At 39.9% G+C, this 72,089-nt stretch overlaps 1 protein-coding gene across 1 annotated transcript; it reads right to left on the bottom strand.

The window, feature by feature from the left end:
• Positions 1–52,187: 52,187 nt before the first annotated feature.
• Positions 52,188–52,577, bottom strand: LOC138898161 (uncharacterized). Its single transcript, XM_070184202.1, has one exon. It carries the CDS (start codon positions 52,575–52,577, stop codon positions 52,188–52,190), a length of 390 nt encoding a protein of 129 aa, XP_070040303.1.
• Positions 52,578–72,089: the final 19,512 nt, after the last annotated feature.

The raw sequence follows: 72,089 nt of genomic DNA, 5'->3' as shown, positions 1-72,089 counted from the left end.
ATGAGCTTATGGCAGCTACTCAACTGCTACTCTGATAGGTGCTCTAGCTATAGCACGTGCTCCTCCTCGGCCTCTGCCCCGACCTCTAGAAACACCCGCTCTGGGGGCAGGATCAAGAGTAACTCCCACTAGTGCCCTCACCATATGTGAGAGAATAGAATGACAAAGGCTCAAACTCCGAGTTGTCTCACCCGATAAGAACCATAGCCAAATTCTAAGCTTGCTAGTGAGGTTATTCTTACCAACATAACGTAATAAAATTCGATAGCACTTATTGTGGGTCTAATAACCTCATCTCATCTAGCATATGCTGCTCGACCGACATGACACACCATCACCGCCTTGATCCACATTTAGTGAAACCCGCGCACCAAATAGGCAACAACTCGAATGTACTCAATAATGGAAAGAAAAACAAATAAGAGAAACGTCCCGCAAGCTGAAACAATACCACTACAAGGCGCAATTCTATGGACCCGTCATATAAAGGAGGAAGAATATACATGAAATAAGAAAAAGGATCATATTCCAACCTACTCTAATGCGATGCATGACCGAATCTAAACACCGATCCATATGAAATACCTCATGCCACGATGCTCTAAATTCAATAACCATATGCGCAATAACAACAAACACGCAAAGTAAATGACTATAACCATGGATAAATGGACAGCACAATATATGATCCACATACAATCTACACTCAACAATGAGTCGAAGAGGTCGTTGGAATAATAGTACGCAATTATGAGTCAGGGTCTATTTCCTTAGGGAGATAACAATGGGTGTTAGAGTCTATATTTGATGCGTGGAGACGAATCAACTTAAATACACTTCCAATAAAGTTGGCTTTGCTAATTACTTCTATAAACTATACTCTCAATGATCAACTAGAGAAATGAAACTAGAAATTAACTAATTATTTTTGGTTGTTTTCAAATAGTTAAAAAGGCCTAGGGATGTAACCTTCGCCTAATGGGTTAATTATGCTAACACTTGTTTTAGTAGTTGGGGTGTATCATAGCTCTCAACTCTAAGTTACCCACTCAATACCTCCCGGCCATAGAGTGATTTTGCCCAATTTGGCTTTCTTAAGCTTAAATAGGTATCAAGCTAAATGCTTGATATGAGCTGAAGTCAGGTTTTCCCTATCTCTAATTCAAACACATTAATTAGGCTAGTCACATCCTTACCTGGCTCAATTTCTTGTTAACCATGTTTTCCTAGACTAGGTCCCTCTTTATCAAGTAAAGGGCAAGTCAAAAAGGCATTAATCAATGTTCGCAACCATTAATTATAAAACTAAAGCATGAACAAGGCTAAATAACAAACAACCAATCATAAACAAGGATTAAAGCCATAGTAGGGTTGGTTCACAACCCTAGTAAGAATAGAGCAACTCATAGTAGAAAATGAAGAAAACAAATAAGAAACGATAATTAAAGCCATAATATAATATTGAAATGATAAACTATGATGTTTTTGTCCAAACAAGATCACAAATTACCCAAAATGGTAAACTACAATGGCTACAACTAGGAAAACATCAAAACATGACCTTAAAAAGTGATTCCCGTCAATTTATAGTGGCCCAAAATTCACTAACGAAAATGCCCTTTGGGATGTTCTGCTGCCGCACATTGCTTGAGTCTGCAGGTTGAGAGACTCAACAGCTACACAATTTGATATGTGGCTGCACTTCAGCTTCTACGGCCGCACAAATCATTTGTGGTCCGCACTTCTGGCAAGGCTTCATTCTTGGTCATTCTGCACATTATGTGAACTTTTTGATTTAGTATCAGTGCAACCATGTTATGCGGCAAAACTTCTCTTCAATCACTTCTGGGATTCTACATAAGATATGTGGCCACAGAGAGAATTATACGGTCCGCACTTCTAGTCATTTGTGTCCCTTCTTTCCTTATGAGCCGGAACACTCCTTTTTGAGTTGGATTTCTTCATTAGAGTCAAAACCTACAACATTCATGCAATTTGCACACTTCGATTAGTTTTGGGAACATAAATCAACACTTTCAGACTACAAGTAAAGCAAGAAGTTCCTAAAAGGTGTCAAAACCCACACTTATCAACTCCCCAAACATAAGTCTTTGTGTGTCCTCTAGCAAATAGATTAGTTCCCACCTCCTCAGATTGAAAGGTTATTTCAGCGAGTCAATGGTAAGCCATCCTTAATCACTTGGGACCAGAAATTACACACCACACTCGTGCCTTGTCAACAAGTTGACCATTCGCATATCATGCACCTATAGTTCTAATGTGTCATTTGAGCTTCAAGAATTGATATTACTCATCGAGGACTCTTGTTCTATCATGTAGATCATGGTGGAATTCAAACTTTTCTTCCTCTACCTTCCATTTGCCAAGTTCTCTATAAAGGTTAGCACTCAATCTTTAGATCAATGAAAGGTTTACTCTTCTCTCACAACAGAATGTCACAAGTGCGGCTTCAAGTACCATAGGCTTCACCCTAGTGTACATCACCACTAATGTAAGCTTACTCGGTTCAAAATCAAGTAGGACTTATCTTGGGTTGTAATGAAAGATTTTGAATTGGGGTAGGATACCATATGGTTAAGTGGTTACACCTTTCCTTAAGCACTCCATATTTTCATTTCTTGGCTCTCAATTACCAACTCTTAGAGGCATTCTCTTTTTCTTGGGGGCTAGAGAGACTTGACATCACACTTTCTTGTGCATTTCATTCTTTTTCTCCCTCGATGCATATGTTAGGGATCATTTGTCACGACCCAACTGGAGGCTCATGACTAGCACCCGGGCCATACTTGCCGAGCACCAACATACATTTCATCTAACCTTCCTTATTATCTTTAAGGGCCGACAAGATCAATATAAATAGTAGACATGGATCATGAACATCAAACAATGAAAGATAATGTCATGAACATACATAACATGGGACGACAAGACTGTCAAGAAATTATATATAAGGTACGAGCTATCATGATGCCATGAAAGACTATACAACAAAAATCAGCCGAAAAGGCATTCTAAACCATACATAAGTCGACACCTGTCTATGAGCCTCTAAAGGAACATAAGTGCTACAACATTGCCGGAACAAGGCCCCGACATACCCATAATGTCTATAACAAAAATGCATACCAAGACCACGGCAAGTCCGGAGAAGGGATCTCGCCAATAACCGATGAACTGGACAGCCTACTGTGGTGGGGGAGCTACGTCTACCTGTCTATCAGGACCTGTAGCATGACATGCAGCGTCCACAAATAAAAAGGACGTCAGTACGAATAAAGTACTGAGTATGTGAGGCAGGAAAGCATAAGTAAGAACAGTAATGTAAACAGGGATAGGGAATATACAACTTGTGACATCTGGGTACCTCTGAGGGCTACTGACATGAAACACATGATACATACATATATATACATAAACTTTTAAAACATACGCCTTTGTGGGCATCACCATCATCGTATCGTACCCGGCCGTAATAGGCTCGATAAAATGTACCCAGCCAGCATAGGGCTCGGTAGAATCATACCTGCCCACGTGGAGCTCGGTAAAACCCAACTGATCAGTGGTTGCACAATAGGTTCCGTACCCGGCCAACTATAGCGTAGCTCGGTAGAATAAAATATATACATATATATGATGCATGCTGGACTCATTGGAATCACATTTTGAACCTTTCGGAGTGACGTAAGGTCGGTATCCTTCGTACATGTTATTAGGATTAACTCTTTATCAAGAATCTTATAAGAATAAGGAACTACCAACAATATTGATAATATAAGAATAAGAGAAGTAACATCAATATCAATCGTTTCATAAGAAGGGCAGTAATATAAGTACTGCTAGCTTCTAAGAGTAGAGTATCTTTGGGAGCTCGTTCATTACATTATGTACAATCGGAGTTGTGCAAAAGAATGAAGGGGATAGCCTCACATACCTTGTATATACTGCCAAACCTCAAGCTATGCAAATGTCACGACTCCTTAGTCTACAATAAGACAAATGACACTATCATTATTGTTTAAGCGTCGTAACTATTATGTATCGACCACAACCTATTTTACGATGAAACGGACAGCACCTCCACTATTTATATGACTTCCCACAAGTCAATACAATCACCAAACAGCCCAAACAACATCATTAATAATCATATTGAGCCTCCAAAACAGTCCACCAACCAACAACATTACTACCAAGCCTTTCGATATATATTTCACAAGTTCTAGCTTCAACGACTTAGCTGCAACTTGGATAATCTTAAATATATATAGAGTAAGAGGTTCCTTACCTTTAAAAAGAAAGAACAACTCCAATTTGACCTTAATTTTCCACGAAATATCCCTTCAATTCTGCCACAAGAACAAGGAAGCGAAACTAGCAATTAATTCGGGTTTTTCGGCACTAGAATTACTTTAAAAGACTTGAAATTACCTAGGGTTGATATTAAAAACTTGAAGGTGTATTTACAGGACATAAAACACTTAAAACAACCTCCCACACGAGCTGGAACAACACAAAAATCAGCAACAACAAGAAGAACAATAAACTTACTAGCGCCACGGGATTCTCGACATTTGATTTGTGTTGTTTGCCCTTTGTTTGGGTCTTGGATCATGAGAGAACCTTGAGAGACTGTTTTTAGGGTTATAAGGTCTGAATATCCCGAAAAATAATGACTTAAAACGGGGTTGAGGTATCTTATATATGTCCATATGTCTTAAACCGCCTTTGTGGGCCCCATAGAGAGCAGCTTGGCGCACTCTCGTAAAAACGCGAATATCTCTCTATTCCGAGATCTTATCGATGAACGGTTTAATGCATTGGAAACTAGACTCATAGATCTTCAATTTGATAGGTAGATCACCCCATAATTCCAAACACATTGGGAGAAAAATGCATTAACATTTGACCTAAAGTTTAAGTAAAATTATAAACCTAAGTTGCGACAACTTTTATCGACTTTTGTTTCATAACTCGCTTGACTTCAAGATTTATGATGCGGATATTATATGACTCAAATACATTGAAACAAGACCTCTTGGGACAATTAATAACCTCTAGTGTTACCCGAAAATACGGGTTACAACATCCTTGATTCGTTTAACTTCAAATACTTGTTAACCACTCTTATACACCCTTGTATCGTTTAAGACCAATAGGATTAACTTCTTATCATCTCAAAGATAATCTCTTCTTGGATTTACGTCGACTAACTTACGGCGTGATCTATGGTATGCGAATTTGGGTTGTAACACCCTCTCCCCCTTAGGAACATTCGTCCTCGAATGTAAGGGTTTATGGGGTGTCTAACTCATTGTGGATTCCGACGGAGATTTCCGGCTGAGTTTCCCCTATAAAATGGACACTAGCCAAACTTGCAAGCAGTTAAACCTAACCTATGGCCTTACAAGACTATACAAAGCATTATGGATATGTACATTATCTGCATATTACCATTTTGTATTAAAAAAAAGAGTATTCACAAGCTATTGCTTACCTCATAGAGCCGTTTCACCTTATAATGCGTCCTTCTTTCCCCCGGCATCCTCGTTATCTTCACTCTGGAATAGGTAAGGGTATTTAGACTTCATCTCCTCTTCTGCTTCCCATGTCATTTCTTCTATATTCTTGTTCCTCCATAATACTTTCACGGAAGCTACATCCTTTGTTCTCAGCTTGCGGACTTGTCGATCTAATATAGCCACTGGCACTTCATCATATGATAGATCCTTTGTAACTTGTACATCTTTGATAGGGACGACCCGAGAAGGGTCTCCAATACATTTCCTCAACATAGATACATGGAATACCGGGTGGACAAATTCCAATTCAGATGGCAATTCTAACTCGTAAGCAACCTGTCCAATTCGTCGAAGAATTTTGTACGGCCCAATATACCGCGGACTCAACTTACCCTTCTTCCTAAAACGCATAACACCCTTCATTGGCGAGACCTTCAGGAAAACCCAATCACCAACCTCAAATTCCAGATCACGACGTCGGACATCGGAATAAGACTTTTGCCTACTTTGTGCCGTCCTCAGTCTCTCCTGTATCACTTTCACCTTCTCCATGGCTTGGTGAATCAAATCTGGCCCATATAATTCTGTCTCACCGACTTCGAACCATACAACTGGTGATCTACATCTCCTCCCATACAGTGCCTCATACGGGGCCATTTTAATACAGGAATGGTAGCTATTATTGTAGGCAAATTCTATAAGTGCCAGATGGTCATCCCAATTCCCCTTGAAATCTAGAACACATGCTCGTAGCATATTTTCAAGCGTCTGGATGGTACGTTCAGCCTGTCCGTCAGTCTGCGGATGGAATGCAGTGTTGTGATTTACTTGTGTGCCTAAACCCTTCTGAAATGACCTCCAAAAGTTAGTCGTAAATTGAGCTCCTTGGTCTGATATAATAGATACCGGCACACCATGAAGCCTAACAATCTCCTTGATATATAACTTCGCATAATCTTCAGCCGTGTAAGTTGTCTTAACTGGCAGAAAATGGGAAGATTTTGTAAGTCGATCAACTATCACCTAGATGGAGTCAAACTTATGATAAGAGCGAGGTAATCCAATAATGAAGTCCATATTAATCACCTCCCATTTCTAGGTCGGAATCTCTATATTCTGAATCAATCCACTAGGTTTCTGATGCTCGATCTTTACTTGTTGACAATTAGGACACTGGGCTACAAATTCTGCAATAGACTTCTTCATGTTATCCCACCAATACTGCTCCTTAACGTCATGATACATCTTTGTCGAGCCAGGATGGATAGAATATCGGGACTGGTGAATCTCAATCATAATCTTCTCTCGCAACCCTGCCACACTAGGTACACATAATCGGCCCTGGTATCTCAGTGTCCCATCTCCTCCGATCTTGAAAGCTGTAATCTTACACTGCTGAATTCCCTCTCTCAATCTTACTAAGGTAGGATCTTCATATTGTCGTGCTTTTACCTCGGCTACCAAAGATGATTCTACTGTATTCTGTACAGTAACACCTCCGTCATCAGAGACAACAATCTGATTCTCATATTGGCCAGCTGGTGAAGCTCTTTGGTCAACCCTTGCCTACCTGCCTCAATATGTATTAAGCTTCCCATTGACTTATGGCTGAGAGTGTCTGCCACAACATTGGTTTTACTGGGATGGTACAATATCTCGACGTCATAGTCTTTCGGTAATTCAAGCCACCTACGCTGCCTCAAATTCAACTCCTTCTGCTTGAAGATGTATTGTAAACTCTTGTGATCTGTGTAGATGTCAACATGGACGCCGTATAAGTAGTGCCTCCATATCTTCAAAGAATATATTACTGCAGCCAATTCCAAATCATGAGTCGGGTAATTCTTTTCATGCTTCTTCAATTGTCTTGATGCATAAGCAATCACCTTCCCACGTTGCATCAATACGCACCCCAAACCTATACCTGAGGCATCACAATATACCACATAACCTTCTGTTCCTTCTGGGAGAGTGAGCACTGGCGCAGATGTCAATCGATTCTTTAGCTCCTGAAAACTATGTTCACAAGAATCAGACCACTGGAACTTGGTAGCTTTCTGTGTTAACTTAGTCAATGGTGCTGATATAGAGGAAAACCCTTCTACAAACCGCCTATAATATCCTGCTAGCCCCAGGAAGCTGCGGACTTCTGACGGTGTTGTAGGTCTCGGCCAATTCTTCACTGCATCGATCTTCTGAGTGTCGACACTAATACCCGCATCAGATATCACATGGCCAAGGAATGCTACTGAGTTCAGCAAGAATTCACATTTAGAGAGCTTAGCATATAACTTATGATCCTGAAGGGTCTGGGCATAAGCCTGAATACGGGAAATATCCATGCCCTCTACCAAGGAGGCTGTTGTGCACTCATTTATCAGATGTGGTCACCCTATCACTCATCTCGGCCACCATATGGGGAGTATACCTTGATAAAGAATCAAACTATATACTATACTCTCATGCACTCATATTACCCTGTCGAAGGTTCAAGAACTTATCAGCTCTAGCTCATCGTATCTCAGCTGGTAAGTAGTGATGAAGAAAGGCCTCAGAAAATTCCTTCCACACGGCTGGAGGAGCGTTCGGACCCCTAGATCTCTCCCAACTATCATACCATAAAATTGCTAAATCCCGTAACCGATAAGAAGCCAATTCTACTGCCTCTGTATCACTAGCATGCATAACCCGCAATGTACGATGAATCTGATCAATAAATGTTTGTGGGTCCTCCTCGGGGTCTGATCCGGTAAACACTGGAGGGTCTAGATTAATAAAATCATGAACTCTCGCACTAACTGGTTTATCAGCAGCACCGGTATTCTGCCTCTGAGCCTGAGCAGCTACCAAGCTAGTTAACAATTGCACAACACTACGCATATCATGGTCTGTAGTGCTAGACGGAGGAACTGGATGTACTGGGTGCCTCCTAATATCCTCTGGAGGAGACAGAGAAGTATGAGACGGCATCTCACTCTGAGGCTCACTTTGGCCTGCTATGGCTGGAGGCACCTGAATGTTACCCTCTCCCACAGCTGTATCAAGCCGTTTACTAATCACTTGCTTCCTAGTCGAAGGCATCGCTAAAATAAAACAAGGTGAATATTAGATATGAAAACTTACGACTCAACTCTACGCACGATCTAGATTCAGGAAGAAGGTAACAACCCTAGATGTCACGTAGCCTCTTGATTATAAATGTGGCGCGCTACACATCCATAATCAAAACTCTACTAGACACGGCTCACAGACATCCCCTAGGATAGACTTGCTCGGATACCAAGTTTGTCACGACCCAACTGGAGGCTCATGACTAGCACCCGGGCCATACTTGCCGAGCACCAACGTACATTTTATCTAACCTTCCTTATTATCTTTAAGGGCCGACAAGATCAATATAAATAGTAGACATGGATCATGAACATCCAATAATGAAAGATAATGTCATGAACATACATAACATGGGACGACAAGACTGTCAAGAAACTATATATAAGGTACGAGCTATCATGATGCCATGAAAGACTATACAACAAAAATCAGCCGAAAAGGCATTATAAACCATACATAAGTCGACACCTGTCTATGAGCCTCTAAAGGAACATAAGTGCTACAACATTGCTGGAACAGGGCCCCGACATACCCATAATGTCTATAACAAAAATGCATACCAAGACCACGGCAAGTCCGGAGAAGGAATCTCGCCAATAACCGGTGAACTGGACAGCCTACTGTGGTGGGGGAGCTACGTCTACCTGTCTATCAGGACCTGCAGCACGACATGCAGCGTCTACAAATAAAAAGGACGTCAGTACGAATAAAGTACAGAGTATGTGAGGCAGGAAAGCATAAGTAACAACAGTAATGTAAACAGGGATAGGGAATATACAACCTGTGACATCTGGGTACCTCTGAGGGCTACTGACATGAAACACATGATACATACATATATATACATAAACTTTTAAAACATACGCCTTTGTGGGCATCACCATCATCGTATCGTACCCGGCCGTAATAGGCTCGGTAAAACGTACCCGGCCAGCATAGGGCTCGGTAGAATCATACCTGGCCACATGGAGCTCGGTAAAACCCAACTGATCAGTGGTTGCACAATAGGTGCCGTACCCGGCCGACTATAGCGCGGCTCGGTAGAGTAAAATAGATACATATATATGATGCATGCTGGACTCATTGGAATCACATTTTGAACCTTTCGGAGTGACGTAAGGTCGGTATCCTTCGTACATGTTATTAGGATTAACTCTTCATCAAGAATCTTATAAGAATAAGGAACTACCAACAACATTGATAATATAAGAATAAGAGAAGTAACATCAATATCAATCGTTTCATAAGAAGGGCAGCAATGTAAGTACTGCTAGCTTCTAAGAGTAGAGTATCTTTGGGAGCTCGTTCATTACATTATGTACAATCGGAGTCGTGCAAAAGAATGAAGGGGATAGCCTCACATACCTTGTATATACTGCCCAACCTCAAGCTATGCAAATGTCACGACTCCTTAGTCTACAATAAGACAAATGACACTATCATTATCGTTTAAGCGTCGTAACTATTATGTATCGACCACAACCTATTTTACGATGAAACGGACAGCACCTCCACTATTTATATGACTTCCCACAAATCAATACAATCACCGAACAGCCCAAACAACATCATTAATAATCATATTGAGCCTCCAAAACAGTCCACCAACCAACAACATTACTACCAAGCCTTTCGATATATATTTCACAAGTTCTAGCTTCAACGACTTAGCTGCCACTTGGATAATCTTAAATATATATAGAGTAAGAGGTTCCTTACCGTTAAACATAAAGAACAACTCCAATTTGACCTTAATTTTCCACGAAATATCCCTTCAATTCTGCTACAAGAACAAGGAAGCGAAACTAGCAATTAATTCGGGTTTTTCGGCACTAGAATTACTTTAGAAGACTTGAAATTACCTAGGGTTGATATTAAAAACTTGAAGGTGTATTTACAGGACATAAAACACTTAAAACAACCTCCCACACGAGCTGGAACAACACAAAAATCAGCAACAACAAGAAGAACAATAAACTTACTAGCGCCACGGGATTCTCGACATTTGATTTGTGTTGTTTGCCCTTTGTTTGGGTCTTGGATCATGAGAGAACCTTGAGAGACTGTTTTTAGGGTTATAAGGTCTGAATATCCCGAAAAATAATGACTTAAAACGGGGTTGAGGTATCTTATATATGTCCATATGTCTTAAACCGCCTTTGTGGGCCCCATAGAGAGCAGCTTGGCGCACTCTCGCGAAAACGCGAATATCTCTCCATTCCGAGATCGTATCGACGAACGGTTTAATGCGTTGGAAACTAGACTCATAGAGCTTCAATATGATAGGTAGATCACCCCATAATTCCAAACACATTGGGATAAAAATGCATTAACATTTGACCTAAAGTTTAAGTAAAATTATAAACCTAAGTTGCGACAACTTTTATCGACTTTTGTTTCATAACTCGCTTGACTTCAAGACTTATGATGCGGATATTATATGACTCAAATACATTAAAACAAGACCTCTTGGGACAATTAATCACCTCTAGTGTTACCCGAAAATACGGGTTACAATATCCTTGATTCCTTTAACTTCAAATACTTGTTAACCACTCTTATACACCCTTGTATCGTTTAAGACCAATAGGATTAACTTCTTATCATCTCAAAGATAATCTCTTCTTGGATTTACGTCGACTAACTTACGGCGTGATCTATGGTATGCGAATTTGTATTGTAACATCATTACCTCTTTTTGAATCCATAAACCCTTCCTTTATTATTGTTCTTACATTTTCTATTTTTGTTTTTTTTTGTTCTTTCTCTTTTCTTGCCTTCTCTTTTCATAGAAATCATTTGTATTGTCTTTTTGGTGCCTTGCTACCTTTTTTAAATTCCTCAACTCTCCCTCATTATGCCTTAGGCCACTTATTTCATAATAGTGTTAATGAAGATCCGGGCCCCAAGAGGGGATCACGACAAAACGGGTAAAGGCTTATATCATGGTTATCAAATAGAAAGGCTAGAAGCACAAATGGGGTTGACTAGGGATAACAACATTGGTTGGAAATAGAAAGCTCAAACGGACCAAGGAAAGCCTACAATCATTTCCCAAACCAAGAAAACTCAGGATTTTCCTTGAAGAACATTCGGGAAAAGTTCCAGATCATTCGCACGGGTACTTGGACTAGCAACGAAAGATCACCTCACCCCTCACTTAACTAAACCGTAAAAGAGGATAGAGTTGAGAGACTACAACAACCACAATCAAGTTAAAGATCACTATGGTCCAATAAACCACTCAATGATTACCAAAGTCAATTCAAGAGTCTCGAAGTAACTAACTTGAGTTATTTTCTTTCCAAAACCTTGTTTCAGACCATAAGCATGTAGTTAAGTGTATTGGAACCAAATGAAGCATGAATGACTCTTTTTACGAGAATGACTTGATTAGGCCTTTTATTATTACTATTATTATTAACTAGAACATATATAAACTGACTCACTCCATTAAGAAGGTTGTCACGCCATCCATCCTCGGGATGAGTCACCCGGTTAACACAACAACTACCTTTGGAAAGAATCGTGGCATTAAAAAAATCAAATGCTTATTATTTACGAAAACATAAGAATATGCTACTAACAAAACAAGAACTAATGTGGAAAACTAAAGAAGTTAATGAACAATAACTACTAAAGATAGATAAACTACAAATAAGAAAAGGAACAAAATCATCAAATTATTACAGTCCAAATGTTTTCAAAATGTGTCATATACCAAATCAAATAACCCCCCCTCCGAACAAGGGCCAAGAAATTTATAACAAATGTGTGGAGGCAGTGGCTTCAACTCCAAGGTAGGTGGCTCTTCAATAAAATGCTTTGTAGGAAGAGTGTTCTTATTTTCAAGATCCAAAGACAATTTCCGGGGTGTATAGTTGTACGACGCTATTCCCTTTAAAGAGTTCATAGATTTCATGAAACCATCCATATCGTCATCATCAAAGTTGAGCAATATGTCCTCCAACATATCACCAACATTGATAGTATCACTTGTATCATCAACAATAACATCAGCCACCAAATCCACAAGAGAGCACACCTCATTGCTATTTTGTTGCCGCATGGACATACACACATAGAATACCACTTTTTCATCACCCACCCAGAGAGTGAGTTCTATGGCTTCAACAGCACAAAGAGCCTTACCCGTAGCAGAATAATTGTCACTTCATAATCACCTTCACAACCTTGAATGACAAAGTCCGCCAGAAGAATGAATTTATCAACCCGGACCAAAACATATTCAATCACACCCGTGGGTATTGGTTGTCCAATCCAAAAAGTCTTGAAAACTGAATAGGGCATCAAATTTGTACTTGCCCCAATATCACAAATACCTTACCAAACTCGGCACTTCTAATTGTACAAGGAATCGTGAAAGCACCGGGATCCTCCATCTTAGGAGTCATTGAATGAACAATCGCTCTCACTTGATGAGTCACTTTGATTGTCACAAAATTCATCGACTGCTTCTTTGTCACAAGATCTTTCATAAACTCTGCACAACTTTACATTTGTTCCAAACCTTCTACCAATGACACATTGATTCAAAGACTCTTCATCATTTGAATGAATTTCTTGAGTTGATTCTCGCCATTTTACTTAGCAAGTCTTTGATGGTATGAAGGTGGAGAATTAGGAAATGGTGCCATTGACTTTTACACTACTAGCTCCGGTATGTCAATGATGTATTCCCTAGACGGTTTCACCTCCTCTTGACTCTCTTCCACACTATCATATATATCAAACTGAACTTCCTCGTTTGGTTGAGCAACATTATTCGGGATCTATTCTTCTTGCATTACATTATCATCATAAGCAAGTCGCCTTCCACTTGATGTGGGTGCATTCTCACCTCTTCCACTTCTTGTGATAACAACCATAACATGCCCCATATTATTATCACCCTTTGGGTTTACCATCGTGTCACTTTTTAGTGCATCCTTAGGACAAGAATTTAGAGCTTGAGAGATTTTCCTTATTGAACTTCTAGATTGTGGATTTATGTGTTGTGTGAGGCAAGTTAGGCATCCGAATGGGCATTCTTTTGGTGGGTTGCTCAGTTGTTGATACAATGGCGGCCTTTGTATACTCGACCCCTTGACGTCCTTGATTGTTACCCCAACCACGTTAGTTGTTGCATCCCCAGTTTGCTTGGTTGTTTCCACTACAATTTCCTTGATTGTTGTTGTTATGCCAATTCCCTTGATTGTTAGAACTCAAATTTCCATGATTGTTTTGTTGTCGCCGTTGTTGTTGGTTTGGGCCTTGGAAGTTGTTTCATTGCCCTTGAAAAACGTTGACATATTGCACTTCCTTCTCTTGCTCATTATAATAATTATCTTGAAGAAAACCTTCATCACCTTGCATATAGTTCTCCACTAGGGTTTTCATTTGTGGACCGTTAGTCCTCTTCTTGTTCACCATTACATTCACTCTCTCCATAGCATGAACTTTCTTAGGGGCTTGCAATTGATTTAGTTGAGCCTTTGCTAGTTGAGTCATGGTACTGGTCAATTCGTCAATGGCTTGCCCATGGTGTTGCAATTATCTGTGCAGGTGGATAATATTTGGATCAGTTTGTGGGACATTGGCACGAGATTGCCAAGCCGTTGATGTCTTTGCCATCTCATCTAGAATGTCACACGCCTCCACATAAGGCCGAGTGATAATTTTCCCAACGGCTAATTGATTCACTCCACATTGATTGGTTGTGTTAATCCCACGACAAAGGGTTTGTTGCAACATGTTTTCCGTTATATCATTGCTGATACATTCCTTAACTATTGTTCCATAGTTCTCCCAAATTTCGTGTAGTGGTTCATTCGGCTCTTATTTGAATTCCAGGATCTCATTTAGAAGTGCAGCCATGTGCCCGGGAGAGAAAAACTTAGCAATGAACTTGGCCGCCAACTCATCCCAAATGTGAATTGAATGGTTCAGCAAACGTTCCAACCAATCTTAAGATTTCCCCCGTAGAGAGAAGGGAAAAATCCGTAGCCTCAATGCATCCTCGAAAACATTAGTTTGCTTGCTCCCCCAACATGTATCCAGAAAGCCTTTCAAAAGTTTGTAAGCATTTTGAGTTGGACCACCAGTAAGGAAACCTCACTGCTCAACCAAAGTGAGCATCACATTGGTGATTTGAAATTTGCCCGCCCTAATACGGGGAGGGACTATGCACTAGCATAACCTTCATTTGGCAATATATGGTGTGGAGATGCTTATGGTAGATATTGTGGAGGCGGGGGTGGAACAGGCATGTTGTCTTGTGGTCCCCGGCCTCTTTGTTTTGGCACTTGAAGTACCTCATCGAGTTGTTGCTCCTCACCATCCAAGTCCCCCAAAGGCATTTTTCCGAGCTCATTGTTTTCCATGATTGTACGTAAGATTTCATAAACATGTTCGTAACACAGAAGGGAAAGAAGATTTTCCAAAAACACACTCAAATATATACCTAACATAGTTTAATCTCCCCGGCAACGGCGCCAAATATTGATCCACCCCCAATCCATACTTAACAATGAGTGGAAGAGATCATTGGAAGAATAGTACCCAACTATGAGCCGGGGTCGATTTTCTCAGGGAGCTAAACATGGGTGTTAGAGTGTACTTGATGCTTGAAGACGAAACAACTTAAATACACTTCCAATCAAGTTGGTTTTACTAATATAAACTACACTATCAATGATCAACTAGAGAAAAACAATTAGACACTGACTAATTGTTTTTGGTTGTTTTCAAATAGAAAAATTGGCCTAGGGATATAAACTTTGCCTAGGTGTTCGCCTAATGGCTTTATTATGTTAACACTTGTTTTAGTAATTGGGGTGCATTATAGCTATCAACTCTAAGTTACAATACCTCTCAGCCATAGAGCGATTTTGCTAAATTTGGCTTTCTCAAGCCCAAATGAGTCTCAAGCTAAATAGTTGATACGAGCTCATGTCGGGTTTTCCCTATCTCTAGTTCAAACCCTTTATTTAGGCTATTCAAATACTTAACTAGCCCAATTTCTTGTTAGCCAAGTTTTCCTGGACTAGGTCCCTCTTTCTCAAGTAAAGACCAAGTCAACAAGGCATGAATTAATGTTTTCAACCATTAATTCTAAAATTAAAGTATGAACAAGGCTAAATAACAAACACCCAATCATAAACAAGCATTAAGATAGATACCCATAAGGTTTAAACACTAGGGTTCGGTCACAAACCTAGTAAGTATCTAGCTTCTCATAGTAGAAAATGAAGATAACAAACAAGAAACACTAATTAAAGCCATAATATAAAATTAAAATGATAAACTATGATGTTTTTGTCCCAAAATGATCAAGAATTACCCAAAATGGTAAACTACAATGGCTATAGCTAAGAAAACTTCAAAATTTGACCTAAAAAAGTTATTTTCGTCTATTTATAGTGGCCGAAAATTAGTTGATGAAAATGCCCTTCGGGAGGTTCTGCGGCCGCGCAATTCCTTGTGCAGTCCGCACATTGCTTGAGTCTGCAGGTTGAGAGATTCTGCTGCCAGACAATTTGATTTGCGGTTGCACTTTAGTTTCTGCGGTTGCATAAATCATGTCCGGTCTGCACTTCTGGCAAGGCTTCAGTCTTGGTCATTTTGCACACTCTATGAACTTTTTGATTCTTGTTAGTGTGACCATGTTCTGCGGCCGCACAAATTATGCGCGGTCCGCACTTCTATTCAATCACTTATGGGCTTCTACACTTGGCGTGTTTGTTGTTCCCACACTTTTATTTATATGGCCATGCACATCGCATGTTTGTTGTTGATAGTGAGCATCACAGCTCCACGAATCCTATGTGTACATGCGATTCGATTGGGTCACGCATCATATCAGAGTTATGTTGTGATATGCTTTATTTGGCTTAATTCTTGTGTTTTTTTCTCCCTTGTATGATGGCTTCATAGCATTGCACTTCATGGTGGTATCTGTTGAGCTTGCGGGGCGGTTTTCTCATTTGATTCTCTTCAATTATTGGGTACATCGAATTAATTGCTTATTTGGTGCACTTATTGCATGGTATGCAGCTCTAGGTAGGATTTGTGTGGCATATTGGTATAGCAGCTTGTATTGGATGAGGTGAAGTTATTTAGCCTACATTGAGTGCCATCATATTTGATTAAGCTATGTTTGGAACTATAGTGTCTTTAGTCAGCCTAGAATTTGGCTTTGGTTCTCGTCGGGCAAGAGAGCTCCATGACTGGTTAATGTGATGGAGGTTTATGAGTTTCTGTGTGTTTCTTTCATCATTGGATGTGTTCAAATATTTGGAACAAGGTTTTTATTGATATGATGTTAGATGCCGGTACAATATTTGCTATTTGAATGACTATTGTGGTCGGAAATTATGGCTATGTGTATCTAAGTTATGTGGAATATCATTTGAATACACTTGGGATATGGTTACGGCTTGATGCAGCTTAATACTGACTTATACAACATATAGATGCGAGAATCGTGTCTCATAATTAATTTGGGAAGTTGAAGATTAGGTTCTAAGGGTTGTGAGTTAATGTTACGGTAATGATCATCAGTTAGATTGTGTTTTCAAACTTATATAGATTGGGATAAAGTGAGATCGCCCATGGGTACAGGTATGGTGAGTTTATACAGTGACTTGATGGCTTTGGGACGATTCTTCGCACATTCGAGGATCAACACATGTTTAAGTAGGGGAGAATGTATTGACCCGACAAGTTGTTATGAGAATTTGTATTCAATTAGGTGGTTTGAGGTCATGCGTAGAAATGTATGGTGTATTATGTCATGTGTGTATTATTTGTTTTAGTACCTCAGCAGTTCGTGATTGATTTGGAATAATGATTCTTAACTAGGAAGCTTTAAGTTAAAAGAGTTGACCGAGCTTGAATTTTGTGTATTTGACCTCGGGACGGAGTTTCTAATATTCCAATAGGGCCATATTGTAATTTTGGACTTAGGCTTATGCACGGAATTGGATTCGAAGGTTTCTAGGCTGATTTGGTACTTTTGGCGAAAGTTGACAATTTGAAGGTTTAGAATTTTCCTAAGTTTCCATGGTTTGACTTTATGTCTATTGGGATCGGATTTTGGTTTTGTGACTTTGTACTACTCCATTTTTCCATTTGGATCATGTCTGAAAAATTTGGTGTCATTCCGAGTTTGTTTAATATGAATTAGACGTATATTGTCTTTTTGCAATTCTAAAGTTTCATTGTAATTTTCGTGTGTTCTGGTGTCTGATTCATGGTATTGGACATTTTATGGTATTTTGATTGCACAAGTGAGTTCGTATGATGATTATGTACTTGTGCAAATAATTGGAGTGGAGCCCCGAGGGCTTGAGTAGTTTTGGACGCGTCCCGGAGAGTTTGAGAGAGGTTAGGATTACTACAGGTGCTCGGTTCTGGCATTTGCAAGGAAATGGTGGCATTTGCGATCACCGCATTTATGAGATCACCGCATCTATGCAATCCTGCTCGCTTTTGTGATGTTGCGCTATGGGACCAACTTTTGCAATATCAGAACTAATATCACATTTGCGATGGGTTCTGGGTTCGCATATGCAAACCCCTTATCGCATTTGTAATGGCGAGCTGGGACTGGAGCAGGCCGCTTTTGCGATTGCTTTCTCGCACTTGCGAGCCTACTAGGTTCGCATTTGCAGACCAGTTGTCGCATTTGTGATAGGCTCAGGTTTGAAGTAGGCTCTGCATTTGTGATGATTGTGTCGCATTTGCAAACCTCTTGTCGCAAATGCGACATTTGCAGCTGATTATATGTAGTGTATTTCGTGACTTATCTTCATTCATCATATTTTTGAGCCCTAAACTCGGTGGAAGGCGATTTTGAAGAGTCATTTTCATACAAACTATTGGGTAGGTGATTTTTATCCTTTTTTATTACATAACATGATTTTTTAGGAGATTTAACATCTAATCTATGGAATTTGAACATTGGTTTTGGGAAATGTTTCCAACAACAACAACCCAGTAAAATCCCGCAGATGGGGTCTGGGAGGTTAGAATGTACTTAGACCTTACCCCTACCCCAAAGGGGTAGAGAGTCTATTTCTATGAGACCCTCAACTCAAGAAAACAAAAATAAACAACAGAGTTTGTGACAACAACAAAAATCAGAAAAATAATATAAGTATCATAGAAAAAAGAAAATAGATAGAAAAGTAATAACAACAACCAGTAATAACGCCACAGTACAGTGAAAAAAATGTAAAAATAGTGCGGAGATAACATTCACCACTAATAGTCCAAGAAAATACCCTAAGAGACTAATCCCCCCTTTCGGAACGCAGGAGAAAAATGCTCGACGCCTTCCTAACCTTCAACCCTAATGCTCGACCTCCACACCTTCCTATAAGGAGCAATGTCCTCGAAAATCTGAAGTTGAGTCGTGTCCTTCCTGATCACTTCACACCAATACTTCTTAGGCCTGCTTCTACCTCTTCTCATAACCGCCAAAGCCAACCGCTCAAACCTCCTAACCGAATCATCTTGGCTTCTCATCTGCACGTGCCCGAACCATCTAACCCTCGCTTCCCGCATCTTGTCATATGTGGGAGCCATGCCCAACTTCTCCTGAATATCTTCATTCCTAATCTTATCAAACCTAGTGTTCCCACACAACTATCTGAACATCATCATCTCTGCTACTTTCATATTCAGGATATGAGAATTATTGACTGGCCAACACTCTACCCCATAATATATGGCTAGTCTAGCCACCTCTGTATAGAACTTGCCCTTAAGTTTCAGTGGCACATTCTTGTCACACAGTACTCCAGACGATAACCTTCATTTCATCCACCCCACCCCTATACGATGCATGACATCCTTATTTATATCTCCATCCCCCTAATAATTGACCCAAGGTATTTGAAACTACCTCCCTTGGAGATGACTTGTGAGTCAAGCCCCACGTCCAATTCTGCTTCTCACGTCACGTCGCTGAACTTGGACTCCAGATATTCAGTCTTAGTCCTACTCAACTTCAAACCTTTAGACTCGAGGGTCTATCTCCAAACCTCCAACCTCTCAGTAACGCCGCCCATCATCTCATCAATCAGAACTATATCATCAACAAACAACATACACCAAGGCACCTCCCCTTCGTTATATGACGTAATCAGCTCGCATCTTTATAAGATTCAGAGGGTCTCCCCTAAATACTACAAGGAAAGACTAGCTGAGGAAATAAGGAAGAAAGCTTTAACCTAAGCATAGTAACGTGAAGAAGAAATGGTCTTGTAACAACAGTCTCACTACAACATTGGATGCACTCCATAAGAAAGTGGCCCCTATCGTGACTAATGAACGGAAGTCAAAAGTGATATTTGAAATCATATGAGTTACAGGGAATTCAAGTATTCGCGGGCACTAAGATAAGCTAAGTATCCATGTAGCAAATTGCAGAACGACCAGGAAAAGTAATTGCTTACATTTAAAGACAACTGAGAAGGCACAGAAGGAAATATATGGTGCTAGCAAGTTAAAGGAAGGTTGCGAGTAGTATGAATAGATATGTGTAGTTCGCAAGCTAAAGTATGGTAGAGCAATAAGGTTTTAGCTAGATAGGAGTAAGGATTAGAAAAGATGAGTGAGAAGGTGAAACGAATAGGTAAGGCCTCAGGTTTAAACCCATCAAAACAAGAGAGGTGATGGCTTCCTTAAGTTATAAAAAGCTTAGTATAGCCTGAATGACTCAGAGGAGTCTAAGACTAGGAGCAATTAAAAAGAAGACATGTTGCTCTAGTAGTAGATTAAGGGTGTAATTGTGATAGATATGATGATGAAATTTATTCCTTTGGTTGAGTAATGATTTAAAGAAAAGGTTTCATGAATTGCAAATATTAGAATACCCCACTGTAAGATGAATCACATTGGCATGCTATGAACTAAGGTTATTAAAGTATAGTATCATCCCTAGGTGGATCAGGCAAATCACTTCAAGTGTTCCCCGATGCGACTTGTACCCTAGTGACAATGTATTACGTAAAAGGTTTCAAGTTATCAGTGGTTAATTATGGATCAGCATTAAGCGGAATCAACAATGGATGGATAAAAGTTACAAAGTATGAGATGAGATTAGGGCATCATTTTTAAGATGAATATTGATGAGGAAGTACTAGAGGACTTAGATTTATACATATAGGATAAGCTGAGAGAGAGTAACCTGGAGTTAGGCAGTACATCTCGGTAATAATAAACTGAAGTAAGTGTTATGGTATAGTATAACCTACCTAGATTTAGTAAAGCCACAAGCAAAGATAACCGATGCTATGAAACAAGATACAGAAATGGTCGTAAGTTTGACGAAGTACCAAGCAAAGGACTTTAGTACACCAATAGATGCCTAGAAGGATAGCTTGTCATAGTTCTATACATGTTCACAAAGTATGGCCTAGAGATTGGCTAAAGGCTGGAGGAAAAAGAAGAGAAGGGTCACATAGTCGCACATACAAGGACAAAGACGTACATGCTGCATGATAGAAGGTAACAATAGTTACGAGATTGGATGAATTCTGACCACAAGTCGTGGTGTGAGAAAGAGGCCTAAAGGAGGGAATGCCCTGGCCTTTAGATTTATTCGCAGAACAGTTGCATAGATGGAAAGGACAATATTAAAGTATTCGTAAGAGCTATAGGTTATGATATTGATAAACGCATAAGTCAACATTCAAAGATGAATGTTCCAAAGGGGGGAATGATGTTACACCCCATGTTTTCATACGTGAGAGTACATCGTAAGTCAATTGATGTAAGCTCAAAAATGAGATTATATTTGAAAGTACATAAAGTAAGTTAATCCTGTTACCTTTGAGGTAACAAATAATTAAGATCATGAATAACAAGTACCAAGAGGGTTGGAAGGCTTAGAAGCTAAACGTATAGAAGAAAATAAGTTTCGTCAAAAGTCGACAAGTTGGGAATGTTATAACATGTACTTTTGGGGTGAGACTAGGGTTATAAACATGATAAAGAGGTTATATTATGATTTATTTTAGTCATATGATAGTCTTGTGTTATGTGTTGAAGCTAAGCAAGTTGTGGAACAAAAGTTGGAAAAGTTCATCACAAGTTACATTCATAAATGTACTTAATATTAGGTCAAATGTAGCGGATCTCTTATCCCAATATACAAGGAATTACGGGATTTTCAACCTAACAAATTGAATATTTATGAGTCTAGTTTCTAACACATTACACTGTTTGTCGATACGACTTTAGAGTATAGAGATATTTGCATTTTTGCGAGACTGCACTAGCAGCTCCCAATGGGACCCACTTAGGTGGTGGACGACCCTTGAACATTTTAACGGGGTTGGACGCCTCAATTTTGGCTATGTTTGACCAAAGAAATTTCCTAAACTCTCTGAACACCTCTCTAATAGCTCTCCAAGGTTCCAAGTCTAATCCAAGGTGGTTTTACCTAGACCTATCATCAAAGGTTAGCCTAAGTGAAGAAAAGAGTCTCTATGGAGTTGTGATGCCATTAAGGGTGCTTGTAAGCTAAGGAAAGCTTTGGTTCGAGTTTTTCTGATTATTTAAGGTATGTATAACACTCTATTTGTTGGGCTTAAGCTTATATATGCGTTGGTTAAGTTATCTGGATGAATAATTACAAGATAGAACTTGAAGTTTTATAAGAAGTTATTGTCTCTTATTGGACTCTTTTGGAGTTGTGTATATGCCTTCATATAGCTGGAAATCACGGGGAATAGCTTGGTTATAATGTTTGTATTGTTGTTATGCTAGTAAATATTTTTAGTATGTTGATGATGTTTTAAATAGGAGAATAAGCAACCACACAATACCTAGAAGTTGTCCATATAGTTGTAATATGTTGTTGGGTTGTTTGATGTTACTTTTATGATGGATATAAGGTTGCAATGTCATGCCAATATATGTTTTTATATTCTGGACTGTTTGAATGTGTTGTACGTGTAAGGAAGACGGTAAAAAGAGTTGGGGTTTGGTTCCAATCCAAGCTGACCGCTCGTCGTGTTAAGTAGTAGTTCTGTTGGTGACATTTGTGCAATTGTTGTTGTGTACGGTGAATTGTGTTGTTGGGCTGTTCAGTTTGTTGTGGTGCTGAAAGTATATTGTTGAATGTCATATGTGATCTTGTTGTTTTAATAATAAATAAGCTTGTCGTTCGTTGTAAGATACTTGCATCTTTCGTAGCTGAACGATAGCTTTATTATTGTTGTTGTAGATTAAAGTGCGATTAGATGATTTCAACATGGTCATTGGATAGACTGTGATAAGGTATGTTAAGGCTATCTCTTCTTTCCTTTTGGCGTGATCCATATGATACAAACGAAACGAACAAACATGCAACTTTCACAAATGACTCTATTATTGGAAGTAATAGGGATGCCTATGTTATTGATTCCCCCTTTGTCCTGTTATTATATCGTCTGTTCATGGGTCTCAGAAAATACATAAGCTGATAAATTTTATTTCATGATATTAAACAAAGGAAAATTTATCTTATGACATTCTGAGATATCTTATTGACTTACTTCATTATGCATTTCATTCACATATACATGTACATTGACCCATGACCAGATGACATTATATACACATATATTATATGTATATGTGGTATGGGGAAAGGTCCCGGTGTTATATATGCACCAGCCACCTGATTAACTGGCATACTTTTATGATTTCGCCCACTGAGGCCGAGATGATATGATGGGATGCCCTCAAAGGCTTGATGATGTTATGTACGCGTATACCTATGCATTATATTATATTTATACCCATATACATGACACTATGGAAATTTCATGATTACTGAGCTATTCAGACTTACAAATTGAGTCCTTTACTCCATGTTTCTTTCACGTCTTTTATATACTTCCTTTTATGCCTTACATACTCAGTACTTTATTAGTATTGAAGTCCTTTTTGCCTGGGGATGCTGTGTTTCATGGACGTAAGTCACGATAGACAGGTTGACAGTCCTCCTAGTAGGCTATATGCTCAGTGGAAGGTGTTGGTGCACTCAACTTGCTCCGGAGTTGCCTATTGGGTCAGTATGCTCTAGGCATGTATTGACTGGTATGGCGGGGCCCTGTCCCAACAATTATGATCTTTATGTAGTATTACAGGCTTGTAGACAGAAGTCATGTATATGGGTACTTATATGGCCTTTTCGGCCTATGTTTTGAGTGTACAAATGATTATGTCGGCCTTATAGGCCCTTATGTCACATGTATAAGTTTCTATATCATGCTGGATCGTCCTATGTCAAGTATTCCTTTACGTTTTATTCTGGTTATCTCATGACGGCCCTTCTGTCCTATTTACCCAAGATGGTTGGATAAGAAAGATACGTTACATTGGTACTCGGTTGAGTAAGGCACAGGATGCCCTTCGCGGCCCTCCGATTTTGGGTTGTGATAATAAGGCCTTCTAAGGAGCTATCTAAATACTCGATAGGTAGTTGTTGTTGTAGGAAAACTCTGCAAGCAGTAGAAACGGATCCCATGAACTCCCAAAATCTATAACATAGGCACATAGCATATCCTCCAAGATCAAAATGGTGCGCTTGGACTGCCCGTCTGTTTGGGGTTTGAAATGTTCTACTCAACTCAACTTGTGTGCCTAACTCACGCTGCACAGCTCTCCAAAAATACAATGTGAAGAGCGTTCCTCGATCGGAGATAATAATGTACACCGGCACACCATGGAGACGAACAATCTCATGGATATAGATCTGAGCCAAATGCTCTCAAGAATAGGTAGGCACAACCGGAATGAAGTGTGCAGACTTAGTCAGTCTATCCAAAATAACCCACAATGCATCAAATTTCTTCAAAGTCTGTGGGAGCCCAACAACGAAATCCATGGTTATACGATCCCACTTCCACTCTAGAATCTCATGTCTCTAAAGCAAATCGCCCAACCTCTAATGCGCGTACTTCCCCAGCTGACAGCTCAAACAACGAGCCACATACTCTACTATATCTTTCATCATTCTTCTCCACCAATATTGTTGACTCAAATCCTGATACATCTTGGTGATACCTGGATGAATGGAATACCGCGAAGTGTGAGACTACTCAAGGATAGACTCATGAAACCCATCCACATTGGGCACAGATATCCGGCCATACATATGCAACACCCCATCATCTCTAATAGAAACCTTCTTGGCATCGTCGTGCTGCATTGTGTCCTTAAGGGCAAGCAAATAGGTGTCGCCATACTGACGTTCTCTAATGTGCTCATACAGAGAAGACCAAGAAACCACACAAGCAAGTGTCACACCCTAAAATCAGGGTGCTCGACCGCCGTTCAACCGAGATAACCTGATCGAGAAAGCCTGTATATTACCTTCTACCCGAACATATTCAAGAATAACAGTAAAATCCAATTCATTAATTAAGCAGTGAGGAGGATCAAGTAAACAATAACACAAACTCGTTATGAGTAGTTACATTATTTATAAGTTTCAAAATACATACTCTTTAATAGTTTGATATGGAACGTGTGATACAATTACAACATTACCAATTTGAATATCCACATACCAACATACCACCCATGCTATGTCTACGGAGCCTCTATTAGATACAAAAAAGTATAATAATAGTGTCGGAAACAAGGCTCTGGCTATACCTCAAAACATGTTAATAAAATGAACGAAAGATACATGACCCCGGGTGAATTGGGGCTCACCAAATCAGTTGGGAAAAAAGTGTATTGCTATCGTTGATCAGTGTCACCAGCTATGGAACTACCTGCATCAATTAAAGTTGCAGCACCCCCGGCAAAAGGTACGTTAGTATTGTTGAATAGTACAAGGATAGTCAAGTAAACAACACCACAAACTCGTTATCAGTAGTTACATTATTTATAAGTTTCAAAATACATACTCTTTCATAGTTTGATGTGGAACGTATGATACAATTACAACATTACCACTTTGACTATCCCCATACCAACATACCACCTACGCTATGTCAACGGAGCCTCTACTAGATACAAAAGAGTACAATGATAGTGCTGGCAATAAGGCTTCGGCTATACCTCGAAAGATGGTGATAAAATGAATGAAAGATACATGACCCCGAGTAAAGTGGGAATCACCAAATCAGCTGGGAAAAGAGTGTAGTGATATCGCTGATCAGTGTTGCCTGCTGTGGAAGCACCTGCATCAACTAAAGATACAGCGCCCCTGGCATAAGGGACTTAGTACTGTTGAATAGTACTAGTATATATGACTAAACACTCTCTCAAAGAAACAAGTAGTAATGCAAGTAAGGATAGTCATAATATCAGTTAAAGCCTCAAACAATTACCAAATATCAAATTAGAGATAAGATAAGTTTTAAATATATTTCCAAATTTTAAGTTGGGAAATTTTAAAGAAACAGTATACCACTATTCATAATCTCGATTACGATTTCCAACACTGTCACCATCATGTGTGCGTCATGGCGTCTGATCAGGACCCGATCGGCTAGGGCGTCTCCTGTAAGACATCAACCAAATCACAATTTCAATTACCATTCTAAAACTGTCACCGCCATGTGTGTTTTAGAATCGCGATCAGATCGGCAAGGCTATCTCATGCGATACATCAACCAAATCGCAATTTCAATTATAATTCTAATATAGTCACCGCCATATGTGCGACATGACATCTGATCACGACCCGCTCGGGTAAGCCATCTAATATGATACATCACCCTTTTCTATAAATCACTTCGTTTCATATTTCTTGCACATATCTTCATTTCATTAGCACTAATGGTCACAATTGTATAATTTCTCTTTGCACATTTGACGTGCTTCATATTTTACATTTCGCATTACGTGATTCGTATTTCATGCACACCTTTTGACTTTCAACCATAATAGTGGACTTTCCAAGAACAAGGCATTTCTATTCAAGACATTTAAGCAAACATTTGAGCAAATAGGAGTTTTAGGCACATTACGATTTCTTACACAAGCTTTCATTAGCTTTCCTTTGAAACACAACTTGAGGTCAAGGCATTTATATATGCAAGCCATACTTTGAACAAATTCTCAAATAGTAGTACAACATAACAAGAGCATTTGAATTATATATTGATCACGGATGCCTTTTGACACCAGCTTATCCGGGTAATCGATTCACAATAAGAAACTCGGGACTTACATGGATATTGTGGGATTAAATTTTAAGAGAAGAATTTAGCCAACATACCTTTCTTGAGCCTCCTTAACTCTAAATGTTCCAGAAATCTTAACAACTTTTATCTATTTTAGAAAAGTAGCAAATTGAATGAAAATTAGGAAAATGATTATGGCTCTAGCTCATTTGAGCATTTTATCAAGCACTAGGTGTACATTAAGGTTTCAAGGTCCTTTTATGGAGGATTCCTTCATCCCACAACCATCCTTTACTATTTTAGCTCAACAATATCCCTACATCCCATGATCAATCAGGCATGCAAAATAAGCTACTCCCATACCCATGAATTATCTTACTACTTGCCCAAGTGTGCTTTCCTTGTTAATTCTACCAAGATTTGAGTAAGAATTGGGTAATAATTGATTGAGGAACTCTTTCCCTGTCTAGAGCCCTTTCTCTCTCTCCAAACAACAAGTTCTGCCTTCAAAAATGGTCCATACATTCTAAATAACGAAAAGGGGTTGGGTTATAAAAACCCAAACCGGAAGCTCCAAAATGGGATATGCGGTCCGCGAAATGGGCCTCGAAATGGCCTTCCGGAACTGGGCTGGTCTGCCTTACTCTGCAAACGTTATGCGATATGCGGTCGCATAATGCGCCATAGAACCTCTATTCAAAAAATTTCCTAGCCGACTGTGCGATCAGTCTGCGGCGCACAAAATCATTTTGCGGTCACATAATGGGCCGCGAAATGACATCCAAAAATTACCCAAATGACCACCTCACTCTACGTCCATTTTGTGGCCTTCAGAGTGATTATGCGGCCGCATAATAGGCCGTAGAAATGCCCATTTTGCCAAATATATTCCTCCAACTATCATTAACACATACGCCTACCTCGGCACCACAAAACCTCGGGGTTTTTTTAGGAAAAATTTTATGGGGCCTTACACCAAGAACCAAGCCAGGCTCCGAAAAATCTTGTCTCGCAAACTGATTAGGAAAGCCTGAACATCCATGGCTAGTATAGACCTAGTATAGACCTCCACATTGGCCTTCTCGGGATGATACAAAATGGTGATCGCATAGTCTATCAACAACTTCAACCCATCTTTGCTGCTCCAAATTAAGGTTCTTTTGCTTGAACAGATGCTGGAGACTCTGATGGTCAGTATAGACCTAACATGGAATATCGTATACATATTGCCTCCAAATATTCAATGCGTTAACAATAGATACCAATTCTAAGTCATGCACAGGGTAATTCTTCTAATGCACCTTCAATTGTCGAGACGCGTAGGCAATCACCCTACCATCTTGCATCAACACCGCGCCAAGCCCAATATGTGATGTATCACAATACAAAGTGTAATACCCGAAACTTGTAAGAAACACCAGCACTGGGGCCGTAGTTAATGCAGTCTTGAGCTTCTGAAAATTATCCTCACACTTGTCGGACCATCTGAAATGATCACCCTTCTAGGACAATCTAGTCAAAGATGCAGCAATGGATGAGAATCTCTATACGAAATGATGATAATATTCGGCCAAACGAAGGAAACTCTAGATTTCAGTAGCTGAAGACGGTCTGGGCCAACTTTGAACTGCCTCGATCTTCTTCAGATCTACCTTAACCCCCTCATTAGACACCAGGTGACTAAAAAATTCCACTCAATCAAGCAAAAACTCACACTTGGAGAAATTTGCATATAACTTCTTCTCCCTCAAGGTTTGGAGCTCGATCCTCAAGTTCTGCTCATGGTCATCCTGATTGCGAGAATACACCAAAATATCATCAATGAATAGATGATGAAAGAATCAAGACATGGCTGGAACACACTTTTGGGGCATTGGTCTGCCCAAATGACATCACTAGAAACTCGCACTGACTACACTGAGTTCTGAAAGCAGTCCTCGGGAATTTTGATTCATGAGTCTTCAACTGATGATACCCTGCCTCAAATCAATCTTCGAGAACACTCTATCCCCCTGAAGCTAGTCAAATAAGTCATGAATGAGTGGTAGTGGGTACCTTTTCTTGATTGTAAATATGTTCAGCTACCTATAGTCAATACACATCCTCATAGAGACATCTTTCGTCTTCACAAATAGAACTGGAGCACCCCAAGGCGAGACATTGGGTCGGATGAAACACTTATCAACCTACTCCTGAAGTTGTTCCTTTTATTCCTTTAATTCTATTAGTGTCATATGATATGGTGGAATAGAAATGGGCTGAGTGCCCGACACTAAGTCAATAGCAAAATCAATATCCTTAACGAGCATCATGCCTGATAGGTCTCACCACCGGAACTGACTCAATGATATTAGTATTAGCACTGACATCCCACATAAAATCTAGATATGCTCCACAAATAACTCACGTGCCAATAATTACAATCCACCAGGCGTAGTCACAAGCTCAATATCTCAATCCCCAAAGTGTGGTCGCGGGCTATCAGTCCAAATCATATCACACAGGAAAACATATATACAAGATTACATGTACATGACCAATGAATATCAAATATCATACTCCTGGACTGATATAAATGACATGGTATGGTGTATGTAGGTGCAAAGTGTGCTATGGTAACTCAAATTAGCAATTCCATCACAAAAACAATAATTATCAAGTTAAATCATGAGACAGACCTCTATGAAACATCAAATATGGCTCAATTAGGTCACAACGAGGTACAAATATAAGAAACATCACAACATATATCCTAACAATCTATTCAAGGAATTTCATAACCTAAGCACTACCCCGAGCATGGATAAACACCCGGTGCATGCACATGCGCTCAGCCCAGCACATGTGCACCACCCATAGTGCGTACATATCACAAATAACTCAGGAAATTACTGCCTCAACCATGTTTTGGTATGTTATTACCTCAATCAAGCAAAATCACTCCTCTAACATGCCCATCCCACGTGAATCAACCTCCGAACGACCCGAATCTAGCCAAATTAACAAAATATAATGAATAAAAGCCATAGGAATTGATTTCAAATAATAAAGCTAAGAACTTTAACGAAAATAGAAAAGCCATCCCAAAAAGTCAACCCCAGGCTCGTGCCTCGGAACCAAAACAAACTCATAAATTCCAAATACCCATTCGATTAAGAGTCCAACCATACCAAATTTATCAAATTCCAACAACAAATCATCCCTCAAATAATCAAATATCACTCTCAAATAACATAGTCTAAAAAACCCCAAAGACCAACTTAAATTCATGAATATTAGGTGGATTAATCAATATTTATCATCAAAAGTGATTAAATTTAAATTAGCTCTTCAATTAGGAAAATCACTTTAGAGATCGCCTTGGACCGAGCTCCGCAAAAACAAAAATGAGAAAAACACTCAAACCCTCGATATTATAGAGTCCACCAGCAAAATTGCATCTATGGTCCATAACAACGCACCTGCGATATTATATTTGCTTCCAAAATCACTCACCCGTGAACTCCACTTATATCCAGACCTATCGCTTCTATGGACATACTCCCGCACCTGTGGAGCCCTTCCGTATCTACGGTCCATGATTCTTCAGCCAAACTCCCCTTATGTGGACCCCTCCTCGTAGAAGCCTATCCGTTTCTGTGGATTTGTACAAACCTCTTATGGAAAAGAAAACCCTACACCTGTGCAACAAAAGTCGAACCCGTGTCTTTGCATCTGCGGCCAATCCCACTGCAGTTGCGAAAGCGCCAAAAGTCAAAAGCTTCAACAATAACACCCAATCCCAAAATGGCCCGAGCTCTATCTAAAACACCCCCAAGGCCCATGGGACCCCGTCCAAACATACAAATCAATCCTAAAACATAACAAGAACCTTCTCGAGGCCTCAAATAAAATAAAACAACATCAAAACCTCAAATCAGACCTCAATTTAAGCCTAATGAACTAATGAACCTTCATCTTTTAAAACTCATTCCAAACCGTGTCAAATAAACTCTAAAGGACCCAAAATTTTACATGAAAGTCTCAAATGACTCAACAGACCTATCTCAACTCTCGAAATCAAGATACTAACCTGATATCATCAAATTTAACTCTCAATTAAACCTATTAACCTTCCAAACATTCCATTTTCCAACTTTCTCCAAACGACACCAAATTAACCTACACACTTCCAAATCAACATCCGGACATTGGAATGAGTTCAAAATTACCATACAAAGCTATTGGAACCATCGAAACCCTATTCCGGAGTTATCTTTGCAAAGGTCAAACTCTGGTAAACTCTTTTAACTTAAGCTTCCAACCTTGGTACTAAGTGTTCCAATTCACTGCAAAACATCACTGAAGCCCAACCAACCACCTAGCATGTTATGAAAACTAAAAAACAGAGACGTAAAGCACCGAATAGGGGAACCTATTCTAAAGTACTCAAAACAACATGCCATGTTATTATATTCTCCCCCTCTTAAACAAGAGTTCATCCTTAAACGAGTCTAGAATCGTACCTGGAGTGTCAAAAAGGTGAGGATATCTGCTATGCCTCTACTGATCAGTCTCCTAAGTAGCATCCTCCACTAGCTGACCTCTCTAATACACCTTCACTGACGCTATATTCTCTGACCTCAACTTCCAAACCTGCCGATCCAAAATAGCCACCAGCTCCAAATCGTAAGTCAAATCCCTATCCAACTTCACCGTTTTGAAGTCTAAAATATGTGACGCATCACCATAATACTTTCGGAGCATTGAAACATGAAATATTTAGTGTACCCCTCATAGATTAGGTGTTAAGGCAAGTATTTAGGCCACCTATTCCACTCTCTCCAGAACCTCCAAAGGACCAATATACCTTGGGCTCAACTTGTCCCTATTCCCGGACCTCATCACACCCTTCATGGGTGAAACTCTAAGAAGAATCTTCTCCCCCACCATATATGCAACATTACGAGCCTTCATTTCATCATAACTCTCCTGCCTATATTTAGCTATACGAAGCCACTCCTGAATCAACTTCACCTTCTCCGAAACATCATGGAACATGTCAATTCCTTACAGCCTATCTTCCATAGGCTCAAACTAACCAACTGGAGAACGACATTGCCTCCTTTATTAAGCCTCATAAGGAGCCATATGGATACTCAACTGATAGCTGTTATGGTAGGTGAACTCTATTAACGGAAGAAACTGATCCCATGAATCTCCAAAGTTAATGGCACATGCACATAACATGTCCTCCAAGATCTGAATAGTGTGGTCGGAATACCCATATGTCTAGGGATGAAATGCTATGCTAAGCTCTACCTATGTGCCCAACTCTACCTATGTGCCCAAATCTCGCTGCTCTGCTCTACAAAATTACAATGTGAACTGAGTGCCTCAATCTGAGATAATAGATACGGGCACACCATGAAGGTAAACAATATCACGAATATAAATCTGAGCCAAGTGCTCTGAAGAATATATATCACAACTGGAATGAAGTGTCAAGAATTGGTCAGTCTGTCCACAATGACCGATACTACATCAAATGTCCTCAAGGCCCATAGATGTCTAACTACAAAATCCATAGTGATACGCTTTCACTTCCACTCTGGAATGTCAAGCCTGTGAAGCAAACCACCTAATTTCTGATGCTCGTACTTCACTTGTTGACAGTTCAACACCATGTAACATAATCAACAATATCATTCTCCATCCTCACCCACCACTAGTGCTACCTCAAATTTGGTACATCTTTGTGGCACCACGATGAATGGAATACTATGAACTGTGAGCCTCCACCAGTTTCAAATCTCGCATCACATCCACATTCGGCACACAGAACTGAACCTGCAGCATCTCCACTATATCCTTCTTCTTCATAAATAGAATCGGTGCACCCCAAGGGGACACACTAGGCCTAATGAAACCCTTAGCAATAAACTCCTAAAGTTGTCCCTTCAACTCCTTAAGACTAGGGTTGACCTTCTGTTACTCAATATGGTAGATTTTGATGTGATTTTGGGTATCGATTGATTGTCACCAAATCACACTATTCTTAATTGTCATGCTAATACCGTGACGTTAGCTATGCTGGGGTTGCTGAGGATGGACTTGAGAGGTGCATTGGGTCATTTACCTAGTAGTGTAGTATCATTTTCTAAAGGCACAACTGATGGTTTAAAAGGGGTGCTTGGGCTACTTAGCCTTTACGAGGTATGTTAGTGCTGATACTCCTACCGTTGAGTCAGTTCTAGTAGTGAGCGAGTTTCCAAATATATTTCTAGTAGACCTACCGGGCATGCCACCCAAAAGAGAATAAACTTGATAAAGATTTCATCAAACCGAGTGTCTCACCTTAGGGTGCCGTAGTTCTATTTGTGAAGAAGAAATACGACTCTCTGAGGATGTGTATTGACTACAAGTGGCTGAACAAGGTTATGGTTAAGAACAAGTACCTACCACCACATGTTGATGATTTATTTGATCAACTTCATAGTGCTACGGTATTCTCAAAGAATGATTTGAAATTGGGGTACCATCAATTGAGTATCCGGGAGTCGGATATATCGAATACGGCTTTCAGGACCTGCTATGGTCTCTACGAGTTCTTTGTGATGTCATTCGGGCTGACCAATGCCCCAACACCTTTTATGCACTTGATGAAAAGAGTGTTCCAGTCGTATCTCAATTCCTTCATCATTGTATTTATTGATGATATACTATTATATTCCTACATCCGAGAGGAGCATGAGTAGCACTTAAGGATGATGCTCCAGACTTTGAGGGAGAAGAAGCTATATTCCAAATTCTACAAGTTCGAGTTTTGGCTAGATTGGGTGGCGTTCTTTGGTCACGTGGTGTCTATTGAGGGGATTAAGGTGGACATGAAGAAGATTAAGGAAGTTTAGAGTTAGCCCCGACTTTCCACTGCTCCGGATATTTCTAGGTTTTGCTAGATATTATTGTTGTTTCGTGGAAGGGATTTCATCCATCGCAGCTCCTTTGACCAGATTGACTCATAATGGGGCCGCATTCAGGTGGTGAGACAAGAGTGAGGATAGCTTTCCAAAGCTCAAAACTACTCTGACTACAGCTCCAGTTCTGGTTTTACCTTCAACATCGGGTTCTTATGCAATATATTGTGAGTTGAGGCCTTACGAGAATAACTACTCGATGCACAATTTTGAGTTAGCATCCATTGTTTACGGGCTTATGATTTGGAGGCATAATCTTTACGGTGTGTCATTTGAAGTGTTCACAAATCACATGAGACTATAACACTTATTCAAACAAAAAGGATCTGAACCTGACGCAACAGAGGTGCTTATAGCTACTAAAGGACTATGATATCACCATTTTTTATCATCCTTGAAAGGCCAATTTGGTGGACGATGCTTTGAGTAGGAAGGCTGAGAGCATGGGGTGTCCTGCTTTTATTCCAGTTGGGGAGCGATTGTTAGCCTTGGTGTCCTGCTTTTATTCCAGTTGGGGAGCGATTGTTAGCTTTGGATAATCAATCTTTGGCTAATAGATTCGTGAGGTTGGATATTTCAGAGCCTAGACGGGTTCTTGCTTGTGTTGTGTCGTGATCGTCTTTGTTTGAGTGTATCAAGGCACATCAGTATGCTGATCCCCAGTTTCTTGTCCTCAAGGACACGGTGCAAAACGATGATGCTAAGGAGGTGACTATTAGTGATGATTTGGTATAGAGACTTCAAGGCGAAATTTGTATGTCCATTGTGGATGGGTTGCTGGAGGGGATTCTTCAGGAGGCCCATAGTTCGCGGTATTCCATTCATCCAGGTGCGATGAAGATTTACCATGATTTGAAGCAGCACTACTGGTGTAGAAGAATGAAGAAAGATATTGTGGAGCATGTGGCTTGCTGTTTGAACTATCAACAGGTTAAGTACCAGTATCATAGACCGGATGGTTTACTTCAGAGGATATTCCGGAGTGGAAGTGGGAGCGTATCACTATAGATATTGTGGTTTGGCGTCCGCGTACCTTGAGGAACTTTGATGAAGGTGAGTACGACATTTCATCCCTAGACGGATTGGTGGCTCATGGGACCAGTTCATACCACTAGCAGAGTTCGCCTACAACAACTATCAATCGAGCATCTAGATGGCTCCGTATGAGGCCTAATATGGGAGGCGATGTCGTTCTCCGGTATTTTTGTTTGAGCCTGGGGAGGCTAGTTTGATGGGCACTGATTTTGTCTGCGATGCTTTGGAGAAGGTGATGTTGGTTCAAAAGCGGCATCATACATCGCAGTACAAGCAAAAGAGTTATGTTGATATGAGGGCTCGTGATTTATCATTCATGGTGGGTGAGAAGTTTCTACTCAGATGTTCTCCCCTAAAGGGTTTGATGACGTTCGGTAAGAAGGGAAAGTTGAGACCTCGGTATAGTGGTCCTTTTGAGATACTTGAGAGAGTGGGTGAGGTGGCCTACATACTTGCATTGCCACCTAGTTTATTGGGAGTTTATCACGTTTTTCGTGTTTCTATGCTCCGGAAGTATTATGGAGATCCGTCACATGTGTTAAATTCCAGCTCAGTCCAACCTATCAAGGATTTGACCTATGTTGAGGTGCTGGTGGCTATTTTTGACTAGCAGGTCCGAAAGTTGAGGTCGAAGAACATTTAATCGGTGAAGGTTCAATTGAGAGGTCAACCGGTCGAGGAGGCGACTTGGGAGACCGACCATGATATTTGTTGCCGTTATCCTCCTTTTTTGGCTTTTCAAGTATGTCTCTATACTTGTTGGAGGATGAATGTTTGTTTAAGAGGGGGAGAATGTAACGACTCGACCAACTGTTTTGTGTATTTGATCCTGTTTTTCCTTTTTGAATCTTCCTGTATTTGTATTTGTGGTTTCGTGACTTGCAGGGATTGTTGGTCAGGTTTCGCGAAGGTTTTGGGTTGATTTGGAATGCTTGGTTCTTAGTTTGGAACTTAGGTTAAGAGTGTTGACTGAGGTTTGACTGTTGTGAAAATGACCACATAACGGTATTTTGATTGTTCCAATAGGTTTTTATGGTGATTTTGGACTTAGGAATATGCTCAGAATTGGATTTGGATGTTCCTATGTTAAATTGGTTCTTCTTGCCGAAAGTTGGCAATTTGGAGGCTTAGAAATTTCCTAGGTTTGACCATAGGTTGACTTTGTGGCTATCGGGTTTGGATTTTGGTTTCGATACTTGGATTACGTCCGTTTTGGCATTTTAAACTTGTGTGCAATGTTTGGTGTCATTCAAAGTTGGTTTGATAAGAATCAAACACTTGGTTGTGATTTTATCGGTTCTTGAGTTTCATCATGAATTTTATGTGTTTTGGTGTCTGACTCGTAGTTCTGAATGTCTTTTGAGTTTGCGATAAGATCGCGAGCAAGATCGTATGATATTTCTAGACTTGTGCGAATGTTTGGTGTGGAGCCCCGAGGGCTCGGGTGAGTTGCAAACATGTTTCAGATTGGTTTGGACTTGATTCATCATTACTTGTGTGCTGGTGCTACAGTTATAGAAAATGCGAGCACCAGTTCACATTTTCATATACTCCATTTGCAAAGTAACAATCGCATTTGCGAAGGGGGCAGTGGATGGTAGGCTTTGCATTTGCGTCGCAAGCCTCACAAATGTGAAGTGGGTTGGGTTGGGAGCAGGTCGCTTTTGCGCAGGTGTATTTCATCGCATATGCTAAGTGAGTGTCACTTTTGCAACATTCTCTGGAATTTTTGGGATTTTTATTATGTTTTGAAAAATAAAAATTTGAGATTTGAGGGTCAAATTGGACTGGCATTTGAAAACCAAACATCTATATGGACTTGTGGTTTTATGGGTAGTCGAGATAATGTTAATGTGCATTATGTTGTTAATGGCATTCCATTATGACTAGATTTATGACTAGATTTGGCATTCTATTATTAATGTGCATGCGGCGACATAAGAGTAGGTTGTGGAGGATAGTTATGAGATATATCGGGGGTGATTCCTGTTATTGTTTATATGTTGGAACCGAGGGTTGATGTTTTGATCAAATTCTTATTTTTATTAAATGACTTTCCCTTGTGTTTTATGTGTCGTTGGTGGAATCCAATATGTTATCACATGACCTGGTCCCATTGATATGTTGTTGGCAAATGCACATTTTCTTACATTGACTTGTTGTTAAACATTCTTCGAGGTGGTTAATATTTGTTTCGTTATATTTTCTGTTGTTAGTTTTATTTTGATATCTTTCACATGTTATTTTTACTAGTGAATGTTTTTACTTTAAACGAGGTTAGTCTTGACACTTACTGGGTATAGATTGTGGTGTACTTATACTATGCTTCTGCATATTTTTGTGCAGATCCAGGTATATCGTATCGTGCTGGACACTAGAGAGTTGAGCCAGAGCTGCAGAGACTTCAAGGTATATATGTTGTTCCGCTCACAGGCATTGAAGTCACCTTATGTTGATTCCTTACTACTGTTTATTGTATCCAAAATAATGTTGTATTTTGATACTTCTTGTACACTCTCTATCGAGCTTATGACTCAGTATTAGTGTGTTTGGGAATTTGACTATTGTATTTCTATTTTTGGTTATGTTATCGTACTTTTTCAGCTTTTATTAATATTTGCGTTGTTATTAATATGTTGATCGTGTTATGTGATAGGCTTACCTAGTCTTATAAACTAGGTGTCATCACGACCCTAAGGTGGAATTTTTGGGTCGTGACAGAGCCAAACTAAAACATGAATCCTATATTGCAGTAGAGAGAGAAAAATAGCGACCAAGCTCTTTTGAGCTTTAATGGTTGCCATGTCCGGCGGGCAACCATTGTTATCGGCTGGTCAGCCCTCCCCCCCCACCCTCACCCCAAACTCTACTGCCCCAAACACCAATTCTCAGCCAATGGATTACTCAAAACTGCTCAAACCTAGTACGTTAAATGCAGCCATACACGAACGGGCGACCACTCTTGAAGCTATTCCCCTTCGTAGAGCTGCGTTATTGAATGGCAAAACTGTTGTCCAGTTTACAGAAGAAGAAGTTGAAAGAATGAACGTGATCGAAAGCCTACAGTATGCTATCGTTGGAAAACTAACTTATGGCTGGACATACCTACAAAAGTAACGTCGCATAATCCCTGGACAGTATGGTATCGAAGGTGAGTGTAATATTGATGCTCTAAGGGACATGCATGTTCTAATAAGAATGGTATAATGGCAGGATTTTATTAGTTTTACTTCGAAAAAATGCTTATTACATTAAGGACAAGGATGTATACGAGTATGAGTTGAGGCCTTTGATATATGATTCTAAATTTAAAGCTGGTGAGGAAACTCCTAAAGCCATGGCGTGGATATCATTTCCAAGTTTATCACCTACATTTTTTGTTAAGGAATATCTATTTTCTTTAGCTTCAGTAGTGGGAAAGACTTTGCATCTAGATATGGCTAATATCAATAAAACTAGACCCAGTTGTGTGATGGTGAGGTGATGGATGATGAGGAATAGTACCAGTCGACCAAGGAGCAAATAACCAGGTTCAAGTGGGAAATAAGTTTGCAGTTTTAGAGGTGATGGGTGATGAGAAAGAAAATGGTAATCAATTGATGTTAATGGATGATCAAACAAGTCCTAGATATCCAGTAACTGGGAATCAAATAGCAGCTCAACAAAGGCGGAAATCTAATGCTAATAATGTTGGGAAGTTTAATCCAGCAGCACCAGTTTTTAATCCTAATTTAGCTGGGATTTGTTAAACAAATGGTCGTGTGGATACCACTCCAGCTGGGAATGGGAAGGAGACAAATAGAACTAAGGAATCAACTGCTCAGTGGGTACAAAGAACCTTCAAGGACAATGCAGTTGATATTAATACATCATGTCAGGACATACCATCGCAAGATACTCTTGGGGATAGAGAATTGGCCAAAACCCCTGACAATAAATCTGCTGGATCTAAGAGAAGGATTCTGATGAAGGTGAAGTTCTAGACGGAGTACCAGCTGATGATGAACCGGTTCATGATGATCAACAGGGAGAGGAACAAAGTGTAAATGGAGATCCCATTGTTACAGCTAATAACACTTCTGAAGAAAATCCAAACAATGTTAATATGGAGTCCAATGAGCAGGTAGAAGTAAAAGATATGCAGGTTGCAACAAGAAGCGATGGAATAGGTATAGAGTATTCTCAAGGGAAAGGGACTGATGCTATTTATCCAGGAGGAACAGGGGAGATTGCAGTACAAAAGGTGATTGTTTATGATAATCAAAAGGAGAATGCAAATATTGGGAATGAGCAGTTGCTCAATGCACAACCTCCAATTCAACCTAAAGATATTGTTCCATTGAATTGCACACAATTGAAGTTGTAGAATAAAGGAGAGGAACAAGCTATGGTGCCTAAACTTCAAAAACCAAATATTTTGGCTGCACTAGGAGTTAATGATGCCAGTGATGCAGATGAAGAAGTTGACCGAACAGGCAAGGATTTGGATCAAGAATCTACAGTGCAGAATTTCCTCAATGTAGCTAGGCAGGGTGATCTATCACCTAGGCATATTGAAAAGGCTAAATCAGCAGCAAAAGGAAGGAAGAAATAGCAGAAAGACAACACTACTTTGCATATAGGTGGTGTACAAACGAGGAGGACTCTAACCAAATCAAATAATCTGTAATGGATACACTTATCTGGAATATAAAGTCAATAAACACTCAACAAGCTTTTGAGAGACTTATCAAGATGCATAGGCAGCACCATTTTGAATTTATAAGATTAATGGAGCCAATGCAACAAGCTGGAAAATTGGAGAGATATAGAAGAAAAATTGGTTTTGCGCAATCAATTGCAAAATGTGTCAAACAAGATTTGGGCTTTCATTCATAAGGTATTTGATGTTACTATTATGTATAACATGGTACAGCAGCTGACACTACGAATTTTCCATACTGAAACACATGTAGAGCTTATTCTTATTTGGGTATACGCTAAATGTGACGCCATTGAGAGAATATAATTATGGGACTCAATGTATACAATGGCAGGGGACATGTCTGTTCCATGACTTGTAGGTGGTGATTTTAATGTTATTTAGGATGAGGAAGAAAAGTTTGGTGAATTGCCAGCATCATTGAATGAAATAGATGACTTTCGACACTGCATCAATTCATGTAACTTATTTGATCTTGGCTTCAATGGTAGTATATTTACTTGGTGGAATGGTAGGGCAGAAGAGTATTGTATTTTCAAGAGGCTGGATAGATGTCTAGCAAATGTTGAATTTCAGTAAACTTTCCCAGGAATTGAAGTAACAGATCTGTTGAAGATTGGATCATATCACAACCCCATGTTATGAAGTGTGACATAGAGGCTGCTCCAGTGAAGAAACCTTTGAGGTTTCTTAATTTTTGGCTTAAGCATGAGTCATTCAAAGAAGTAGTGATATAGAACTGGTATGCAGACTCCTGTGAAAATCCATTTGTCATGTTTAATTACAAGTTAAAGAAGCTACAAAAGGCATTGTCAGCTCGGAGTAGCTCAACATATGGTGACATACTTCAGAAGATTACAAGTTTGGAGGAAGTAGTTATGTTTCATGAAGCTCAGTTTAAAGGTAGTCCTACAAAGATGAATAGGGAGAGACTACAGAAAGTGTAGGCAGAGCTGATCAGATTCCTTGCCTTGGAGGAACAATAATTGAAATAGAAATCAGGAATGGCTTGGTTCAAATATGGTGACAAGAACACCAAATGCTTTCATGCTCAAGTCAATGGTCGAAGGAAGCGGCTGCAACTCAAAATGATTCAAAATAGTCGAGGTAACTGGGTTGAGGAAGATGAAAAAATTATTGTTGAAGCAGTTAAATTCTATGAAGATCAGTTTAGAGAAACAACAGTCCCTACATTATTTAACATACTAAATCATGTGCCTAGACTGGTTGATATGGAGCAGAATTCAGAACTGGTGAAGCAGCCAACAAAAGAAGAGGTTAAAAATGTAGTGTTTGGTTTAAATGGAGACAGTGCAGGAGGGCCAGATGGTTACATAGGCAACTTCTATCATTCCTGTTGGGACATAATTGGAGATGATCTATTCTATATGGTAAGAGCTTTTTTCAATGGCCATGCATTACCAAAATATGTGACTCACACAAATCTAGTCCTTTTACCTACGAATAAAGAGGTGACAACATTTTCTGATATGAGGCCTATAAGCCTTAGCAATTTTACCAACAAAGTCATTTCAAGGGTGATTCATGAGAGGCTAGTGAGGCTATTGCCTAATATTATTTTCGAGGAGCAAGCTGGATTTGTGAAAGGGAGGAGCATCGTTGAAAATGTACTGCTCACTCAGGAGATAATTACAGACATTAGGCTCAGAACAAAAGCTGGACCAAATGTGGTAATGAAGCTCGACATGACTAAGGCATATAACAGGTTGTCTTGGATCTTTTTGACTAAAGTGTTTAGGAAGATGGGGTTTTCTGAGAGATTTATTGGTTTAGTGTTTTGAATTATGTCAAAAAATTGGTATTATGTGCTCATCAATGGGCAGGCTTATGGGTTTTACAACTCATCAAGAGGTGTCAAGCAAGGGGATCCATTGTCACCCACCCTATTTATTCTAGCTGTTGGGGCACTGTCGAGGGGTCTAAATGCTTTACATTTGAACTTGTATTTCTATGGCTTTAGCATGCCTAAATGGAGTCCCAAAATCAACTATTTAGCCTACGCAGACAACCCTATTATTTTCTCTTCATCTGATGCTACATCTCTGCGATTAATAATGGAAGTTTCAAGTGTATATGAGGCTGTATCTGGGCAGGTGGTGAACAAGCGTAAATATGCAGTTTACATCACCATTCAACAAGTATTGAGGTGGCTACAAAAGTTGAAAGAATCACTGGGATCAAAAGGTAGGAATTCCCATTGATCACTAAGGTACTGGACAAATTGCAAGCATGGAAGGGGAAGTTGTTTTCTATAGGAGGCAGAGTTGTGTTGATTGCTCAGGTGCTTCAGAATATGCCCATACACCTACTCTCTACAGTAAATCCTCCTAACTATGTTATAAACAAGTTGCATAAAATATTTGATCAGTATTTTGGAGTAGCTCAGTAGGAGGCAATAGTAGGCATTGGGCATCTTGGAACACCTTGTGTATGCCATATGAAGAGGGTGGAATTGGCTTTAGATCACTGTACGATGTATCTAAACCATTGTTCTGCAAATTAGGGTGGAACTATCGAACCAAGCCAAGTCTGTGGAGCTCATTTATGAGCCAGAAGTATTGTAAAAAAATGAATTATGTGATTGCTCCATGAAGGAAAGGGTCACATGTATGGAGGAAGATGTTAGAGAGTATGAATTTAATTGAGCACCAAGTAATGTGGCATCCAAAGATGGGATCCTCACTTTTTTGGTATGACAACTGGACAGGATTTAGAGCTTTGCACTTCATTGCTCCTTAAGATTTTGGGATAGACGTGTCAGTTCATAATGTATATGATGTGGTTGAGGAGGTTGCATGGAATGTAGATAGACTTATGGAGGTTTTACCTGAGGAATATGCCCTGTATATTGTTGAAATAATCAAGGAACCTACTATGCATGAGGTACTTGACATCCCTTATTGGATGTTGGAAACTCAAGGCTACTTCAGTGTTAAAAATTCCTGGGATTATTTGACAAGGAGAGATGAACCAAGAGCGACTTATAAGATGATTTGGGTGAAGGGCCTACCTTTCAAAATTGCATTTTTCACGTGAAAAGTTTGGAAAGAAAAATTACCTCTATATGACTTCATGAGGAGACTAGGATATTATATGCCCTCAAAATGCTGGTGTTGTACACAACTAAAGGATGAAACTCTACAACATATGTTTTTCAATTCTGAGACTGCAAGAAATGTTTGGAGGTACTTTCTTTCCAGGGAAGGTATTGACATGGAGGGGTTGACAATGCATCAAGGTATTACCAAATGTTGGACTGCCAAGGTTTGTGCTAGGCTCAAACCAATTATGCAGGCTTTACCTTCTTGTGTAGTGTGGGAATTATGGAAGAGAAGGAATAGCATGAAGTATGGAGATACTGTCTCAACTAGTCATGTGATATACCAAGTCTCATCCAGTCTACAAGGCCTTGTACAAGTAAGAAAGCCATGAGTGTGTAATGCTCCACACAAACGACATGAATTACTATTTAGGATGGAAAATTATACTACTCGATTGAAGATTGACAAAGTTTGCTAGGATTTGCCAGGGGAATGCTGGCTCAAAGTAAAATAGATGGTGCGTCGAAAGGGGAAACCAGGAAGGAGTGCAATTGTATACTACATAAGGAATGAAACTGGAGATATATGTTATGCAGCGGGAAAGGAAATATATGAGTCTACAATCACAGAGTCAAAGGAAGTGGCTATTGTAGAAGCATTGAGGTTTTGCAGGTTGGAAGTGGTTATGGAGATATAGAATGCCAAGATTTCTGGCAACTGGATATTCAAGGGAGGAGGATAGTAAATTAGGAAAAATTGCAATGTCCATACTTGAGGGTAAAGGTTGCCAAGAATTAAGGAGGGAGGAACTAAGGATGTGTAGGGGACGGGAGAGTTCACTAGATCAGCATGTTCAAATTCTTTGGGAGGAGTATATGTTGATCATTTTTTCACTAACCTTGTTTTCTTTTATGCAGGAAATGTTATTGTCTTAATGCCTTATCATATTTAACGAGCTCAATGGGTGGTATGAGCACTTAGTGCTCATTCCCTTAAAGGAGTAAGTATGGTAAGCATAAGCATGAACTTGGAGGGATTATAGAAGTGGCTAATGTGCAGTATAATGAACATTACCTTCATGGTTCAAGGGTCAATCATTCTTACAATACCTATAGAAGTTACAGACATTAGAGGGACTCGTGGTGGTTTTCAATATGATCCACACAATAGGATTGCACCAAGATGGAAGTACAAGAGTATGCTGCCCAGAAATATGCAGCATGTGCTATTGAATCAAGGAGCAAGGGGAATCCTATGGATAAACTCAATGCAGTCCAGCTCTTCAACACTACGTACAAGGATCCAAGGAAAATCACACAGGAATATTCACACATACAGCAATGCAGAGGAAATTGATTCCACTTGAGAACATACAATCAATCACTATGCTCAAATCCATATGGAGAAGAGCATGGCGATTAGTTTTTTCACTAACCTTGATTTCTTTTTTGCAGGAAATCTTAATGTGGTCATGCCCTACTCTTTGAACAACTTCCAGTTGGTGGAATTAGTACTATGTACTCATTTTACTGGGAGGGAAGCAAGGATAGGCATAAGCATGGCATTGAAGATTCTAAGGAAAATGCTAAGTGATTACAATAGTATAGGGGAACTGTTGCATGGAAATCTTCATGTCCGTTGTCCCAATAAGTTAAGGAAAGTAATAAATTTAGCAAACAACAGTAGAATGCAAGCTGATAAGGACAGAAACAAAGGAAAATTTTCAACACTGCCCAAATTTTCTCGGTTGAGGCAATGTGGTTTGAGTCATTGCACAGATCACATGAGTTGGATAACAAGAAGATGCTATACATTAACATCACTACTGATATGCAAGGAAGATGGGCTAGGAGAGGATACATATACAAAGGAACCAATTGTGATGAAATTCTGGACACAAGATACCATAGTCACAACACTGCCCAGTGGTATGTGGGCGAGACACTAGCTTTCAAAGGACTCTATGGGTTTCAAGAAGAGGACAACCAGGAAAGGATAAGCAACAAAATCACCTATGACACACGAGGAAGGCATGCTATCAAGGGATTCACACTTAAAAACAAGGATCATGAACGAAAACAGGGCGCAAAAGGACACACTCACCATGAAATCTCACGATTGGACACTTGATAAAATGCAGTATTTGGTCTCAAATTACTATAGCTCATCTTTTTGCATGTTCTTAACACATGAGAATGCACTGTTTCATGCAAAGCACATAATCATTTCAATGCTAAAAATCATCAATAAGAAGAGCCAACATGGCAAAATCAAAAGTTTTACGAACTGTGGCCATCTCTGTAATGTAATATCTTATTGCATTAGCCACTTTTTAGTACATTGTGTGATACTCAAGATTCATAATAGGGAGTATGTAATTTCATTAGGCACGAAGATACATTTCATAGACTCATTGACATTGTTTTTTAATTTATTTTATATATATAAAAAAAAACTAGCCCTAGACACCTCGCCTAGTGGATTTGCTAAACAAAAAAGATAAAGGGTGAAAAGAGTAACTTTGGGTAGGGGTCTCATGAAACAAAGTTATGAATTTATATAGGAAATAATAGATGAATACCATAAGGTGTGTTACTTTTTAAATTTAATATTTGGTGATTATGAATATGAAATGCATATGAGTTATGAATATTATAAATAGTATAAGTGAAGGTGGTATGTGTTATGAAAGTAAAATTTTAAATTTTAAAGCAAATAAAAGACAATAAAGATAAATGGAAATGGTATTCAAGTGTTAAGCTACGTGCGATATGTTCTAGAAAACTGCTACATTGGGTTCTTGATTACTCTGTTGTGTTAAACAACTTAAATGAGAGAAATGAAGGGGAAAATAGTATTAAAAAAAAGAACAATTACCATAAAGTTACACATTAAACATTTGAGAGTTATGGATATGAAATGTATGGGAGTGATTGATATTATTAAAAGTATAGGTTATGAAGATAAAAAGTGTGAGTTATAAAAATATATTAATGTAAACTAAATTGAATGAATGATAAAAACTTCAAAAAATAATTTAGAGAAAAAAAGATGAATATGCCTTTTTTGCTTAAGAGAGGTGCCACCTAACTTTTCTATTTCTCTCTTACATATAGGCTATGTTGATTACAACGACATGCTATTACATGGTAATACTTTTTAAAAATAAAAATAAAAATGCCAAGTAATTCAAAGAAATAAGATAACTACCAATTGAATAAGATACTATTCTACATAGATTAAAGAATTATATGAGAACTTACATTGTACTATAATGAGAGTTTTTCTGGAAAAGAAAAGAAAGAAGAATAGTCGACGGTAAAACTCTAACGATTAAATATAGAAGAGAAGAACATTTGGGAATAATGACTGACTTTATTCTTTATATTGATAAGAAGATGTTGGATTGTTTGTGTGATGACCTGATAGGTTATTTTGAGTACTAGCTTCATTTTCTATGTTTCGGGACATCTAGTAGCTTTATCCGATGATATATGACTTGCGTGCATGATCCTTATTATTTTTTAGAAAGCTTATATCAGAATTTTAAAGAAAATATGATTATTGGCTTTAAACACAACTAGAGGTGACAACGGTCAACTTATTTTGTAAACGACCTCGGATCAGTTTTTTAATGATTCTAATAGGTTAGTATGATGTTTTTGGACTTGTACGCATATTTTGTTGTGGTCCCGGGTGACCAGAGGCCATTTCGGCGCATTATGTGAACAATTAGAAAATAGAATTTCTGTCTATAATTTTCTTGGTCCAACACTCAGGCTCCTGATTTACTTAGTTGGTGTAACTCTTTAGTTTCCACTTCCCTCTGATTAACCTTCATGTAGGCTTAAGCTATCTTCCGATCTGCGGCTCATGGTATTAGTTATTCCTTTAGCCATTCATGGACACTATGGAATATCCATGATACAATCCTTTAACAATTCAATCATTTGTCTATGACCTGGACTTAATTCTTTCTTTTAACTTATACTGGAGTATTCTACGTCTGTATGATTGCCAACATATATGTTTCATGTATAAAACTCCAAACTCTTAAGTGCATTCATAACGTAACTAACTCTGGGTCATTAATCGAATAATCCTTTTCGTTCCTTCTCAGCTTTCTTTAAATGTAAGTAATTACTTTTTCTAGTCTTTTTCCCTCTTTTTGCATGCATACTTAGCTTATCTAAGTTCTCATGCATGCTGAAGTTTTTTTGCAACTCATATGGTCTAGAAAATTACTTTTTGTTTTACTCCCAGCTCATTAGCCATGGTAGGTGCAACTTTTTTTTGGAGTGCATATAATTTTGTAGTTAGACTGTTGTTACACAACCATTTCCTCTTTAGGTCACTGTGCTTTGGTTGAAGCATTCTTCCTTACTTCCACAGCTAGTCTTTCATTGTAGTATTTAGGGAGGATCTTCTGATTCTTGTAAAGTTGTGAGCTTATTACATTGTATACTCGACGGAGCTTTTGATGTCCTACCTTGCCTATAATTATCCGTAGTAACTTACCTCCACACCCTTGTGCTTGTAGGTTTGCTTCTTAACTGATATCTTGAATGTCTTCCCAATGGCACTCTCTTTTATTCCCGTAATACTCATACAGTACCTTTAACTACCCTAACTCATATCTGAATATATCTCAAGTATTTCAATGACATTACTGTGAGGCTGAATTCACTATATTGGGTTTTACTATGTTTATCTTGCATGATCTGCTGACTCGTCTGTAACCTCTTGTTTAGCCATAACTAGGCTCTTCCTTAATCAACTACCAACTACTCGTTGGCCCATTATCATATCAATGCCCCGCGTAATCTTTCTTAGGTTATTTCCTTTGTTTTAACTTACCTCTTACACTGGCTCCTTATCTATCAATAACATTTCGGGCAGGAACCCTTACTTCCTTTCCTTGACGTCGTGTTTGCATAATGCAGTGGTATCGTAGCATATCGGTAGGCTTTGAATAAGTTCAATCTCATTATTTTTTTTATTTTACCTCATTCTTCCTTTACCACTCTATGATTACTAGAACCACTAAATTCTGACTTCACGCCACATCACTCCATATTCCCCCCTTTAGGGAAGTACTAAGAGCTAGAGCTACGACAATCTGCCTATAGATGTTTTACCTTTTCATATTTGACGTCTTTTCACATAATCGATTACCCTTACTCGCCTTGTGGTACTGCTTCTGTACCAAGGATAACAAAATTCCTTGCTCGCGAGGGTGACACTTAGTATAATTGGCACATACAGTCCCTTAAGCTTAACTTTGCTCACATTGCTTGCTTTAGGGAAGCGTTTTCCTGAATGACCATTCTCTAAATTTCTCATGAATCTTCTTTTGTTATCCATTCTATTATCGCCGCAACGCAATCTGAATTCTTAGGATGCTAATTATCACTCAGTCCCTAATTCATGTTTAGTTTATCCTGTTCACCTGCCCATACTGATTTCTATTACTCTGGGATCTAAATTTTTCCTTTTGGTAATCATGTTAGAGTGACGAATTTATTTCTCGAAATGAGGATGTGTCGTTATGACCTATAATCTTCCCCTGACTATAGACTCTGTAATACTGCCATTTTTGTTTTAATCTACTGTTGTCATCCATGTTGACATCTTACTCATAATGCTTCATTAACTCTCTTCTTATTTCACTACTAACATCTCTGTCTATCACCTTATTCTGAAAACTTCAACAAGACATTCTCTTGCTTTTAACTCCCCTTGCTCCATCTACTGGCTCTTCGGGTGGCTTAACATTCTCTCTCTACTAGGGACGAGAGCCATATTAAGATAATATTTATCCTTTCTAGGCTTCCAGTGCTTATGTTTGTAGTACTCATATCTAGCTGTAGTATTTTAGGGTGCACCATTGAGGTGTCTCACCAGGAGATCCATTACCACATTTGCACTATCCTTCGGAAATGTCAACCAACTCTACCAATCCATCCACTATTTTGGGTTACTCTATCCCTAGTCGGATCCTGATAACTCGTCCTTCTCTTAACCTATGTCTTTTAGCTCCCATAGGGCATAACTGAGATCGGTGTGGCCGATTGTACATACATTTGTCACTGTTGAAGGTAACTCAAAAAGCTTATATCTCCCTCTCTGAATGGTAAATAATGATAATTTTTATTAACTGGGTACCTCGTACCCTTCTTCATCTTGCTTCTTTTACTTCTTAAAACTTGTATTTATCTTCTGAATCTCTCATTGTCTTTCACAATAAAGATGGATAAATAATCTTGCCTTAACATTCCTCATCAGGAGGCTTACGCGTCTTAGTATACACATGATCTGCTGAATATTTCATATTTATCCATCATAAGCATGATGCAAAAATTGAGTTCCTCTGACTCAACTCTTCCACAACTATTTCTCTTACCAACTGTCTTTCTGGATGTAGGCATCGTTGTATTACGAATAAGATAGAGTTTAGGAAACTGAGTTCTTATAATTGAGCTCTACCACACGATCTAGAGTAAGAAGAAAGAGTGACAGTCCTAAATGCACTGTAGCCTCCTTCTTATAAGTGTGGTGCACACCACACCCATAAACAAGACTCTACTAGACATGGCTTGTAGACTCCCTAGGACAGAACTTCTCCGATACCACTTTTGTCACGACCTAAACCGATGGGCCGCGATGGGCACTCGGTACCTTACTCAACCGAGTACCAACGTAACGTATCTTTCTTATTACATCATCATATACATGTGATATACGGGCCTAATAGGCCAACATCGTCATTTATAAACTTAAAACATAGGCCGAAAAGGCCGTACAATCTTTCACGTACACGACATATGTCTATAAGCCTCTAAGAGTACATAAATGTCATAAAGGTTAGGACATGGCCCCGCCATACTAATCAGTACATGTCCTAATCATACTGATCACATAAGCAACTCCAGAATAAATGGAGTGCACCAACTTCTTTTGCCGAGCAGATCACCAACTTGGAGGACTCTCGACCTCTCTATCGAGACTTGTAAGCATGAAACGCAGTGTCCCTAGGCAAAAGGGACATCAGTACAAATAATGTACCGAGTATGTAAGGAATGAAATTCAGTAAATAATAGACATGAGAGAAACATGGAGTAAAAGACTCGACATGTACGTCTGTATAGCTCTATGAATCATTTCATTTTTATAATATCATGTATATGCATATAAAATGCCATTCCATGCATTGGTATATGCGTTCATAACATCATCAAGCCTCTAAGGGCATCCCATCATATCATTTCGGTCATTGTGGGCAAATCATCAACATATACCAGGTGATCAGGTGGTGGTACGTATATAATGCCATGACCTTTCCCATATCCTATATACATATACATACATATATATACGCGTATATAATGCCATCTGGTCATGGGTCGATGAGCATGTATAAATGCATGAAATGCATATGAAATACGTTAATAAAATCACTCGGTACGTCATAAGACCATTATGCCTCTTATTAATATCATGAAATAAACTTTACCAACTTACGTATTTTTGAGACCCATGAACAGATGATAAAATAATATGACACATGGGGAATCAAGAACATAAGCATCTCTAGTATTTCTATGAATAGTGTTATTTATGGAATTTGTGCATTTGCTCGTTTCGTTCGTGTCGTATAGATCATGCCAAAAAGAAAGAAGGGTTAGCCTTAATATAACTGGATTAGGGAAAAATCAATGTTATATTTCTTTTTGAGAATGATTGCACTGTACTCCCTTAGAATCGCAAAATCTCACTCTATATAGTAAAAATGGTCTTTGTACGAAATGTTTTGAAGAAACACGTTGCTAATCTTTCTAAGAAGTTTCGTATGAACTTAAGTAACCTCCATTACTATCATGTATCATCTTGGAGGAAACCTTCTTGCTGAACCTTTTCATTAATTTCATAGACACCAAAATGAATTGAAATTGGGTTTTAAGTCTTTTTGGAATGAAATGTTATTTTGAATCCCAATTCCTAGAAATGAAGTGTCTTGCCATTATCACTTAGGTTGCCACCGTTCCATTCCATTTTAAGAGTCATGAATATGGACAAGGCCTTACTTCCACGCAGGGTGGGGTGGGGAAATTTTAATCGTATCTTATAATCAATTAATTAATTAGGTAATATCCCGCTACCCGATAATTAACTAATTACCCGCATAATTAAGAATTATCTCAAATTACTTAAAATTCTACTTATTTTTAATACACTTTATACACCTTACTATCATGGCCATGTGGTACATTGTATGGTACTAGTCCATAAATACCGTGTATTGTAGCTCGGGTCATATTTTATCCCAAAATGACAAATTTCGACGTAACTCATTTTCTTCGATTTCCTTACCCTCTCACCTTCACGAATTTCCTTATCCCTTATTTGAAATAGCATAATACTTGTAACCTCAAAATAATCTTATTCCCGAGCATGCATCAATTTACTTATGGCGTACTTTCACGTACGAAAACATGTGGTGTAACAAGAATTCACTTACCTTGTGGTGCTTGATGAATATCATCTCAAAAGAGCTCTTAAAACCGGCCTACCCAAGTTAAAATGAAAGAAAATGAGCCAAATCATGTATTAAAATTAAATCTGCCCAGGCCCACTCTTCTTCGTGATCGCGAAAAATGCCTCATGATTTCGAAGGCCAACTTCTCCTAGATACCTAGGTACCCTTCGCGTTCATGATCTTATGGTCATATTCATGATGCCCAGCTGACCCTGCCCTTCGCGTTTGCATTCAAACAGTAGCATACATGAAAACCTTATGCCTCTCCGTACTCATGTTAGCCTCTTTGCGTTCGTGAAGAGTAAAAGTCAGGGCCCCTCATTAGCCCTCTTTTCAATCGCGGGACAACCCTCGCAATCGTGAAACACACCAACATACCAGCAATTTCACCCAAGTTCGAACATGCTCCGTGTGGTCCAAAACACACCTGATCCACCCAGGACCCTGTCCAAATGCATTTACAACACCGAAATCAAGAATCGCACCTCAAAACCTCATTTATCAACTTCTAAGCTTCTAACTCAATTCAACCAACTCCGAACGCGTCGAACCATACTTAGACAACTCGGAATGACACAAAATTTATGAACAACTCATAAATCACAATACAAAACTATTCTAAGGCTCGAAATCCCAAACGGATATCTATAATACAAAAATCCACTTCAAGTCAAACTTAGTAAATTCTAAAACCTTCACAATCCCAACTTTCAGTGAAAAGCGCCGAAACGCTTCCGGCCCACGCGAAACACAATCTGAACATACACCCAAGTCCAAAATCTTCATAAATCCGTATTGGAACCTTCAAATCCCGACTCTGAGGATGTCTACTCAAATCGTTGACTTAAGTCAAAATTGGTCACCGTAGGCCACTACTATGGAACTAAGTTTTCTGAATTCAACCTGAAGCCTTCCAAAACCAAACCCACCATACCCACAACTAATACAACAGTAAAATCACAAATTGGAAGTCTTAAATAGGGAACGTGGTTCTATATAGCAAAATGACCACGTCGTCATATTCTCCACCACTTAAACAAATGTTCATCCTCGAACGGGCCTAGAATCATGCTTGGATTGATGAATAAGTGTGGATATTTGCTCTTTATGTCCTCCTCAGCCTCCCAAGTCGCTTCCTCAACTGGTTGACCCCTCCATTGGACCTTACCGAAGAAATCTTCTTAGACCTCAACCGACAAACGTGCCTGTCAACAATGGCAAAAAGCTCTTCCTCATAACCCAAACTCTCATCTACCTGAATCGTGTAATAATCTAACATATGCGACCTATCGGCATGGTACTTCCGGAGCATAGACACATAAAAAACCAAATAAACTCCTGATAGACTGAGAGGAAAAGCAAGATCATAAGAAACCTCCCCAACTCGCCTCACCACCTCAAATGGGCTATCAAATGTAGGAATCAGCTTGCCCTTCTTTCCAAACCTCATGATACCCTTCATCACCGAGACCTTCAAGAGAACTTTCTCGCCCATCATAAATGATAAACCATGCGCTTTCTAATCTGAATAACTCTTATGTATTGGAGTATGCTATGCGAAGTCACTCTTCAATCAACTTTACCTTCTGCAAGGCATCCTTCAATAAATCAGTGATATATGACCTAGCCCCACCGGGCTCAAACCACTAGAAGGAGAAACGACATTGCCGGCCATATAAATCCTGAAATAGAGGCATCATGTTGCTAGACTGATAATTGTTATTATAAGAAAACTCGGCCAAACGCAACAGTCGATCCCACTGGCATCGGGTACATGTGCTCTAAGACATCTTATAGCATATGCTCTAAGCATATCCTCTAGAATATGAAATGTCTGCTTCAACTTCCCGTTAGTCTGCGGATCAAAAGTTGTGTTGGGCAGTGTGGTAGATGGTGCAGTAATCATGGGCCGTTGTTCCTGCTACACTGCCTTGCATCGTAGTCTGGGACAAAACCTCTTTATGTGGTACAACTCCCCACACTTAAAACAACCCCTCAGATTAAAGAACTGCTGACCCAAAGTCTTACCCTGAGGGCCTGAATACCAACTGGAGGAACCCATGATAGCTGGCAGACGGTAAGTACTCCCTAGAATAGCACTAAAGTACGGTCGTGCTGGAGCACTCCGAGAAGGTTTTAGTACTAAATTCATGGGCCTGCTAGACTGGTCCATCATTAACTAACCTCTTCCCCCAAATGGGGCTTCACTTAATTCACTAAAATGTCGAGGTTGTGTATGCCTCGATGTAAACTCTCCACTGGGGTTACGGAAATGCTCGATCCATAAAAACCTGTAATAAACCTCACGGGCCATAAAAACCTGAATATCAAGGTGCAGACCATTAATAAACCTCTATAGCCTCTCTATATCCCACAATAGTTGCATGGCAAAACAAGTCAGTGAATCTCTCTTTTTTGTCAGTCGCATAAATATGACCCTAACGGAGCCATTCGAACTGACCCCGAAGCTACTCTATCTCTGAAGGTAGTATGTACGTTTCCAAAAACTGATGCATAAATTGATCCTATGTCAATAAAGGTGAACCTGCTAGCCTGCAATGGAGGTAAGCCTACCAGCATCTGCGGGCCTCGCCCTCAAAATCAAATATGGTGAAGTCCACCCTACTGTACTCTAATATTCCCATGTTACGTATCTTTTCCTTGCAACGATCAATGAAATCTTGTGGGTCCTATGACCGCTCACCCTCAAAGACTGGAGGATGAAGCTAGTCCATCTGACCAACCACTTCTACTGCTCAACGGTCGCGGCTGGCAACTGGCTAGACCTCGCGTGTAGCTAGTGCACCATGGGTATGATATACGGCAACAGTGTGCCCTAAAGCCTAAGCGGTGGGGGTCTGTTCTCCCCCTCCTTCCTGAGATATTGTTGGGTCCGCCAGAAATAAACAAGCCTATGGCATAGAATCCATGAATCGCAACATTTGACCCATGACCTCATAAAATCACGGTGAAGTCATGAAATTTGTCAGGGCCGGCTCAGTTGCAGGCGCCACATCCTACTCGTCATTAACAGGATCCACTGGTGGTACAATAGGAAGAACTCTAGGAATATCTCGTCCTCTAATAGGAATGGGATCCTCCCCCATCCTCTGCCTCGACCTCTATCAACGGGGGGTGCAACCCTTCTACCGCCGGGTAGATATACTACGTGGGTTCTCACCATCTGTGAGAGAATAATAGAAGGATACTTAGCACAATATCAATTTTACGATTGGAGATAAAGAAAGAGAGTTTTTCTAACACACCCTAGCCTATCGAAGATAAGTACGAACGTCTTCGCACTGTTCTGCAAGACTAACTAGGTTTGCTTAGGACTCGTGAGACCTATGTGAACCTGAAGCTCTGATACCAAACTGTCACCATCCAGAACCAATAATAGGTCATGATGGCGCCTAACGCCGCCGTTAGGCAAGCCCAGACGTGATCCTCCACTTTAATTATTTCTTTTTAATTTTTAAAGGCATAAGTTTCCTTAAATACACCGAATAAAAGCTAAATTTCTGCAACCGTACATACTTATTTCTCAAAAATATTATGTATGAATAATACATAAACCATAGTGACAGTAATTATAAGTACAACAGTGCATAAATGCTAGAAGACCCCAAAACCCGGTGCCTTAAGTGCATGAGCAATCTAGAGAATATACAAACTACTACCACTACTGTCCAAAGTCAAATAGATTGGAATAGTAAACAAGGTAGAAGGAGAATCCGATGCTGCAGATCGAAGCAAGTCAAGCAGCTCACCACTAAGTCTCTGTGGAAGTGCGTCTACGCGCCCGTGTGTCCACTGGAAATACCTGTCTCAGTACCTGGACATTCAGTGTAGAAGTGCAGCGTGAGTTCGTAAAATAGCACGTATCCAGTAATTATCTAGTCTAACCTCGAAGAAGTAGTGACGAGGGGTCAACTTGACACTTACTAATGGTCAAACCGAAATAAAATATATAAAGTAGACATGGAGGATGTACAACAAGTAGTAACGAAACACATAAAATATTAATAGTAAATTTCCAATGTGGATCTATAACAAATCTCTAAAATGTTACTGTCGTTCCCCTTTTTCCCGCGAAAGCGGACTTCAACATGTGACAACTCTTTGTAATGGGTATTTAAAGAGAAGAGTCGTCACCCAACGATTTTGAGGTGCTTTAGGGCACCTATTTTCAAATAACTTTGTTTTAACTAGTAAGTGTTACCAAAGATCGGGTAAGATCTCAAATTACCTCAAAGAGAAGGTGTTAGGCACTCATCAAGGGTGACAATTGTGGGTCCCAGCCGAAGTTTATACTATGTGGGATTATCGGATCATAATTGTCCTAAGTTATCATATAACTGTGGGAAGACAAGAAGTTTAAAGGTTCTATTGTGAACAAGTGTAAAGAAAATCAGGTCAACAATTAAACTATATAGATAGTCAATACAAGTCTTTAGAGGTTAAAAGGTACAACGTAATTATTCTATATTCAATGACTAAGTGTGAACAATAAACATGTAAAGGAGAGGGGTGCTAAGTTTTTTAGCATAAAGGATCACCCCGTGTAATACTTTGCAACTCCTTTAGAGTAAGGGTTGCTCATATTATTTAGAGGGCACAGACTATTATCTCATGCTACCTGATTACTATGTTAAAGTTGTTTACGTAAAGCGCTCTAATTCAATTCTAAACTGTCTCCTATGCGTGCGCTACCCGTCTTATGCCTATGGTCCAGGAGGCTTTGGACCTACTATTTGGGAGTTTCTAGACACTACTTAGGATGCTCAAAATGATAAAACTAAGCACGCATTCGAAACATAGAGGAATTCACACAAAGTCAATAAATGGCTCAAGTTGGCCTCCACACGTAAGCAGCAAATTCCACGCAGGTAAACAATTTCAAATTAGAACACGTTAAGTCATTAAATCCTATAAACATGGTATCTATGTGATTCTAATTTCCAGTATTGTACACGCAGCATTGCAGCTTTAGACTAATGCATTGGCAAATTAAAGGTATTGCAGGTCCTGCAAGTATGATCTCTAATTGTTTTCACAATGAGGTGGTACAACTGTTTGAAAGCTTGATGTTTAGGTTAAAGTATATACATTTTTATGTGCATCGCCTCATGTTTTACTCTTGTTTTGGGTATTTAGGATGTAAAATGTGTTGATTTATATTTATGCGAGGTGTTTTTATGTGTAGGAATCATTCGGGAGTATTTGGGGGCGAAAAGTGCAAGATTAGAGCCAAAACGGACAAAAAAAGGAAAAGGGGAATTTTCAACGCCACAGGCAACGTCCCACGCTACATGTGGTGCCCCAGACAGAACGTGAAATTTACCAACACCAGGGATGGTGCCTAGCGCTGGGCTGCACTCCGGTGACGGGGTTTCTATCCAACTTTTCCCGGGACAAGGTTATTTCGGCCCTAAACCTACCCAACACGTATAAAAGCAAGACTAAGCTTATTTTTAGAGACAGACGCAATTTTGAAGGGAGAATACACACGAGAAGCATTCGGGAGCAAAGATATCTCAATTTTCTTAATCTTATCTTAGTATTTTCAATTATCCAACATTTATGAAACTGTTTGCTATTATCATTAGTGGCTAAAATCTATAGTTCGTGGGTTGTGATTTAGCCATGAATATTGTTGTTTAACGTTTACTTAAACTTTATTACAATTCACTAATATGTAATAGTTGTGGACAGTAAAGTACCATATCCCACTTGCTTGCATTAAGGTGAATTCACTTAACCATGATCGCTCACTTGTTTTTGTGGAATCATTAGTGCCTTTTATCTATTGTGTGGCATGGGAAAGTCTTGAGTACCCATGGCTTTGGAGTGAAACAATTGTGAATTTTAGATCAAAAATTGTGAAGTCTTGTACATTGAGATTTCGGTTTTAAGTGTGGGGTCATTTTTCACCCGCGCGACAACCTTAGGAGGATTTGTTGATTTATTCTCACATTCAACTTATATGTGTTGCAGGTTGCTATGGAAAGCAAGAGAAAGAGAATAGGATAGTCCTCCTCCACTGCCTCAATGCCTAAAATGCGCAAGCAAGGTGAAGGATCGTCGAGGCAAGCTAAAGGAAAACAAGTTGCCGAGGGATCGCAGCATGCACCATTGCGAGCGTGACCTCGCTTGAATTTAAGTACTGATGAGGCGATTGCATGGCATAGGGATTTTGTACGCTCTGGGTGGTACGTTTTGGAAATGGGCATAGGGATTGCGACCACAGTTGCGTGCACTGAACATGGACGAACTCAAAAAATTCCCCAGGCATGCAAATTTGAGCATGGTTCGGGAGCTGTATGCCAATTGGGATACAAACTTGTTCAGCTCACATGTACGTGAGAATGACGTGCCACTAGATAGGCGATCATTATGTGCATTTTGGAGGTTGAGAATGCTGACCTGAGGAGGCTCCAGAAATTTGTCAGAAGCCCAAACTACGCAAAGATACGTCACACTCTTTGTGGAGTCGATTCAAATGCCAAGTGGACAAGAAAGCAAGGCAATATTCACCTACAAATAGTTAGCTCTGATTTCAACAAGACTACCAAAGTGTGGCAAAATTTTGTGCAAGCCAGACTCATGCTTGTGGAGCACAACAGCAATTGCACTCGAGCTCGAGTGTGTGTCATATTCTTTTTGATGACTGACAGACCCATTAATGTGGGTAAGATCATGGTCGGTGAGATGGCCCGCAAGCGATTTGGGCGGCAGATTAGGAGGTTCTTTTTCGGCAACTTGCTCACGCAATATATGCTTTTTCGAGGGGTGTCGAAGTACCCAGGGTATGATGAGGTGGTGGAGGTGCCTACAGGACTTTTGGACATCACATCCTTGTTGGAGACATCGTCTAAGCTCACTCAGGTAGCACGGAATGAACGAGACGAGAACTTCAACAGGTACCTCTATAACTCTTTAAATTTACTCATGAGCAGGACTTGTATTTCAGATGAGGAGCGTATGCATTTACACAATGACTTGTCGAGTTCATCCAAGGAGATTTTGGGTGTTGCACCTGCCAGCCCAGTTCACTCGTCGGAGGACGCAAACACTATCAAGGGTTCAGACAAAGAGGACGAGGTGGGTGATGATGTTACAGGGCCCCTTAATTTTGTGCCTCTAGGACCTGATGATGATGTGCCCGGAGCTGCGGATGGAGGGCATGCTGAGGAGGAGGACTCCAACTGACAAGGAGTTTTCTTTTCACCGTGTTATGTTTTACAATTTTATATCCATCGGGGACTATGCATAATATAAGTGTGTGGTGGGAGGAATACAGCTTGTGATGTACTTGTATAAATTGTATCACTTTGTTTCTTTTACTTGTTTTACCTAGTCTAGTTTTAGCCTAGTTTTTTTTTAAAATAAATAAATAAATTTTTTAGGAAATGCTCGAACTTTTCGCGACAATGGATCTTTTAGAAAGAGTCTCTATGGTGTTGTGATGCCATTAAGGGTGTTTGTAATCTAAGGGAAGCTTTGGTTTGAGATTTTTCTGATTATTTAAGGTATGTATAACACTCTATTTCTTGGACTTAAGCTTATATATGTGTTGGTTTAGTTATTTGGATGAAGAAGTACAAGATAGAACTTGAAGTTGTATAAGAAGTTGTTGTCTCTTATTGGACTATTTTGGAGTTGTGTATATAACTTCTTGGACTTAAGCTTATATTTGTAAATATTTTAATATGTTGATGATGTTTTAAATAGGAGAATAAGCAACCACACATTACCTAGAAGTTGTCCATAATGTTGTTGGGTTGCTTGATGTTGCTTTTATGATGGATATAAGGTTGCAATGTCATGCCAATATATGTTTTTATATTTTGGACTGTTTGAAAATGTTATAAGTATAGGGGAGATGGTAAAAAGAGTTGGGGTTTGGTTCCAGTCTATGCTTACCGTTCGTCGTGTTAAGTAGTAGTTCTGTTGGTGACATTTGTGCACTTGTTGTTGTGTAGGGTGAATTGTGTTGTTGGGTTGTTAGGTCTGTTGTGGTGCTGAAAGTATATAGTTGAAGGTCGTACATGATCTTGTTGTTTTTATGGACTTGGGTAAAGAAAGGAAAACAAGGGAGATGCTGCCCATTTTAATAATAAATAAGTTTGTCATTCGTTGTACGATAGTTGCATCTTTCGTAGCTTAACGATAGCATTATTATTGTTGTTGTAGATTAATGTGAGATAAGACAATTTCAACATGGTCATTGGATAGACTGTGATAAGGCATGTTAAGGCTATCTCTTCTTTCCTTTTGGCATGATCCATATGATACAAACGATACGAGCAAACATGCAAGTTTCACAAATGACTCTATTCTTAGAAGTAATAGGGATTCATATGTTCTCGATTACCCCTTTGTCCTATTATTATATCATCAGTTCATGTGTCTCAGAAAATACATAAGTTGATAAAATGTATTTCACAATAGTAAACGAAGGCATATTTATCTTATGACATTCCAAGAGATCTTATTGACTTACTTCATTATGTATTGCATTCATATATATATGGACATTGGCCCATGACCAGATGGCGTTATATACGCGTATATTATATGTACATGTGGTATGGGGAAAGGTTTCGGTGTTATATATGCACCAGCCACCTGATCAACTGGCATACATTTATGATTTTGCCCCATGAGGCCGAGATGATATGATGGGATACCCTTAGAGGCTTGATGATGTTGTGTACGCATATACCTATGCATGATATGACATTTATACCCATATTCATGACACTATGAAGATTTAATGATTACTGAGCTATTCAGACTTACAAATTGAGTCCTTTACTCCATGTTTCTTTCACGTCTTTTATATACTTTTTTTCATGCCTTACATACTCAGTACTTTATTAGGACTGAACTCCCTTTTGCCTGCGGATGCTGCATTTCATGCCCGTAAGTCCCGATAGACAGGTTGACAGTTATCCTAGTAGGCTATCTGCTCAGTGGAAGGTGTTGGTGCACTCCACTTGCTCCGGAGTTTCCTATATGGTCAGTATGCTCTGGGCATGTATTAATTGGTATGGCAGGGCTCTGTCCCGACCATTATGATTTTTATGTACTCTTAGAGGCTTGTAGACAGATGTCATTTATATGGGTACTTGTATGGCCTTGTCGGCTTATGTTTTGAGTGTACAAATGATCATGTCGGCCTTATAGGCCCTTATGTCACATGTATAAGTTTCTATATCATGCTGGATCGTCCTATGTCTACTATTACTTTACAATTTATTCTGGTTATCTCATAATGGTCCTTCTATCCTATTTACCCATGATGGTGTGATAAGAAAGATACATTATGCTGGTACTCGGTTGAGTAAGGCACAGGGTGCCTTTCGCGGCCCTCCGATTTGGGTTGTGACAATAAGGCCTTCTAAGGAGCTATCTAAATACTCAATATGTAGTTGTTGTTGTAGGCGAACTCTGCAAGCAGTAGAAACTGATCCCATAAACCCCTGAAATCCATAACACAGGCTCAGAGCATATCCTCCAAGGTCAGAATGGTGAGCTCGGACTGACCGTCTGTCTGAAGTTTGAAATTTTCTACTCAACACAACTTGTGTTCCTAACTCACTGTTTACCCTCAAAATTGGATAACAATTAAACTTAAAATATTGTTCGAGGGACACGTGATTTTACCTAATACCAATTCATAAATGTGAGGAGGAGTACTAGAAATTAATGATATAATAAATCAAACCAGTTTTAGAATGAAACTCAACCCTCGAGTTTGGACACCCTTGAACTGGTTGATGCAAGAACTGTGAAAGTATAACAAGCTGATGAACAATGGTGATAACGACAAAGAGAGTTATATTACTTTTTGTGTCTGTCAACTGTGTGTTATAGTAGACGAGTTCTACATATGGTACAATTCTAATTACAGAAAGAAACCCCATGATTTGCTAATTAACCATTTTTGATTTGATCTGTTCCGAGATTTACACCGTGATCCTCGACCAGTCACAGAGATTTATACTGTGATCCTCGACCAACCACGGATATCTTTCCTTTTTGTTATTATGCTATCTTTGATCTCGCTCAATGTATCTCTCATTTGGTTTCGATCGCTACTAGCCTCGATCTTCACAGGTACTTTGGTTATGAACTCGGTACCTTATACTCGTGATATGGCTTATTCTGTTACGAGGCCGTCCTTCGATGCAAACTCCCGGTCTCCGTCAAATAGTAAAATCCGGTGGACCTGGTTTTAACCGTATACAAATAGTATCCTTGTGTCTGGAGTGTAATGACAAGAAACGAATTGATCCTTCAATTTTCTACCTCGACCTGTCACGACATCATCCTTGTGACGTAAGCGGCGGAAGCGACTAAAACATCCCTTCTGTACAGTTACCAAGGCATTAAATGCACGTCAATCGATGGTCGTCCACCGCAAATTTTAACAGTCATTGTGAAATTTATAAATAGCCCTTTTCTCCACCATTTTGAACTTTTACTTTCAAATTTCTAATCTACAAAGCTTTTTATATATTCTAAGTTCTTCATCTACAAATCTATGATTTTCACTACTAACCTCTTCTTAAAACACCAAATCTTATCATCTTCCTCTATTTTTAACTTCAAATCCATACAAAAGGGCAAAAACATCAAAAATTGTTCCTCAAAAGGAAAACACTTTTTCATCGCGACCGGCCGGCGACAAAACGCTGGTGGAGCCATGACCTGAGGAGTGTGTTTTTGGGGGTGCGTCCTTACTTCTGATTTCCGGTCGGTGCGAGCCATTATCGAGGTATATGTGCTCGATAACAGAGGGATACCTTAAGCAGTTAAGAAAAGACTGCAATTGGGATGTCAAAAAGGTTGTGATCCCGACCCCCGAAGAAGGCATCACCACCCATGTGGAAGGGTTTTTAAGTGTTTATATTTACCCTTTCACACTTGGCCCCCTCGACCCTGTTGTCGTTGATTTTTGCTATCAATATCAAATAACCCTAGGCCAGAACCACCCTTCTTTTTGGCAAATCATCATTCTGCTCCGATTCTTTGTGAGCAAAGTCGAGGGGATGCCTTTAACCCTCGACCACCTCATCAGGTTGTACAACCCCCGCCTCTATCGAGGCGTGTTAATAAAACTCCAAATTCATGCTACCAAAGTGTTGTTCTCGAGCATAGATGAGGACAAGGACTAAGGCTGGATGGGACGGTTTAGCTCCTTTACTTCTTCTCACCGATATCTCTTTCTTTGATGTAGCGGTCGCTTGGATGCCTGGTGCAATTCCTAACCTCAAGAGCTGGGTTCGGGACCTGGACTCGACCTCTTTGTATGCCGAGCGCTCATGGCGCGATTTATCAAAGGGCCGATGGGAGGCCAAAACTCATGGTAAGCCCCTTTTCCACATCTTTGATGATTGTGTTAAAGTTTTTCTTAATTAATTGCCTTTCATACAGGACTTGGCAAAGACGTTGTTATGAGGCCCCTATTGGTGAGGAGGAGACTTTGATCTCAGCACAGAAACCGGCAAAGGACAAAAAGAGGAAAATGACCTCACCCTCCGGGGATCCAGAACCTAAGAAGAAGAAGGCTCGTAAGCCGAGAAATAACATCATCCTCCTGACCAAAGTGTCTGTTCGACGTCTAAGGGAGGAAGAAGAAGAAACGGAAGAAGATGACTCCGGGCTGGTGGCCCGAGTAGGAATGAGCACCGAGGCCCCAAAGGCCACTGATTCGGTGAAGGCGGCAAAGACTCCATCTCGAGATGAGGGGGTCTCGGGAAGAGACTTGGGTGAAGTCCCCGAGTCATCGAGGATCAAAGATTCCTCCCACCATACTGAGCTAACGGTGGGTACGGCTGTCGAGGCCCCTCGAGATGTGGAGAATGCCCCAAATGATCCACTTGGGGTAATAGAAATTGGATGTTCCCCGCTGCTCCCCTCGTTTTCTGAGGAGATGATTCAAGAGGCTTGGGCCTTGAAAACCCTCTCCTTTGAAGGAGCCCACGGAAGGGACGACCCTTTTTATGATTACTTTACTGGTGTCGAAGATGCCACCGGCCTTTGTGACTTGGAGGTCTCGAGGAAGGACTTGAGAGAGGCATTGAGCATTTTCAATGAAGCATAGCAAGCTCTGAATCAGTTAAGCCTTAAATCCCCTTGCTGGTATTACCCTTGTGTTTATTTTTCTCTTTTTGTGTAACTTATTTTCTTCATTCAGCACAGGCCTCAGCGTTTCTCGGAGAAGCATTTTCTCTGTCTCGATCCGAGTTGAGTCGGTACGAGGATGGCATTTAAAGGCTCACCGAGGATAGGAATGCCCTCAACCTTCTCGGTAAGCAAAAAGAAGAACATATCAAGGACTTCCGAGCCGAATTGGACACGACTCACAAAGATCATACCGACCTGATTGAGCAGGTAATGAAAATATTAAAAGCTCAAGGGCTCGATTAAGGAACGACGGCTAACATTTCAATCTCATAGTTGCAGCAGAAGGTCGAGAGGATTGAGCAGTTCCGCGAGGAGGTCAACACGATAAAGGCGGAGTCCTTGGGGTGGAAAGAAGGTATAGACAGCTGTGCTGCATAAAAATAGACTGTTCGAGCCCAATTACCATCGATCGAAAGTCAGCTTCAAGTTATGAAGGAGAAGAGCTCGGTTCAACGAAGGAAAATAGAGGAGCTCGAGGCTCGGTTGGCTTCCAAACTTGCCAAGGAAAATCCGAAGACGAAAAGGCAAATCGTGGCCGTCTACCGGGCCGATGCTGAATTCACTCAAGTCCAAGAGAAAGAGGCAACATAGACCGCTCAAACTCGAGCATATTGGATTGCTGAACTCACCAAATGCCAATCTCGAAGGGAAACCCTCGAGGAGATCCACACATGAGGTTTCAATTTTACCAACGAGATAGTAAAGGCTAGAGAGCACAAAGCTGAAGCTGGAGCGTTGACCTCTTCCGATGATGATCATGATGATGGCAGCAAGAGCGGGTCTGAGAATGGGAGGACCTCGATAGAGGAGAAGCTGCCCACGGAGAAAATCAGGAATCTTAGGATTTTTCACTTTTGATCGTTTGTATAGGATCCTGATCGGACCTTGTATATATTCTCATATATATAAAGATCTCCTTCCTTTCCGGCTTGTCTTTATTTCATTTTCTTCCTTGTAAAAATTTTATTTCATTTATGCGTTATGAAAATTTTGTTCATAAGTTCGAGGCTTAGGCAATTTGATCGAAGCCGGATTCGGTTTTTATTCGGTGAGGATGATTTCTCGAACTTAAAAATAAAATGGTCTTTTAGGCTCTTTAATTAGAACGATACAGCCATAGTAAAAAGAATGGCTTTCTCCCCTTTTTGGCTCAAAAATTTTATTGTTTAATCATATAAAATATGTTGTGCCTTAGCATAAAATAAAGCATTTGTTTGAGAGTTCGAACGACTTTGTACCTTTTAGTGTTTTTGATGGTCGATATTATCGAGACCCTTAGTAATTTAGCCGAGGGTAGCCTTTTTTACCGGTTTGTGAAAATATTCGAAGGCCTTTTTTAAATGTAAACGAATCTTTCGATGACTTCGATCAAACACCTGCAAATGGTAAGTAATAAATATAAACGAATATGGAGAAGGTCGTACCTTAACTGTAATATCACTTGAGGAGTGATATGTTCAAACTGTTTGAAAATTATTCGTCGTTCATCTTGCCAAGTTTGTAGGATCCCTTTATGATGATATCGAGGATCTGGTACGGTCCCTCCAAGTTAGGTAAAAGTTTTCCTTTATTTGGGTCTCAAGTATTGAGGGTGACCTTTCTCAGAACCAAGTCCCCGATGTTGAAGTATCGTAGATTAGCTCTTCGATTGTAGTATCTTTCGATCCGCTATTTTTGTGCGGCCATTCGAATGAGGGCGGCTTCCCGTTTTTCATCTAGCAATTCGAGGATTGTATTCACAGCCTTGTGATTTGACTCTTCCGTTTCATATCGAAACCTGATGTTGGGTTTCCTGACTTCAAATTTTATAAGAGCTTCGGTGCCATATACTAAAGAAAATGGTGTTGCCCCCATACTGAATTTTGTCGTTGTTTGATACGCCCAAAGGACTTCGGGAAATATATCTCTCCATTTTCCCTTAGTGCCATTCAACCTTCTTTTATATTTTGAATGACGATGTTGTTTGTAGATTTTGCCTATCTGTTCCCACTAGGATGATACGACATCGATAGGACCCTCTTTATTTTGTGATCTTCGAGAAATTTTGTCACTTTGCCGCCGGCGAATTGATTCCATGGTCGCATACGATGTCGGCGGGCATCCCGTATCGGCATATAATGTGGTCCCAGATGAAGTCTGTGACTTATTTCTCTCTAATTTTCTTGAAAGCATGTGCTTCAACCCACTTAGAAAAATAGTCAGTCATAAACAAAATACATTTAGCTTTACATGGGGTCGATGGCAGGGGACCAACGATATCCATTCCCCACTTCAGGAATGGCCACGGGGATAAGACTAAGTGGAGTTGCTCTCCGGGCCATCATCTGTGCATATCTTTGACATTTGTCTCACTTTCAAACAAACCCTTTTGTATGTTTTTCCATATCGGCCAAATAGTATCCTGCTCTGGTGACTTTGTGAACCAATGATTCGGCACCGGAATGATTTCCACAGGTGCCCTCTTGAATTTCTCGTAGGACGTCATTGGTGTCTCCTGGTCCCAAAAATATTGCCAATGGTCCATCGAACATCCTTCTATATAGTGTTTTGTCTTCGGCCAATGTGAATCGTGCGGCCTTCGTACGTAGAGTCCTCGATTTTTTAGGATCCGATGGAAGCTTCCCGTTCTTTAGGTACTCGATATATTTGTTCCTCCAATCCCATGTTAGACTTGTGGAGTTGATTTTGGCGTGGCCTTCTTCAATTACTGACCTTGAAAGTTGTACGATAGTCCCCAAGCTAATCTCACAGTCTTCGACTAATGACCCCAAATTTGCAAGGGCATTCGCCTCACTGTTTTGTTCTCGAGGCACATATTGTAAGGTCCATTCTTTAAACCATTGTAGAGTCACCTGTAATTTGTCCAGGTACCTTTGCATTCGATCGTCTCGAACCTCGAATGTTCTGTTGACTTGGTTTACCACGAGCACGGAGTCACATTTTGGCCTCGATGACTTCTGCTCCCAAACCTTTAGCTAGCTCGATAACTGAAATCATGGCCTCATACTCGGCCTCATTGTTAGTTAACTTGGAAGTTTTGATAGCTTGTCTAATTGCATTACCCGTGGGTGGCTTAAAAATGATGCCTATCCCAGACCCCTTCACGTTAGAAGCGCCGTCTGTAAAGGGGGTCCACACCCCCGATAATGTACGTGCCTTTAATAATAGTTCCTTTTGAACCTCGTGTACGAGGGCTAGTGTAAAGTTGGCCACGAAGTCTGCAGAGATTTGAGACTTGATGGCTGTTCGAGGTCGATACTCGATATCGTCCCCACTTATCTCGACGGCCCATTTGGCCAATCTGCCCAAAAGTTTGGGTTTACGCAAAATATTGCAAAGGGGATAAGTAGTTACCACACAGATCGGGTGACACAAAAAATATAGTTTTAATTTCCTAGAGGCGCTTATTAGGGAAAGTGCAAATTTTTCTAAGTGTGGGTACCGGGTCTCGACCTCACCTAGAGTTCGACTAACATAGTAAACAGGAAATTGTGTACCTTGCTCTTCTCGAACTAGGACTTCACTTACCGCTATCTTCGAGACTGCTAAGTATAAGTAGAGTTGCTCGTCCGCTTTCATAGTATGAAGTAGTGGCGGGCTCGAGAGGTACCTCTTTAATCCTTTCAATTCTTGTTGGTATTTTGGGGTCCATGTAAAATTGTTCTTCCTTTTGAGCAGTGAGAAGAACCTGTGACTTCTAGCTGAAGACCTCGAGATGAATCGGCCTAGGGTGACTATGCGCCCTGTTAATCTTTGTATGGCCTTAACATTATCCACGACTATGATGTCTTCGATTGCCTTGGTCTTATCGGGGTTAAATTTGATACCCCGATTTGATACCATAAAGCTGAGGAACTTGCCCGAGCCGACCCCGAGTGCACATTTCTCCGGGTTGAGTTTCATGTTATATTTCCTTAGTATATCAAAAGTATCCTGCAAATGTGTCAAATGTTCCTCTACTCGCAGGGACTTAACTAGCATATCATCAATATAAACTTCCATTGACTTACCTACTTGTTCTTTAGACATTCGATTTACTAAGCATTGATAAGTGGCACAGGCATGTTTTAGTCCAAACGGCATTACATCATAACAATATGTGCCGTAGTTAGTGATGAACGAAGTCTTTTCTTCATCCTCCGGGTTCATTTGTATTTGATTGTACCCATAATAGGCATCGAGAAAACTAAGGATCTCGTGGCCGGCTGTGGCATCGATCATGAGATCGATATTTGGCAGAGGAAAAGAATCTTTAGGACATGCTTTTTTTAAATCTTTATAGTCTACGCATATTTTAAGTTTATTTCCCTTTTTAGGTAGTATGCCTACGTTTTCTAACCATTCGGGATATTTTACCTCCCGAATGGATCCTAGTTTGAGATTTTTGGTTACCTCAGACAGGGATCTTCTATTTTGTTTTACCGGGCAGAACTTTGGGTCCAAGCTCAGTCGATGTGTAGCAATTTCCGGCGGGATCCCTGTCATATCTAGGTGGGACCAAGCAAAAAAATCCATATTATTGACAATAATTTAACGAGTTTTTCCCCGAGATCGGGGGTTAACCCCGTAACCTCGTATACCTTTCGATCGGTTAGATGCATGATCAGTACGACTTGTTCCAAATCCTCGACCATCGATTTGGCGGCGTCGGAGTCCTCGGAGATTATAAAGGATCGAGGAATCCAGTAGTCATCGTCCTCGTCCATTCCCTACTTCTCTGATTGAGTCGAAGCCGGTAGTTGTGGTTGCTATTTAGCTTCCCGTTTTCCTTTGGAATCCGATCCTTTTGGAGAAGAAAGTTCCTATACCGGTATCACTTCGTCGACCGAGAACATCTCTTTGGAAGCAAGCTGTTCCCCATATACTATTTTTACTCCATCCCATGTTGGGATCTTCAACATTTGGTGAAGGGTTGAGGGGACCTCCCTCATATTGTGAATCCAGTGTCTTCCGAGTAGTGCATTGTATCTCATATCGCCTTTGATCACATGAAACTTTGTTTGTTGAATAGTTCTGGCTACATTTACTGGTATAATGATTTCACCTTTAGTTGTTTCGCTTGCCATGTTAAAGTTGTTGAGAATCCAAGCTGCAGGTACGATCTGATCTCGTAGGCCGAGCTGCTCCACGACTATCGATCGAATAATATTAGTTGAACTTCCTGGATCAATCAATACTCTTTTAACCTGAATTTTATTCATAAGGATAGAGATTACCAAAGAATCATTGTGGGGTTGTGAGATCCCTTCTGCTTCCTCATCATTGAATGATAAAGCGCCTTCTGGCACTTAGTCTAGAGTTCGTTTTTCTCTGGTGATTGATACTTTAGTGCATTTGAACACGGGCCCTTGTGGAATATCGACCCCACCAACGATCATGTGAATCACGTATTGTAGTTCTTCCTGCTCGTTTTTCCTATTCGCATCTCTTTCTCTGAAATGGTTTTTAGCTCGATCGCTCAAGAATTTTCTAAGGTGAACCTCGTTGAATAGACGGGCCACCTCCTCACTTAGTTGTCTGCAGTCCTCGATTTTATGACCATATGTATCATGGTATTTGCATGTTTGATTGGGGTTCCTTTGGGATGGATCGGTTTGTAGATCTGGGCCATCTAGTATCTTTGATTCTCCCAATGGCTGACCTAATACCTGATGCGTCGATGATGAAGTTTTATTCTCATAATTGTGGTGCTTCTGTGGGATTGGCATGTTTATCGTAACCACTTTTGCTCATGAGTCCTCAAGAGCTCTGTCTTCGGTCGTTCCTTCAATCATTTTGGATTGGATTGCATCTTGGGCCGTTGTTTCTACGATATGCATTGTATGGTAGATACTGATCTCTGTTCGACCTGGGTTCTCTGTCGATATCCCTTTGAATTCTGCTGATGAGCCTATTTGGATAAGCGGAATCGGAAGGGCCCCCCAATTGATCATCCTTGACCCTGATCTTTGACTGGTACCGATTATGTACATCGGCCCAGGTTACCGCTGGATATTCAATTAAATTCTTCTTTAGCTGTCGTGATGCTACCGAACTTTGTTTATTTAAACCTTGAGTAAAGGCCTGAACAACCCACCATGTGTGCTGCATGGCGTCCGATCACGACCCGATCGTCTAGGAGACGTCTCATGTGAGACATCAACCAAATCACAATTTCAATTACAATTCTAGCACAGTCACCACCATGTGTGCGGCATGGCGTCCGATAACGACTAGATCGGCTAGGTTGTCTCATGCGATACATCAACAAAATCACAATTTTAATTACAATTCTAATATAGTCACCGCCATGTGTGCGGCATGGCGTCCGATCGGGTAGGCCGTCTCATGTGAGACATCACCCCTTTCTATCAATAATCTTGTTTCATATTTCTTGCACATTTCTTCATTTCATTGGCACTAATGGTCACAATTGTATTATTTCTCTTTGCACATTTGATGTGTTTCATATTTCACATTTTGCATTACGTGATTCGTATTTCATGTTTTGTATTTCATACACAACTTTTTACTTTCAACCATCATCATGGACTTTCCAACAACAAGGCATTTATATTCAAGACATCTAAGCACACATTTGAGCAAATAGAAGTTTTAGGCACATTACAATTTCTTACACAAGCTTTCATTAGATTTCCTTTGAAACACAACTTGAGGTGAAGGAATTTAGATATGCAAGCCCTACTTTGAACACATTCTTAAATAGTAGTACAACATAACAAGACCAGGCCATTTTGTGATTATGGGGAGCTGGGACTGGAGCAGGACGCTTTTGATTAGGTTCGCATTTGCGGACCAGTTGTCACATTTGTGATAGGCTCAGGGTTGGAGGGTTTGCATTTGCGATGCCTGTATCGCATTAGCGAACCTCTTGTCGCAGATGCGACATTGCAAATGCGACATCTACCATGTCCTTGATATCTGAAGTTGAGCCTTGTCCTGCCTGATTACATCGCCCCAATATTTCTTAGGCCTCACTCTACCTCTTCTCATAACCGCCAAAGCCAGCCGCTAAAACCTCTTAACCGGATCATCTTGGCTTCTCATTCGCACGTGCCCGAACCATCTAACCCTCGCTTCCCGAATTTTGTCATCTATGGGAGCCATTCCCAACTTCTCCTAAATATCTTCATTCCCAATCTTATCCAACCTAGTGTGCCCACACATCTATCTGAACATCCTCATCTCTCCTACATTCATCTTTTTGATATGGGTATTATTGACTGGCCAACACTCTACCCCGTAATATATGGCCAGTCTAGCCACCTCTCTATAGAACATTCCCTTAAGTTTCAGTGGCACATTCTTGTCACACAGTACCACAGACGATAACCTTCATTTCATCCACCATACCCCTATACGATGCATGACATCCTCATCTATCTCTCCACCCTCCTGGATAATTGACCCAAGGTATTTGAAACTACCTCCCTTGGAGATGACTTGTGAGTCAAGCCTCACGTCCAAGTATGCTTCTTACGTCGTGTCATTTAACTTGGACTCTAGATATTCAGTCTTAGTCCTACCCAACTTCAAACCATTAGACTCGAGGGTCTGTCTCCAAACCTCCAACCTCTCGTTAACGCCGGCTATCGTCTCATTAATAAGAACTATATCATTATCAAACAACATACACCAAGGCACCTTCTATTCGGTATATAATGTAATAAGCTCACAGCTTTATAAGACTCAGAGGGTCTCCCCTAAGTACTATAAGGAAAGACTAGCTGAGTAAATAAGGAAGAAAGCTTCAACCTAAGCATAGTAACTTAACGAAGAAATGGTCTTGTAACAACAGTCTCACTACAACATTGGATGCACTCCATAAGAAAGTGGAACCTATCATGACTAATGAATGGAAGTCAAAAGTGATATTTGAAATCATATGAGTTACAGGGAATTCTAGTTTTTGCGGGCACTAAGATAAGCTAAGTATCCATGCAGCAAGTGGCAGAATGACCAGGAAAAGTAATTGCTTACATCTAAAGGCAATTGAGAAGGCACAAAAGAAAGTATATGATGCTACCAAGTTAAATGAAGGTTGTGAGTAGTATGAATAGATATACGAGTATTAGCACTGACATCCCGCACAAAGTCTAGATATGCTCCACGAATAACTCACGTACCAATAATTACAATCCACCAGAAGTAGTCACAAGCTCAATATCTCAATCCCCATAGTGTGATCGCGGGCTATCAGTCCAGATCATATCACACAGAAAAACATATATGCAGGATTACATGTACATGACCAATGAATATCAAATATCATACTCCTGGAGTGATATAAATGACATGGTATGGTGTATGTAGGTGCAAAGTGTGCTATGATAACTCAAATGAGGAATTCCATCACAAAAACAACAATTATCAAGTTAAATCATGAGACTGACCTCTATGTAACATCAAATATGGCTTAATTAGGTCACAACGTGGTACAAATATGAGAAACATCACAACATATATCTTGACAATCTATTCAAGGAATTTCATAACCTAAGCACTACCCCGAGCATGGATAAACACCCGGTGCATGCATATGGGCTCAGCCCTGCACATGTGCACCACCCATAGCACGTAGATATCACAAATAACTCAGGCAACTAGTGCCTCAACCATGTTTTGGTAAGATACTTACCTAAATCAAGCAAAATCACTCCTCTAACAAGCCCATCCCACGTGAATCAACCTCCGTATGACCCGAATCTAGCCAAATTAACTTAATATAATCAATAAAAGCCATAGGAATTTATTCCAAATAATAAAGCTAGGATCTTTAACCAAAATCAAAAAGTCAACCTCAGGCTCG

The sequence above is a fragment of the Nicotiana tomentosiformis genome, chromosome 8 (genome assembly GCF_000390325.3).
Source record: "Nicotiana tomentosiformis chromosome 8, ASM39032v3, whole genome shotgun sequence".
NCBI lineage: Eukaryota > Viridiplantae > Streptophyta > Magnoliopsida > Solanales > Solanaceae > Nicotiana > Nicotiana tomentosiformis.
Note: the sequence above shows the minus strand (reverse complement) of the source record. Positions and strands in the feature narration are given on the sequence as shown.

Bases quoted from the DNA above. Each gene is read 5' to 3' on its own strand.
- LOC138898161 (XM_070184202.1), bottom strand. From the start codon at position 52,577: ATGGGCGAGAAAGTTCTCTTGAAGGTCTCGGTGATGAAGGGTATCATG.